Source organism: Triticum aestivum, chromosome 5D, assembly GCF_018294505.1.
Source record: "Triticum aestivum cultivar Chinese Spring chromosome 5D, IWGSC CS RefSeq v2.1, whole genome shotgun sequence".
In the NCBI taxonomy this organism is placed as follows: Eukaryota; Viridiplantae; Streptophyta; class Magnoliopsida; order Poales; family Poaceae; genus Triticum; species Triticum aestivum.
Genome location: NC_057808.1, coordinates 72322026 through 72393192, shown reverse-complemented (window position 1 = coordinate 72393192; position 71167 = coordinate 72322026). Strand labels below are relative to the sequence as shown.

Sequence of the window (71167 nt, the reverse complement as noted above, 5' to 3'; positions counted from 1 at the left end):
TTGACCACTATCCAGTGATCTACTCCTAGATCACTATTGTACTCCCTTGCCAAACTCAGTGTAGGGTATGCAATAGATCTGGTACACAGCATGACATACTTTATAGAACCTATGGCTGAGGCATAGGGAATGACTTTCATTCTCTTTCTATCTTCTGCCGTGGTCGGGCTTTGAGTATTACTCAATTTCACACCTTGCAACACGGGCAAGAACTCTTTCTTTGACTGTTCCATTGTGAACTACTTCAAAATCTTATCAAGGTATGTACTCATTGAAAAAACTTATCAAGCGTCTTGATCTATCTCTATTGATCTTGATGCTCAATATGTAAGCAGCTTCACCGAGGTCTTTCTTTGAAAAACTCCTTTCAAATACTCCTTTATGCTTTCCAGAAAATTCTACATTATTTCCGATCAACAATATGTCATTCACATATACTTATCAGAAATATTGTAGTGCTCCCACTCACTTTGTTGTAAATACACGCTTCACCGCAAGTCTGTATAAAACTATATGCTTTGATCAACTCATCAAAGCGTATATTCCAACTCCGAGATGCTTGCACCAGTCCATAGATGGATCGCTGGAGCTTGCACATTTTGTTAGCACCTTTAGGATCGACAAAACCTTCTGGTTGCATCATATACAACTCTTCTTTAAGAAATCCATTAAGGAATGTAGTTTTGACATCCATTTGCCAGATTTCATAAAATGTGGCAAATTGCTAACATGATTCGGACAGACTTAAGCATCGCTACGAGTGAGAAAATCTCATCGTAGTCAACACCTTGAACTTTGTCAAAAACCTTTTTCGACAAGTCTAGCTTTGTAGATAGTAACACTACTATCAGCGCATGTCTTCCTCTTGAAGATCCATTTATTTTCTATGGTTTGCCGATCATCGGGCAAGTCAACCAAAGTCCACACTTTGTTCTCATACATGGATCCCATCTCACATTTCATGGCCTCAAGCCATTTTGCGGAATCTGGGCTCGTCATCGCTTCCTCATAATTCGTAGGTTCGTCATGGTCAAGTAACATGACCTCCATAACAGGATTACCGTACCACACTCGTGCGGATCTCACTCTGGTTGACCTACGAGGTTCGGTAGTAACTTGATCTGAAGTTACATGATCATCATCATTAGCTTCCTCACTAATTGGTGTAGGAGTCACAGGAACAGATTTCTGTGATGAACTACTTTCCAATAAAGGGAGCAGGTACAGTTACCTCATCAAGTTCTACTTTCCTCCCACTGACTTCCTTTGAGAGAAACTCCTTCTCTAGAAAGGATCCATTCTTAGCAACGAATGTCTTGTCTTCGGATCTGTGATAGAAGGTGTACCCAACTGTCTCCTTTGGGTATCCTATGAGGACACATTTCTCCGATTTGGGTTTGAGCTTATCAGGATGAAACTTTTTCACATAAGCATCGCAACCCAAAACTTTAAGAAACAACAACTTTGGTTTCTTGCCAAACCACAGTTCAAATGGTGTCGTCTCAACGGATTTAGATGGTGCCCTATTTAATGTGAATGCAACTGTCTCTAATACATAACTCCAAAACGATAGTGGTAAATCGGTAAGAGACATCATAGATTGCACCATATCTAATAAAGTACGGTTACGATGTTCGGACACACCATTACGCTGTGGTATTCTAGGTGGCGTGAGTTGCGAAACTATTCCACATTGTTTCAAATGAAGACCAAACTCGTAACTCAAATATTCTCCTCCACAATCAGATCATAGAAACTTTATTTTCTTGTTACGATGATTTTCCACTTCACTCTGAAATTATTTGAACTTTTCAAATGTTTCAGATTTATGTTTCATCAAGTAGATATACCCATATCTGCTCAAATCATCTGTGAAGGTCAGAAAATAACGATACCTGCCGCGAGCCTCAACACTCCTCGGACTGCATACATCAGTATGTATTATTTCCAACAAGTCTGTTGCTCGCTCCATTTTTCCGGAGAACGGAGTCTTAGTCATCTTGCCCATGAGGCATGGTTCGCAAGCATCAACTGATTCATAATCAAGTGATTCCAAAAAGCCCATTAGCATGGATTTTCTTCATGCGCTTTACATCAATATGACCTAAACGGCAGTGCCACAAATAAGTTGCACTATCATTATTAACTTTGCATCTTTTGGCTTCAATATTATGAATATGTGTATCACTACGATCGAGATTCAATAAACCATTAACCTTGGGAGTATGACCATTGAAGGTTTTATTCATGTAAACAGAACAACAATTATTCGCTGACTTTAAATGAATAACCGTATTGCAATAATCATGATCAAATCATATTCATGCTTAACGCAAACACCAAATAACATTTATTTAGGTTCAACACTAATCCCGAAAGTATAGGGAGTGTGCGATGATGATCATATCAATCTTGGAACCACTTCCAACACACATCGTCACTTCACCCTTAACTAGTCTCTGTTCATTCTGCAACTCCCGTTTCGAGTTACTAATCTTAGCAACTAAACTAGTATCAAATACTGAGGGGTTGCTATAAACACTAGTACACATCAATAACATGTATATCAAATATACCTTTGTTCACTTTGCCATCCTTCTTATCCGCCAAATACTTGGGGCGGTTCTGCTTCCAGTGACCAATCCCTTTGCAGTAGAAGCACTTAGTCTCAGGCTTAGGTCCAGACTTGGGCTTCTTCTTTTAAGCAGCAACTTGCTTGCCATTCTTCTTGAAGTTCCCCTTTTTCTCTTTGCCCTTTTCTTGAAACTAGTGGTCTTGTCAACCATCAACACTTGATGATTTTCTTGATTTCTACCTTCGTCGATTTCAGCATCACGAAGAGCTTGGGTATCGTTTCCGTTATCCCTTGCATATTATAGTTCATCATGAAGTTCTAGTAACTTGGTGACAGTGACTAGAGAACTCTGTCAATCACTATCTTATCTGGAAGATTAACTCCCACTTGATTCAAGTGATTGTATTACTCAGCCATTCTGAGCAGATGCTCACTAGCTGAGCAATTCTCCTCCATCTTGTAGGCAAAGTGCTTGTTAAAGGTCTCATACCTTTCATCATGGGCATGAGTCTGAAATACTAATTTCAACACTTGGAACATCTCATATGCTCCATGGCGTTAAAACGTCTTTGAAGCCCCGATTCTAAGCCGTAAAGCATGGTGCACTAAACTATCAAGTAGTCATCATATCGAGCTTGCCAAACGTTCACAACGTCTGCATCTGCTCCTGCAATCAGTCTGTCACCCAGCGGTGCATCAAGGACATAATTCTTCTGTGCAGCAATGAGGATAATCCTCAGATCACGGATCCAATCCGCATCATTGCTACTAACATCTTTCAACTTAGTTTTCTCTAGGAACATATCAAAAATAAAACAGGGGAGCTAAACGCGAGCTATTGATCTACAACATAGATATGCTAATACTGCCATGACTAAGTTCATGATAAATTTAAAGTTCAGTTAATCATATTACTTAAGAACTCTCACTTAGATAGACATCCCTCTAGTCATCTAAATGATCACGTGATCCAAATCAACTAAACCATGTCCGATCATCACGTGAGATGGAATAGTTTTCAATGGTGAACATCAGTATGTTGATCATATCTACTATATGATTCATGCTCGACCTTTTGGTCTCCAGTGTTCTGAGGCCATATCTGCATATGCTAGGCTCGTCAAGTTTAACCCGAGTATTCTGCGTGTGCAAAACTAGCTTGCACCCGTTGTATGTGAACGTAGAGCTTATCACACCCGATCATCACGTGGTGTCTCGGCACGATGAACTTTCGCAACGGTGCATACTCAGGGAGAACACTTATACCTTGAAATTTAGTGAGAGATCATCTTATAATGCTATCGTCGAACTAAGAAAAATAAGATGCATAAAGGATAAACATCACATGCAATCAATATAAGTGATATGATATGGCCATCATCATCTTGTGCCTTTGATCTCCATCTCCAAGGCACCATCATGATCACCATCGTCACCGGCGCGACACCTTGATCTCCATCATAGCATCGTTGTCGTCTCGCCAACTATTGCTTCTACGACTATCGCTACCGCTTAGTGATAAAGTAAAGCAATTACATGGCGATTGCATTTCATACAATAAAGCGACAACCATATGGCTCCTGCCAGTTGCCGATAACTTTGTTACAAAACATGATCACCTCATACAATAAAATTTAGCATCATGTCTTGACCATATCCCATCACAACATGCCCTGCAAAAACAAGTTAGACGTCCTCTACTTTGTTGTTGCAAGTTTTACGTGGCTGCTACGGGCTAAGCAAGAACCGTTCTTACCTACGGATCAAAACCACAACGATATTTCATCAAGTATGTGATGTTTTAACCTTCAACAAGGACAGGGCGTAGCCATACTCGATTCAACTAAAGTTGGAGAAACTGACACCCGCCAGCCACCTGTGTGCGAAGCACGTCGGTAGAACCAGTCTCGCGTAAGCGTACGCGTAATGTCGGTCTGGGCCGCTTCATCCAACAATACCGCCGAATCAAAGTATGACATGCTGGTAAGCAGTATGACTAGTATCGCCCACAACTCACTTGTGTTCTACTCGTGCATATAACATCTACGCATAAACCTGGCTCGGATGCCACTGTTGGGGAATGTAGTAATTTCAAAAAAAATCCTACGCACAGGCAAGATCATGGTGATGCATAGCAACGAGAGGGGAGAGTGTTGTCCACGTACCCTCGTAGACCAAAAGCGGAAGCGTTATGACAACGCGCTTGATGTAGTCGTACGTCTTCATGATCTACCGATCCTAGTACCGAATGTACGGCACCACCGCGATCTGCACACGTTCAGCTCGGTGACGTCCCACGAACTCACGATCCAGTAGAGCTTCGAGGGAGAGCTTCGTCAGCACGACGGCGTGATGACGGTGCTGATGAAGTTACCGGCGCAAGGCTTCGCCTAAGCACTACGACGATATGACCGAGGTGGATTATGGTGGAGGGGGGCACCGCACACGGCTAAGAGATCAATGATCAACTTGTGTGTCTATGGGGTGCCCCCTCCCCCGTGTATAAAGGAGTGGAGGAGGGGAGCGGCCCTCTCTATGGCGTGCCCTAGGGGAGTCCTACTCCCACCGGGAGTAGGATTCCCCCCCCCCCTTCCCTAGTTGGAGTAGGAGAGGAAGGGAAGGAGGACTAGGAGAGAAGGAAAGGGGGCCTGCCCCCCCAAACCTATTCCAATTCGGCCTCCTGCCCAAGGGGGGTGCACCAGCCCCTTGTGGGCTGGTGTGCTTCCTTCTTATGGCCCATAAGGCCCATAACTTCTCCCGGTAGGTTCCGGTAACCTCCCGGTACTCCGAAAAAATGCCCGAACCACTCGAAACCTTTCCGATGTCCGAATATAGCCTTCCAATATATCGATCTTTACGTCTCGACCATTTCGAGACTCCTCGTCATGTTCGTGATCTCATCCGGGACTCCTAACAACCTTCGATACATCAAATCACATAAACTCATAATACCGATCTTCACCAAGTGTTAAGCGTGCGGACCCTACGGGTTCGGGAACTATGTAGACATGACCAAGATACGTCTCCGTTCAATAACCAATAGCGGAACCTGGATGCTCATATTGGCTCCTACATATTCTACGAAGATCTTTATCGGTCAAACCGCATAACAACATACGTTATTCCCTTTGTCATCGGTATGTTACTTGCCCGAGATGCGATCGTCGGTATCTTAATACCTAGTTCAATCTCGTTACCGGCAAGTCTCTTTACTCGTTCTGTAATGCGTCATCCCGCAACTAACTCATTAGTCACATTGCTTGCAAAGCTTATAGTGATGTGCATTACCGAGAGGGCCCAGAGATACCTCTCCGACAATCGGAGTGACAAATCCTAATCTCAATCTATGCCAACCCAACAAGTACCATCGGAGACACCTGTAGAGCATCTTTATAATCACCCAGTTATGTTGTGATGTTTGGTAGCACACAAAGTGTTCCTCCGGTATTCGGGAGTTGCATAATCTCATACTCATAGGAACATGTATAAGTCATGAAGAAAGCAATAGCAACATACTAAACGATCAAGTGCTAAGCTAACGGAATGGGTCAAGTCAATCACATCATTCTCTAATGATGTGATCCCGTTAATCAAATGACAACTCATGTCTATGGCTAGGAAACTTAACCATCTTTGATTCAACGAGCTAGTCAAGTAGAGGCATACTAGTGACACTCTCTTTGTCTATGTATTCACACATGTACTAAGTTTCCGGTTAATACAATTCTAGCATAAATAATAAACATTTATCATGATATAAGGAAATATAAATAACAACTTTATTATTGCCTCTAGGGCATATTTCCTTCATGAGAACCCAGGTTTAGTTTACTGGATCGGATGGCGGCGGTGTTTCCTTGGTGTCGTTTATCCTTCTTGGAGGCGCCATTTTTGGTGACGAGCTCCTGTTGGCGCTTGTGGCTTTTGTCTTTCCGGTGGGATGCTGATGTGGTGGATGATGGGGTGACAGCTACTGGAGGATATACGCCGAGGCGGCGGCTTTGGATGGCAATGCACCGGCGGCACTATGGGGTTGGTCCGCGACTTTGCACGACATGGGTGGCGACCTGGTGCTACGAGGGTAGTGAGTTCGTTGGCTCTATCGAGGCGATCTGATGGGTCGACCTAGCTGGAAGTCGAGGTGGCGGCCACGGATATTTGGTGGAGCGTTTGTTGCCTGTGGGTGGTCTTCTTGTGTAGCAAGGGCTACAAGGCGCGCGAGCCATGCGGCGCTACGGCTCGCGTGTAGGCAGGGGATGTTGGAGCTGCGGCTCCAGAGCTGAGGGTGTGTGTTTGTTGCGGTTGTGGCCTTGGGTCATGTGGTTGACGATGCTTTGTTGCTTGTGCAATTTTCGGTTTGGTTTTCCTCATAAACTGGGTGCAATGTATCCAAACTGCTTATGTATAGACACTTGTTTATGAGCTTTATATTTAGTAGTTTGGCTGGTATCCATAGCCACTTTTTTCAAATATTTGTTCACAAATTCAAAAAATGTTCAAGAATGTCAAAAAAGGTTCACATTTTTGTCCCCTCTTTCAAATTTGTCCACAAATTAAAAGTTTGGTCCCGTTTACAAAATTTTGTTCAAGAACTAAAAAAATGTTCCCATTTTCAGAATTTGTTCGCAAATGCAAGAAAATGTTACTTACTAAAAAAAATTCAAAAATTGAAGCGTTGTTCACACTTTTCACAAAAAAAAACATCATGTTTGTCAAAAAATAATTGGAATTAAAAAGAATTATTTTGAATTTCAAGAAAGGTTTTGAACAAAATCAATTAATATTCTGATCATCCCCTACATTTACGTCTTAAATGTCCGTGCAGGTTTAAAGAGAGAGACGCCATAGAATTGACCATGTTCAAATGTGTTATGGTTCTGTGAGCATTGAGATGACCGCCGGCTAGGGTGAAATGGAGGATAACCGGCAATACAAATGTGGTTTTTTTTTAAAGGAGGTTAAACCCCCGGCCTCTGCATCAATCAATGCATACAACCATCTTTATTAATTATTCAACAAAGGACTGACAAGAACATACATCAAGCCATCCGAAGCCACCACTCACACCTATAAATTCGATAATGTGGAGTGCTCTCACCCCCCATATCTAAAATCGGTGTCGTCGCTGATCCATCCACATAACGTATCGGAACCAACAGCCGGTGCAGCGGACCTAAAACGCACACCACATGCACACATCACTAGTGGAAAAAAGCCTAGCTATGGCAGGCCAAAAACGGCCTTGCTGGCGTAGACACACGACGCCACTAATATGACGTCATTGCTAAAATGTAGTGGTGGCGTTGGAGGACACGTCAGCAGGATCCTACATTGTGCTAGCGTATCACCAGTCCAGCGCCAGCACTAAGTCCATCATAACTCTGGCATGCCTGCTCGTCCAACGCCAGCAAATGGTTTTTTTGTAATAAAAAAATTACTCATCAACACTAGCTAGCTACTTACTTAATAGATACTACTAGAAACAATATACTCATCAACACTAGGTAGGTACTTAATAGATAATCATTACATAAAGAGGCTCATGAACTCAACAAGTTGATATTAAACTTCACAAAAGTTCACTCAAGTACTCTAGTTACTCGATCATCATCAACTAATAAGATGAGCTAGCTAGCTACTTAAAAAAACTAATCTTCAGCAAGGATTATGCCCAGCTGCATCAGCTTCTTTCTATCTGCCTCTCCTTCTCTTCTGAAATGTTCTGTGTCCATCTTCAGGTCAATCCTCTTACCCCTGAGGCATCTCCTATCCTCCTTCAGTTTATCCCGATCCTCGACGAGCTTATCCCTCTCGTCCCTAAGCTGATTAGTCTCCTGAACGAGTCGAACAGCATCCTTGCGTAGCTCTTTAATCTCCCCCTTTAGATCGCCATTTGCCCCTTGCACGCTCTTGATGACATGCTCAAAAGGGTTTAAGAATTCATTGTTGGCCATGTCCACATTGCACACCGACTCGTTGTTGCCTCCAGAATTGGCCATGACCTACAAACACATCGTGTATATATATGATCAAGATAATATGCAATGTAAAATAGTTCATGTGTTCGAAAGATGCGATTTGTTAATTAAGTAGAATAGAGAAAATTATGAATCTATTTTGATAAATAAGATATAGCAAAAACTGACTTCTATACATACACATATTATCATATATAAGAATAACTTCTGTCAATCACAACAACAAAAAATATATATATATATAGCATCACAATGTCAAACAAGAATTTCCTTAGTGCTGACAAGAACCAAACATAACAATAATAACAAGCAAGTTGATAATAATTCCAATCAAAGTATGGCAAGTGATCTAATACACTTACACAAATTCTACAACCTAACTGATCTATACAGAGGCATGTCAACTTGTCAAGTAAACAAAGGAAATTATGTTCTTTTATGGGAGTAAACAATGGAACCCTGATCTACAATTTTAACAATTTGATTTACATATACCAGTTAAACTATACATAATTTCTACTAAACTTGCTCAGATCCGCCAACGTAGGGGAGACACAACAGCAATCAAACGATTATCACTACAATTTCTGGCCGTTTGGCGTGTCCGCGCGAACAGAGAAGTGGATTTAACCTTGGCGCCGGCGAGGGGCAGCGACGGGGCGGCGACGGCTTTGGCCCAACGGGAGTTGTGTCTAGCTAGCTATGACCGGGTTGGGTTGGGTGTGAAATGAGAGCGAGCGGTGGACTTGGTATTTTACTAGGCCATTGCTGGCGTTGGATAAAATGGCAACGCCATAGCTAATCACAGGCCAAATAAAATGATGGCAAAACAAGCATTATATAATTATATACTATGGCGTGCAAAGAAAAATAACGCCAGCCCTAACAAAATAACTATGTCGTGCAAAGAAAACTAATGTTACCAGTGGTTTCCAGACGGTGAGTGTACATGGGCCAATAGATTTGTGGTGTTTACAAAACAATCAACGCCAGCACTATGCTTGTAAAGCTGGCGTACGGATTTAGCCTACGCCAGCATTATTTGAAAAAATAGTGTTGGCGCGAATGTAAAATGCCGCGCCACCAACGAAACTTGTGGATGGCACTTTTTTCACTAGTGCATTTTAGAAGCCGCCATCATCGTCGGACCGCTGACCCATCTTCAGGAAAGAGATCCGCATCATCCTTGCCAGACCAGTCATCCGTCGGCGCCACCACGGCGCCACCGCCCTGCGCGCATCCATCCAGACGCGAAGAGTCTGGAAGATCTGTCGTGTGTAGCACCTGCCGACCAGGCATGACACAGCGTAGCACCTATAGGCCAGACATGACTTGACATCTCCACCGAAGCTCCGTGCAAGACTTAGCCGCTCCACCTCCTCCTTCTGTCTTCCAGTGTTGCTCCACAAACAATGCTCCTAAGAGAGAAAAGACATCGTAGTACCGCCATCGTCCGATCTGGATGACCAGATCCTAGGATTTCCCCCGAAGCAGGACGAGTGGGTCTGACATAAGTTACACAACGATGCCTTCAACAAGGTAACGGTGCAAAACACCGCCATCACCCGCCATCGACTCGGTTTTCACCGGCAACTCTATACACCCAACTCGTAGCCGAGACTAGATGACGGATCTGAAGATCCAACCACCCAGCCTCAGGCCGACCATCTCCGGCGAAGGAAGTAGCCACCACCGCCACGCCCAGGACCGGAGCCCCCGACGCCCTCGTGTTGCGGGTTGATCCCAGGAGTAGCATGCCGTTGACGGAACAGTATGACGTGTGCAGCCAAGCCCAACCGGGCCCAGATCGGGTGCCCAAGACGCCGTTGTCCCGTCGTCATAGGTCGACGCATGCCTGGTCGCCGTCGCCCCACATCACTGCCTTAGATCTGGAGTAGAGGAACTGCCCAGACCGAGCAAGGCAACACGCCCAGGCCACCGTCGCGAGGGGTTGCGCTGCCCAGCACCTCCGCGTCGCTCCACCGTCCCCCGGTCACAGCCACGGGACCGCCGGCCGAGGTAACCGCCACCTCCAGGGAGCCAGATCGTAGGAGGCCCCATGGACAGCATCGGCAGATTCCCCGGACGAGCAGCCATCCGCGCCTCCGCGCCGCCGCAGTGTGCCACCACAGATCGTGCATGAGTCCCTGCCGCCAGGTCGCGCCGCCGCCGTGTGCCACCACAGATCGTGCATGAGTCCCTGCCGCCAGGTCGCGCCGCCGCCGTGTGCCACCACAGATCGCGCGCGAGTCCCCGCCGCCACACCCAGACGAGAGGAGGAAGAATCCGCCCCCGCGGCCGCCGCCGCCGCACGGGCTTTGCCCGGCGACGCCCTCAGGTGGCGGCGGGAGGAGAAGGACGATGGACGGTGGAGTTGTCGGCGACGGCGGCTAGGGTTTCTCCCGGGCCGCCCGCGCAGGAGCAGCACGGGAGCAACACAAATGTGGTGCGCTATTAAAATAAATGACGTGGACCTATTGAGGTTTTTGAGTCATGGTTATTGAGTTAAGAGAGTGTGTTAATTTTTTTCTTCAGTTACAATGTACGAGCTCTTTTGCATAATACAAAACACCATAAAATTAGGTACGACCCTGGCTGCTGAGGTGGGTCAATAAATTTTTTTTAACGGGCAAAAGATTTGCCACGTATATTAATTAAGAGAGAATAGAGTTTGTGTTACAAACACCCCTTAACATTACACGGAAGAATCACTCCCGGCATGATGGACCCTAGTTTCTTAGCTCCGGCGGCGACCCAAAATGATGCCTCCCTTTTGATGTTGCTAGTTTTCGCCCACCTTGGATTACCCAACTGAACGGAGTACAATTTTTCAGAGAACCGGCTGTGGGCCTGGGATTTGATTTTTTTTAGTGATGTTAAATGTTTTGAAAAAACATTTTTTTGCAAATACCTACACATATTCTCAACGTGTATGCAAAGTTTAATTTGATAATTTGTATGCTGATAGAATTTTGTATACTTTTTAGCATAATTTAGGTGTATAAGAAACAATATTGTTGGTAAACATAAATGGCTACCTGATCCCCGGTCTCCGGACCTAGTTTTGGCAAGTGGACTCAGGTATCAAAAGTATATTCTGAGCAGAGGCCAATTGAAATAATTGCTTATATTATTTTTAAGAAAAGATGACAGAAATGTTATTCAATTCACGCAAAGTAGTACTCCCGTACAAATCACAAGGTAGAAAAGTCCACGCGATGGCGAGAGGTGTCATCCGCATGCCACCTTAAATAAATTCTTCTTAGTGACTAGGCTATGCTCTATGCTGAAGACTCAACATTAATCTTGGCGATTGCCTCTCTTCGCCTCCGCGGAGATGCTCTTCTTCAGAGTCATCTGCCGTGGATGAAATTAGCCAGCTGCAGCTCCACGTACGAAGATCATTTCTTTTAGAAACAACACGACCATCTCCACATGCGAAGATCATTCATCTTGGGAGCTACTTCTTGCCGGCACTTATCTTGGACGACGACGAGGAGGACTTGGAGGAGCGCGCGTACGCGTAGGCGTCCGGTTTGAGGAACAGCTCCTCGAACTGCTTGTGCAGGTCCTCCAGGCTCTCGCTCTCGCCGTCTTCCTGCATGGCATGGCACGGTGGTGAACAATAAATAAGTAGAGTAGTGCTCTGCTCGGTAAGAACCTCCATGATATGATATCAATAAGCAGAGCAGCGGTCCCGTACGTGTGGAGGTGTGTGGTTCATGGCCTCCAGGATGTCTCCCAGTATTTCTCCTGCACCCTGCGTAATTGATGAAAATCTCACCGGCAATATAATGGAGCTAGGGACGTACGTCGGTATATTATTTTATATAAAGGGACTGTTGAAGGAAGAAGAGACATAAACACACCTCGTCATCGCCATCGCTCTCGTAGGCTCCAACGTCGTAGAGGATACGCTTGTTGGGGTCCGACAGAACTGCATGCATGTTCATCAAACCACGTCACCCTCTCTCTATGCTCTCGCCGTCTCTTTCTCGTGGGTACGTTTGCGTACATAAATACATAGAGCCACAAGGGAACACGTATACTGCAGCAAAGCCTCACATTCTACGGTAAGAAGCTCAACGTTGGAATTAAACAGGCGTCCAGAGGAAGATGAACTTACCAGCGTATGCTGCCTGGATCTTCTGGAACCTGGCCTTGGCGGCCTCCGAGCCGCCGGAGCTGCCGCTGCCGCACTTGTCCGGGTGCCATTTCTGTAACCCAACACATTTATTTATCCAATTTAACCAGACAGTACGTCAAACAGAGGAGCCAAAAAAACAGAGAAAAAAAATATCATCTAGCAGAAGAGAACAGAAAAGAGAGCAAAGCATATATAGGAGAGCAGAGGAGGAAAGTAGTGGACGAACGGACCATGGCCAGCTTCCTGTAGGCGCTGCGCAGCTCCGCGTCGGAGCAGTCGCTCGCAACGCCGAGCACGGCGTACAGGCCAACGCCGGCGTCGCTCTTCTCTCCGCAGCCGGCCATTGCAACCCTTGGATGCTCAGTGGCTGCTTGTGTTGTGTGGGTGTGCCTCTCTCTCTCTCTCTCTCGTGGTTGCCTGCTGCAGCTAGCGCATGGCGGCTATCTTATAGGCACGACGAGGCCAGCAAGGTTGGCAGGTCGCCGACGGCGGGGGCCGGGGGGATGTATGTCTATGTCTATGTCACCGTCCCGTCCGCCTCCTCACTTGCACCAGCAACCGGGCACGGGCAGCAACTTGTGCTAGCCTAAGCTAGCCGCAGCTGCCTGCGGTACCTCCGGCCCCCGATATTTTCGTCCGATGGATGTGTGGCCTCGCTTACATCGGCATCGGCATCACTGCATCACCATGTGGCCATTGCTGTTTGTGGCTGTGGTGCGGTTGCTGTCGAGGAGCATCGAATGGTTCTATCTGGTGGCGGGACACATGTTGCCGACTGGTTCGTCACTGCAGCTCAGTGATTTACTCAGGTGGGTGAGTGAGTGAGTGACCCAGTCCTAATTTGGGAACATGCAGCTGGCCCTCTTATGTAAAGAAGAATAAGATGGGAGTAGTATTTAGGGGGTGTTTGGTTCCAGGAACTTTTCTGTGTTGGGACTAAAAAAAGTCCCTAAAAGTCCCTAGCAAACCAAATAAGGGGGACTTTTTTGAGACTTTTTGCTAAAAATCCTTAGAAGCATCACCTTGAGAGTCTTTTTTAAAAAGTCTTAGGGACTAGAAAAAGTCCTAGAACTAGAGAACCAAGGGGGCCGGGCACAAGTCAACGATGTCGGCATGGGAATGGGGGGTCCCTCCCTCCCTCCCAAGGTGCAACTGCAACGTATGGCAGGCCAGGACGTATGAATAGAAAACTACGATATACGTAGTTCAGGTTCACTGAACGTAGTGAGCGAACGTATGCATGCATGCATGTGTGTTGCGCCACCGACTTGCCCTCTTGGGCTCTTATCTTGGCTGCACTGCAGATTAGTTTTATGTATTCTGACCGTGGGGGTATGTTTCTAGTGAAGTAGTACTAATGTCTAGGAAAATGCTCAAACTTTGCATTATAATTTTGCCATGGCCAAATGATCACAACCATTACTGCCTATACAGAACTCTGCTAGACTGCTACCTCTAAAAGGTTACGTATCTACTTTTGAATCACCCCGATGTGCTTAATGATTGCAATTTACTTTACTTCAAGAATTAGTTACTCTGGAATAATAATGGCCACATTTTGGTCTTCTGACGGAGCCTCCGTGGTGTTCCTGCAAATGGCCGGGTCGTGCAGCTTTGGTGCCGATTGGTTCGTGTAGGTGAGGCGGCGGCCCCGGAATCAGTGGTGTGTGTGGTGTTGGCGTCGAGGTTCCTCTGCTTGTGCGATTTTCAGCCCAGTTTTCCTCGTAAACAGGGCATTTGTATGGTTTTGGGCCATGCACGTTTATTATGCAGACCAGGGAAGAACGAACTATTTCTCGCAATATCCAACTCCCATGCATGATGTACCTTTGCTTGTTCCGGTCTAGAATCTCTCTGCCTTTCAAGCAAGATACTCGCTTTGAGAAATTCTTTAGGCCCCGCTTGGATTCCCCTTTCCGGTCATATTCGGCTGGTTTACGATACACGGCTGGACTGGTCGTTTCGTTTCCAGGCGGAAAAAACAAGCTGTGACTGGTAATTTATACGTACATCTGTAAAATAAATACAGGGGTAGTAATTTACACCCATTCCAAGCAGGGCCTTACAAAGAATGTAACTGTAAGGGTCCCGATCTAGATCTGAGGAGAGGTTAGGAGGGGAAGGAGGACGAAGGAGGCCGGAGGAGAAGATCAGCTTCTCTTAATCAATGTTGATACAATAATTCTCGATACCCACTCTCTCTCTCTCTCAGCCACGCCTAGTAATACCCGCGGCACGCAGGCCACACACGCAACGCGTCCTGACTACGCGGGCCCACTGGCCTCCCCTTTTCCACTCATCTTGATTCCGTCAGCTCCGTCCGGTCGTGGCTCGGTTGGCCAGTGGGGTCGTCGTGGCCGGTGGGGTAGCCGTGACAGTCGTGACATCCCCCCCCCCCCCCCCCCCCCGCTTGTGTGCCGACTTGTCCCCAAGGCGGCGTAGAGGGAAACCGCTGCTGCAGTGCCACTGGATCTTCCCATGTTGACAGCGACGGGGAAAGGTTGTTCCATTGCACCCGGATGCGAGGGCGGGTGTCGCCGGCCACGCGCACCATCTTGTGGTCAAGCACCAGCTCCGGAACATGTTCTGCCTGCAAAATCGAGTTATCTGGAGGAAGATCAGCACTTAGTAGCACAGTGGCTCCAATGGCCTTCTTCAGTTGCGAGACATGCACCACCGGGTGGATACGGCTGGAAGCAGGCAGTTGAAGTTTGTATGCCACTGCCCCGACTCGAGCCAACACTCTGTATGGGCCATAGTAGCGGAAGGCGAGCTTCTGGTGCGGCCGTTGCGCCACCGACGATTGGATGAAGGGCTGCAACTTGAGCAACACCGCATCCCCCACAGCAAACTCTTTGTCTGTACGGTGTCGATCAGCCTGAACTTTCATGCGATCCTGTGCGCGTTTGAGCTGTTGCTGCAAGTGTTCGAGCATCACCTCTCTTTCCTGGAGCCATGCTGCAAGATCAGGGACTGCACATTCGTCAATCTGTGCGACGCCAAACTCCCGGGGAAGGTGGCCGTAGATGACTTCAAATGGAGTCTTGCCCAGAGCCGAATGAAAAGACGTATTATACCAGTATTCCGCGAGAGACAGCCATTTGGACCAGTTGCCAGGGCAGGAGTGGACTGCGCACCTTAGGTATCCTTCCAGACACTGGTTGACGCGTTCAGTTTGCCCGTCTGTCTGGGGGTGGTATGATGAACTGAGCCGTAGGTCCGTCCGGTAGAGCTTGAACAGTTCTTGCCACACATGCCCTGTAAAAATCCGGTCCTGATCTGATATGATGGCTAGTGGCAAGCCGTGGAGCCGGAAGATTTCCTTCATAAAGACTTTGGCAATTTGGAGAGCCGTGAATGGGTGAGTCAAGGGCACAAAATGCGCGTATTTGGAGAACTTGTCAACTACGACCAAAACCGTGTGGTACCCTCCTGAGCGAGGCAACCCTTCAATGAAATCGAGTGAGATAACTGACCATGGTTTTTGAGGTATTGGTAATGGTTGAAGGAGCCCTGCTGGCGAGATACGCTCCGTTTTCGCTTGCTGGCACACCATACAGTTGCACACGAGGGTCTTGACCTGCAGCTTCATGCCTTTCCATGCGAACAATCGTTTGACTCTGTTGTAGGTGGCATGGAAACCCGAATGTCCCCCCGCGGCACTATCATGGAGCGCTCGAATCAGGTGTTGCTGGGTGTCAGTATCTTCACCAATCCACACTCTCCCTCGAAAGCGCAGGATGCCATCCTGCAAGGTATACTCGGGCTCGCTGTCCGGCGCCAGGGCTAGCTTTGTCATACGTTGCTGCGCCGCTGGATCTGCTTGATAGCTGCGTTTGATAGCTTCTAACCACGTATGTTTGCATATGGAGATCGCTGCCATCTCTGATTCTGACTTGTGCTCGCGTCGCGACAGTGCGTCTGCCGCTCGATTTGTGACTCATGTCTTGTACTGGATTGTGTATTGCAGGTAGTCCTGGCCATCTCAGGCCCGGCCCTGTCGGCCCACCCAGGCCCGACCCTAAAATCCAGGGCCTAGGCTCGATGGGCTTGCCCATGGGCCGGGCTTGGGCCTAAGTTTTGAGCCCACCGGCAGGGCCTGGACGGGCTTGGGCTTGGCATATTGGCATTTTAAGGAAGAGGCCCGGCCCATGGCCCTAAGCCCTAAGGGCTTTTCAGGGCTTTTTACCAGATGGGTCGGGCTTGGGCTTGAAAAGTAGGCCCAATGGTAGGGCCCTGGGAGGGCCTGGGCCTTAGTTTTCTACTGTGGGCTTTTTTAGGCCCGCCCAATCCCGGGCCGGCCCGGCCCATGGCCAGATATAATTGCAGGCCAATTAGCTTTGTAAACACCCGTTGCTGGATCAGGGTATTGAGTCGTTGATCTGTCAAGTTCAACAGGCTTTTTTGATCTGTGCGAACCACGAACTCTGAATGTTGCAGGTAGGGTCGCCAGTGGTCGATGGCCAGAAGCAAAGCCAGGCATTCTTTCTCGTACGCTGAGAGGCCTAGATTGCGCGGAGCCAATGTCACGACTATCACGGCTACCCCACCGGCCACGACGACCCCACTGGCCAGCGAGGCAACCGAGCCACGACCGGACGGAGCTGACGGAGTCAAGACGAGTGGAAAAGGGGAGGCCAGTGAGCCCGCGTAGTCAGGACGCGTTGCGTGTGTGGCCTGCGGGCCGCGGGTATTACTAGGCGTGGCTGAGAGAGAGTGGGTATCGAGAATTATTGTATCAACATTGATTAAGAGAAGCTGATCTTCTCCTCCGGCCTCCTTCGTCCTCCTTCCCCTCCTAACCTCTCTTCAGATCTAGATCGGGACCCTTACAACTTGGTATCAGAGGTCAATCATCCTGGATCCACTCTACCAGAAGCCCCGCTACCACACCAAAGCAGCGCAGCAGGCGGCAGCCATGGGAGAGCATATCGCAGCCCTGGCGAAGGCGGTCCACGACGGGCGCGCCGCCAACGACGCCCGCCTCGACGCGATCCAGCAATCGCTCGAGCTCTGGCGGCCGGCGGTGACCAACCTGCAGCAGCAACTCGACGAGCTGCGTACCCAGGTCGGCCGGATCGCCCTCCACCCCGTGCTGACGGCGTCTTCGACATCTCCCGCGCGAGGACGCGGTGGTGCAGCCGGCGTCGTCTCATCCGACCGACGACCCTGGGCACCACGGGCCAAGTGGCCACGGCGGGAACATCGACTCCGGGGGCTCGGCACACGGGGTAGTCACTACCCTGGCGCCGCCTCCGGTCACGGGTGAGCCTCTCCGACCCCCTTTCCCTTTCAAATCCGGCGAATCGGGCGGGGATCTGGCACATCCTGTTGATCTTCCACCTCCGTCGCCTCACGTTTCGTTTGGGGGACACAGCAATTGGGCCCTTCCGCGGCTTGATTTTCCGCCCTTCGATGGCGAAAACCCCCAATTCTGGAAAAACAAATGTGAAAAATACTTTAGTGTCTATGGGGTTCAGAGAGAGATGTGGGTGCGGGTATCTACTCTCCATTTCTGCAGGTGCAGGAAGCGCACGGCACCTCCTTCACTTGGGAGACGCTCTGTTCAGCCGTGTATGTCAAATTTGGTCGCGAGCAGTACCAAGTTCAGCTTATACAGTTTAATACTCTCCATCAGATAGGATCAGTTACAGAGTACATGGAACAATTTGAGGAACTCATGCATCAATTGTTAGCTCATAACCCTGCTTTTGATTCGTTGTTCTTCACTACGCAATTCCTTGATGGTCTCAAAAGCGACATTAAAATTGGTGTTGCTTTACATCGCCCGCAAGACTTGGACTCTGCCTTTTCTCTTTCTCTGTTACAGGAGGAGCTGATGGGACTGATGCCCCGAAAGGACCCAGGCCAGGCAAGGCACCCTGCTCGGCCTCTGCCACCTGCGGGTGGATTACATCCCCGCCCGGGCCCGGTGCCGTCCGCGCCCCCGGCAGCAGCAAAAGATCGTCGAGCCTTGGATGCGGCTAGGGCAGCCGATCGACGTGCTGAACCAGCGCGGGGCGAGGACCGCGTTGCCGCGCTGCGCAATTATCGTCGTGCGCGCGGTCTCTGCTTCAAGTGCGGGGAACGATGGGGTCAAGGCCACCAGTGCGCTGCCACCGTCCAACTCCATGTTGTCGAGGAATTGTTGGAACTGTTGCAGGCCGAAGCGCAAGACAGGCAAGGGGATGAATCAGATTCTGATGAGGAACAGCTCATGTCCATCTCCAAGGTTGCGACCACAGGGGCAACAACCCCGCGAACTGTTCGACTGCTGGGTTTGATTGATGGCCACGAGGTGCTGATTCTGGTGGACTCAGGTAGCTCGCACAGCTTCATCAGTGAGGAAACAACCCAGAAACTGAAAGCACAAGTGCAGTCGATGCAGCATGTGTCAGTAAAGATTGCAGACGGGGGTACTTTGACTTGTTCTGGGTACATACCTGCTTGTGAGTGGACAACACAAGGGCAGCGGTTCGAGACGGATGTCCGAGTTCTCCCTCTTGGTTCGTATGACATGGTGGTGGGAATGGACTGGTTGGAAGCATGCGGACCTATGCTGGTCGACTGGACAGCAAAAACGCTGCAGTTCCAGCACCGGGGAGCATCTATCACCCTGGTGGGATTGCAACCCAAGCTTCAGCAGATCGAGCAAGTGACAATGGATCAGTTACTCAGGATGGAGCAAAGTGATTCTATCGCTCATGTGATATCGTTGTGTGCAATCGATCGCTCAGACAATGCCACGGAAGTGCCTCCAGCCATTCAACACGTCGTCGACAGTTTCCACTCGGTGTTTGCAGAGCCGTCCAAGTTGCCTGATCGTCAACCATGGGATCACACTATCCCTATGCTCGAAGGGGTTAAACCAATCAACATCAGACCGTATCGCTACACTCCGGAACAGAAAGATGAGATAGAAGCTCAGGTCAAGGAGATGTTGGAAAAAGGGCTCATCACACCCAGCACAAGCGCCTTTTCATCGCCCGTGCTGCTGGTCAAGAAGAAGGACCAAACGTGGCGTTTCTGTGTCGATTACCGTCATCTCAATGCCATAACTCTCAAAAAGACGTACCCCAATGCCGGTGATTGACGAACTGCTCGATGAGTTAGCTGGTTCTAAGTGGTTCTCGAAGTTGGACTTGCGAGCCGGATACCATCAAATCCGCTTGGTCCCGGAGGATGAGCACAAGACAGCATTCCGAACGCACTTGGGACACTTTCAGTTCAGAGTGATGCCATACGGCCTCGTGTACGCTCCCGCAACTTTCCAAGGAGTGGTCGACACGGTGCTTAAGCCAGTTCTTCGCCACGGGGTTTTGGCATTCATGGATGACATCTTAATCCACTCTGAAGAGCTGGAAGAGCATCGACAGCTGCTGAAACGCGTCTTGCAGTTGTTGGCTGAGAAAGATCTCAAGGCCAAGATGTCCAAATGCACGTTTGCCCAACAGGAAATTAGCTACCTGGGACATGTCATCAGTGACAAAGGGGTAGCTACGGACAAGAGCAAGATCCAAAGCTATTCAGGAATGGCCGCAGCCGCAGAATGTCAAAGAGTTACGTGGATTCTTGGGGTTGGCAGGTTATTATCGCAAATTTGTTCGCTTCTTTGGAGTACTCAGCAAGCCCCTCACTGAAATGCTGAAGAAAGGAGCGATCTTCGTCTGGACACCAACGGCCGAGGCCGCGTTCTCCGCGCTGAAACAAGCCTTGGTGCAGGCTCCAATGCTCGCACTGCCAAATTTTCGAAAGCAGTTCGTCGTCGAAACGGACGCGAGTGCCACGGGAATTGGCGCAGCTCTGATACCAAGTTGTAAGGGTCCCGATCTAGATCTGAAGAGAGGTTAGGAGGGGAAGGAGGACGAAGGAGGCCGGAGGAGAAGATCAGCTTCTCTTAATCAATGTTGATACAATAATTCTCGATACCCACTCTCTCAGCCACGCCTAGTAATACCCGCGGCACGCAGGCCACACACGCAACGCGTCCTGACTACGCGGGCCCACTGGCCTCCCCTTTTCCACTCGTCTTGACTCCGTCAGCTCCGTCCGGTCGTGGCTCGGTTGCCTCGCTGGCCAGTGGGATCGTCGTGGCCGGTGAGGTAGCCGTGACAGTCATGACAGCAACCATATAAGTATGCATCAGAGAAACACGGAAGGATAATCTGGCACACACTAAGCAAATCAGCCTACTAGAATACATAAGGATCATCTTCTGTCGAAAACATAAGAATGCTTTGCCCAAAAGTGTGGCCCCATGTCTACGTGGGCCACCGCCACATCCCACCGCTCATCTTCACTGGCTTCCACCTGCACCCATTTGCACTCTTAAGTCGTTAACACCGTGAGAATCATCTTCTAACCCAATGCAAAAATAAATAAATAAAAGATGTCTGCTCTCGGATGCACTTCTTCTGTGGGCGACATGGAATTGAGGTGCGAATGCGAGAGCATATTTCAGTTATATAGTTACTGTAAAGTTACTTTGCTCCTTTCGGGGATTTTAAATTGTAAGCATCTAAATTGCCACTTTCTGGCAGCACAAACAACATTATTGTCGAACATGATTCGGACAAAATACCTTTTGAGGGTAAGCACACGAACCCTTTCGAAACATAGCCGGTTCATTGTTGTAGTTCATTTGAAATCGCTGAAAAAGTAACTCATTCTTGTCCTTTGGTAATGTGTCCTTCACAGAATAATACTAGAGAGTTACGAAAGAATTAATTGGAATAAGTAATAAAACTACTCCTAAATGATGAAAGAAAGAAGACCTTCAGTATCTCCTTAGCTTTGTTTTCGCCTTCTCCAGATTTCACCAACATCCAAAAGCATGTAGTGTATTGATTTCTGTTGTGGCCTGTGAATTAGCATGTAGAATGAGTCAGCTCATTTTCTTCTTATGATTTGTTCTAACTATGACAAGAGTCAAACCCCTTGCACCAGGATATCTTCAAAAAACAATATAAATAAATGATAACACAGCATATATGTTATATAAGCACCAAATTTAATGCATCCATACTGCTGCAGATGAATTCAGATATTACATACTGTACCACCATCGACAACTTCATAAATATTTCCAATTAGTTAAGGATATGGTCTTTAGGAGGGAGGAATAGCTCACATTCTGATTGCCTCCGGGACAAATAATCACAAACAATCCTTGGTTCTGGGTAACAGGAAACTTCTACTTGGAAGTGTGGTGGCTGCACTAGCTCTTTACTGGGGAAATATTCTTTCCACTTCATCATGTAAAAGGAAGTGAAACATGATGAACATGAAGAAATGATTAATCTGCAAAACAAGTTGCATATTTTATCAAAGGCTTGACCAGCATGTACTGTAGGAATTCATAAACCAAGTAACTACCTCTCATCTCTCTGATACAATTCAGTCTTCTCCTGGAACACAAAGCTGCAACAATAACAAATCATTAAAAATAATCATTTGTAACAAACATAAGACAGCCTGTATGAACTGAAGAGTGCCGCATTTAAGCTTCGCTGGCCGCTTCACTTACAACTTCAACATGATCCCTTATATTGCCAATATATTCAATTCAAATTACTATTACTGATGAAAAGAGGCAAAATTGTGCCATGCGGAAACACATATTTTGTTTTTATCTGTCTTTTTTGTAGTCTTCTCCATGCAAACACAGCTATTCTCAAGGGGTAGATCATACCTGTACTCATTGTCAAAACCATAGCCAAAGATAATATCAGGAAATTGCTCCATCATCAGTGAAGCACAAGCGTTCATCAATCTCAAAGCAGTCTCATCATTTGGTTTGTCAAATGAATGGATCAGTGAGAATCTGGGGAAAAATTATTCTCCATGTTGTTAAGACGATATAATTATCTAAATGGCATTGCCGCATGTGTTTAAATAAATAGGAGACTATAGAAGTCCTCACTGATCAAATTGGCAGGCGCTAATACGAACAATGGTCCAATTAGAATATGGAAGCCTATGGATATTGTCGAACTTCTTCACATACTCATATCCATATTTTTCTTTCCCCCCAAGACACAGGTAGTCTGATGCTGTATATATCCAAAGTTGATAAGAGTTGGACTGGAAGCATACCTAAAACTAGAATGATACAACTAACCTTCTCCAAGAATGTATTGATGGTTTTCCCAAAACTCAGGACCTATGAGATCAAAATTTGACACTGTAATTGCCTCACGGGTTCTTTTTATGGGATTCCCACAGTCGTCTGTTTTGACCTACAGTAATATGTATAACTTTTTAAGTATGCAAAGTGAATCTAACTGGGTTAGTTGAACTTAACTAAGTGTTGAGAAAAAATATGTCCACGAAATGAAATGCAATAAGCATAACCTTTCATGGTCACTGGTATACCTCATACAAACAAAAATTGTGTGAGAAACATATGTAATACTAAATACCTCACTGAGACTGAGCAGGGACGTAAATAATGATGAACTTATGAATGCTTGATAGCATTACCTTATCTCGATAAACAGTGGATCCTTTCCGAAACATAGCCGGTTCATCATTATAGTTGACTTGAAACTGTTGCAAAAGCAACTTGTTCTTGTCCTTAGAAGATGTTCCCTAAAAGAAAATAGACGGTTCACGAAAAAAGAAAAAATGATTCATACCAATGCTACAAAAGACAAGTATAGCCCTAGATAATTTAGATGACCTTCAATGCTTGATGTGCCTCTTTTTCAGTTTTTCCAGACTTCACCAATGCCCAGAAGCATGTATTGTACTGATTATTTATATGACCTGAAAAAAACACAAAATTAAATATGTTAATCTTCATCCATTAAATCAAATAGAAAAGTAGCCAAGCAACCGGACACAGAAATCTCATTGACGTGACACATAAAAAAAACTATATTTATTATATTTAGTTAATGTTGCTGAAGATGTATAATTTTTTGAAAGGGTAAATAACATACATAACATGATTTTATTGTCAAGGACATCAACACACATAATTGCACTGTATAAGTATCTTATTATTATATTACAAAAAAGTCGATTTTGGTTCAAGAAGCTTACAGTCCACTTGTCTCCATGCCAAATAATCACGAATAGTATTTATATTTGGATAGCATACAACTCGCCCATCAAAATATGGAGGCTCCTTCAAATCATTATTAGGAAAGAAATCTTTCCACTTCATCCCGTACACGATTGTGAAGTAAGAAACACATAAAGAGATATTTTTGCTGCATATATTGGTAGAGAGGTCAATAACATGATGAGATTTTATAATTAAATTGTTAAAATAGATTTGGGTATGGAAGTATCCTAAAATACCAAGTGAAGAAGTGAACAGATAAATAACATACCTTTCCCGCCTTTTATAGAATTCGGTTTTCTCTCTGAAAACAAAACTGCAAAACAAACAGAAATATAAGAAGCGGAGATTATTATACAAAGAATGAACAAAATGCTCTCAAAAAGAAGGAATGGATCCCGTGCAATTCAAAACCATTTGCATATACTCTTTTTTATGACAAATCTGCGAACAATTTCATAATTTAACTTTGATAAGAAGATGTTATACCTGTACTCGTCGCTAACACCATAAGCAATCACTATGTCAGGGAATTTCTCGAGCATAGAAGTGGCACATGCGTTCATCAATCGTAAGGCTCTGTCATCATTTGGTTTCTCAAAGGCATGCAACTCCGAGAATCTAACAAAAATAAAAATGAAATTAGTGGACACTGGAAAGAACAAATATAAACTATAGCTAAATACACGTGTGTTGCAACAGGACAACAGATAAATTTATATCGCTCGTGATAGGAGCTAAACCGCAAAACCGCGAAGGATAAGGAACCTTCAATTTCTGTCTCCCGTGCGGTTCCCTACAGGGAGTAACTACCGTGGTCAGCGCCACACAGGAAGCTCATGCGCCCCCATGGTGAGGCACCGACCAAGGAAAAAAATGGAGGATGAAGCACGGCAGAGTGCTCCTCCACGACGTGAGGGGCCAAGCATGACGACGTGTATGTACGCTGCGATAGCCTATTCGCACACTTGCAATCCAACAAAACGCTTTAGATCCGACGGTTCTGATGTTATGGTGGATGAACAACCACCAATCCAAACTTTTTTTTTTTTGAGAAACCACCAATTCAAACTTAATGATTTATAATTTGGAGCAACAAGTTATCCCCACATTTGCATAATGAAACTGCCTTTGCATGTTGTTAGTCCTCACAAAAAGACACTGGTACACAAGGTAGCCTAATAGCTAGGATGGTTGATGCAGTTGCTTAACCACTAGTAACCATGTCAGTGTATAGCTAGGATGGTTGATGCAGTTGCTTAACCACTAGTAACCATGTCAGTGTATAGCTAGGAAGTGAGCAGAATGTTAACGGTTAGAGACTATCCGACATTAGAAAGCAGCAATCATTCAACATGGCTGTGGAAAAATTAAGTATTTCCGTATTACCCATTTAGGAGGAAGAGATTAATTATACCGGTGGAAATGGCAGCCATCAATGCGGACGACGATCCAGTTGGAGGCCGGGAGGTGGCGGTGGAACTCGAACTCCCTCTTCACATACTCATACTTGCTATTGGCCATCACCACGAGACACCTCCCTCCTGTTCCTGGAGAGAATCATAGCAAAGGGTCGGTTTAGATATTAGCACTTGGGTGAAATCTGACTTTATGCACTGCTGTCATATGCCATATATACTACACACATGAATTGAATTAGGAACATAGAAACATGAATTTGACATAAAACATACAAACATGAATCATCCAACTCAAATCATTAGTTAGTTGTACAAACCTGAAGATCAATCAGCTAACATGCAAAAGGAGAAACAGTCACTTTAAATTGAACTGCAAAAACATCTTATATTCAGTTACAGAGGTATTAATATTTTAGGTCTAACTGTTAAAATCAACAACACAACGTAACAGTACCACTATATTCCCAATCATAAACAAGATTTGGGACATCTATCGTGCCAACAAAACCACTAGTACTAATGTGTTAACCAATTTCGCCCAGTATAACCAAGACAAAGCTCCTGCTCTCTCAAATTGCATGTTACTGCTAAGCTTTGATTTCAGGTCAAGACGGTGCAGGTAAAACAACTTAATCTTTTCCTTTTCATATATCTTCAGTCATTGCATGTTTCACTGCTAAGGGCATTTCTAACCGATCCCCTATCCGGTGTTAATGGAGGATAAATTGGATTTTACTCCCTTATGCCGCACCTAGCCGATCCCCTAAAACGCATAAGAGAGGATAAAATTTACTCTGACCGGCACCGAAGGAGTAAATATACTCTACCGAGACGGGCTGGAGGATAAATTTCAGCTCCCTCTCGCCTCCTCCCTGCTGCTCCTGCACGCCGCCGCCGCGCTGCCGCAAGCTTCCCCTGCGCCAAGCTCGCACAGTATGACCCGGCGACCATGTCGTCAAACCACTGCTCCTCGTCGAGCTCTAACAGGCTGCCGGAAGACATGTAAAACCCCGGCACAAGGCACGCGACTAGAAGAATAATCTGCTGCTGCTGGAGCGCCACGACGGCCACGGCAACCGGAACCTGCAGCTGCTGGACCGCCACGACGCCCACAGCGACCGGAACCTGCTTCTGCTGGAGCGCAACGATGGCGGCGGCTACCGGAACCTGCTGCTTCTGGAGCGCCACAACGGCCACGGCGACCGGAATCTGCTGCTGCTGGAGCGCCACAACGGCCACGGCGACCAGAACCTGCAGCTGCTGGAGCGCCACGACGGCCACGGCGACCAGAACCTGCTTCTGCTGGAGCGCAACGACGGCCACGGCAACCGGAACCTACTGCTTCTGGAGCGCCACGACGGCAGCCTTGATCTCCCGCTACCTTGCGCGAATACTTCAGAAAGCGCGCGTATCAAGCCGGATACTGCTCCGATACTCGGATACTGCCCCGATACGGCCTGATACGTATCCCGTAAGTATCCCTCGATTTTTTGATTTTAAAAAAAGAAAATAATGTTTGATACTCCTAGGATACTTCTGCGATACGTTTTGGATACCTGAAACCCCTCGTTCGACATGAAATCCCCTCAATAGTAAAGGTACACGTTATGAAGATTCCCAACATGGGCGTGAGTTCGTGTCAAAACATGTCAGTCAATGTTCTTCTTCAATTGAAAGGTGAGCAAGAGAGTCGATGCACTGATTGGAACAGGAAACCTAGGGAAATCCCACTCCCAATTAATGGAAGTGGACCAAGTTTAAGAAAAGAAAGGGGGTAATCCTATTGAGGCATGTTTTGACCAAGAAGCTCCTTATTTTTCTTCATATTTTTAATTATATGTAATATCTATATATAAACGTATCCCCGTATCCATGTTTTTAGAAAATTGGCGAATCGGGCGTATCCCCGTATCGCGTATCCGATACGTATCCAAGTATCCGTGCAACGTAGATCTCCCGCGCGCTATCGAAGCCGAAGGAGCCGGCCGCAAGCACAGGCAGCATCCGCCAGGCGGAGTCGGCGAAGTTGAGGCAGGCGGCGTGGCCAGAGAATGCGAGCACGGCGGCGTCGTGCGCGCGCGCCGCCATCTCGGCGGTGTTGAAGGTGCCGAGCCAAAGCCTGGAGCCCTTGATCCCGGGAAGGAGGTGAGCAGCCCTGGCCCTTGCCTCCGTTCGCGCACCTCTGCTCGCCCCCGTGCACCACCAACGAGCTGTATATGCAATTGTCCCGATTTTGTTTATGTCCGCCAACGAGCTGTCGTTTCTGTGGCCGACGAGCTGTTGTTTCTGAATATATCAACTCTGCCTACCAAGTGTTTGACAAAATGCATACCAAGTGTTCAACAAAATGCATAGTCAATTGTAAGTTTTACTCCGTTATATATAGGGGATCCGCTAGGTCCGGCCAAAACTTAGTGGAGTAAAAATACTCCATTAAGGGTTTACTCCGCCGGATCCTCTGTTATATACAAGGGATCGGTTAGAAATGCCCTAACATGTTTAAACCAAAACATTTGCTCATCTGAAAAAAAAATCAAACTACAATTTGTAAACACTTGCCCCTACCGGCATTATCACAAACACCTATCAAGCTTTCACATGTAAACTTGAATATGCACTGGAAAAATCATGCAGCAGGCACTCATCAATAAAAGGCCTGTTCGGGTTCCCTCCTCTCCACAACTCCGCTCCCGGAGCTGGAGGAGCGGCAGTTCAAAATCGCGGAGTGGGGAAGGAGGCGCTCCGCAGATCCTGAGATTTCACGGGGTGGGAGGATTACCGAACAGCCCCTAATCATCATTATATTCTCACAATATGAAATCTACAGCAAGTGATCATCAAATACAAAAATCAGGACAAAAAACAAACAGAGGATGCAAGAGGAATGAGGGGTGAGGAAGGACGAAGGAGTGGTGGCTACCTTCCTATGGATTGGTAGCCGGCGTAGCTCCGGTCGAAGGCGTTGATGGGAGGGACACGCTGCTGGTGGGAGCGGCTGCTCGACGGAGGGAGGGGCTGCTGGGATCCTGTACCGGCGTCGGCGTCGGCGCAGCGGAGGATTCGGCCGGCTGGACGCAACGCGGCGGGGGGGCGGCAGTAGTGCCGGCGGCGGCTAGGACCTAGTCGCGCTCGGGAAGACTCTTAGCAACTCGAAAAAAAAAACGATATTGTTAGGTTCAATTTAAGCTCAACGTATCGTTCAGGGGCATACTGCAAACGTGCGCGATGGGCCCAATTCCGTTGTTTTTGGATACCGAGTGCAACCAATATTTGGTTCACCTAAAAAAAACAATATTTGGTCAACCTCAGATCAAAAGAAAATATTTGGTCAACCTGACTTATAGGAGTATTTGATTGATGACAAGTCCAACACGACATGTCTATTTATTTATTTTTATATTTTTCTAAAAGGAGGATTATCACCGGCTTCTGCAACAAGCGAGAGCATAATTAGTTTGCTGCCAAAAATTGGCATGCCAACGTTTGGCATTGTGTCAAATATGGGTAAGTACTTGATTGACTACGAGTTGTTTTGCCTATCTCAAATAAAATTGCCAATATCTGGCAAGTCTTGGTATTGCCAATATTTGACAATGCCAACATTTGGCAAGCCAAATATTGATAGCAAACCAATTATGCTCTATTTATATTTATTTAAAAGCAAATATAATAAGATAATGTAAACAGGCTATAAAAACATTTTTAGCGTACAGCTACACAAAGTGTTTCGACAACATTGGCACCTTCAAGATGCTATGACCAGTTGCTAGCGATGCTACAATCGTGCACGTTGGAGCTGCAACCGGCATCCTGTTTCGGTGAATGCTACAACCACGTATGGCAAGAGCCACAACCGTGTATGTCGGATCGTTGGCGATGCTACAACCATGTATGATGGAGTTGTGACCCGTCGCCGACGACGCTACAACCATGTGCGCTAGAGCTGTGACCCGTTGTCGGCGATGCTACAATTTCATCACCGGTGAGGCTGCAAGCACGAGCACGCGAAGTTGCAACCAGCAGCGTCGTGCATTGGGATTGGCAATGGTGTATGCTGGGACCAACAACGGTGTTTGCTGCAAGAAGCCATGTCTGTCGCGTTAAGGCTACAAGCACTATCACACGGGAGCTGCACGACGATGGTGTATACTAGGACCAGGGATGGTCTGTGCTTCAACGACAGTGGGTGGTGTATGCTGGGACCAACAACGGTGTTTGCTGCAAGAAGCCATGCCTGTCGCGTTAAGGCTGCAAGCACTAGCACGCAGGAGCTGCACGAGAGTATATAGCAAAAAACTACCACATTACAGGCTACTCCTACAAAAAACTACCACTTTTCTTACTTTTTCAAAAATCTACCACAAAATTGCTTCGCTGTTCCAAAAAACCCCAATGGCTGAGCAGTTAAATTTTAAGCTAGATTATGACAGCTCGGACCCACTCATCAGGTTGACCGTTACGTTGACTGTTGACAGGTTATGACACGTAGGGTTCAAATATTTTTAAAGAAGCAATCAGGTCCCCGTTATATCTTAAAAAAGCAATCGGGTCCCTGTAAAAAATACAAAAAAGCAATCGGGCCTCGCCGGCGAGCTCGTCGCCGAAGCCGAGGTGCTGGTCTGCCGGCGTTGCTCTGGTTGTGGCTGCGGCGGCCATCCCCGGCAGCAAGAAGCAGCTGCTCACATCTGGAAACCACCCGTGGGTCTCCCGTCCAGCGCCTACTGCTACCGCCGCTCGGATCCGCTCGGCTGTTGCCTAAAAGCCGTCGCGCCGCCGCGTCTCGCCGGAATCCAGAGCCGCGCACAGGCTTCGGACCGAAGCTTCGGCCGCTGCTACGGCTCTCCACTGCCGCCCGCCGCAGCTACTGCCCTCCACTGCCGCCCGCCGCCGCTGCTGCTGCCCTTCACTGCCGCCCACCGCCGCCGCTGCTCTCCGTTGCTGTCCGTCTCCGCCGCCGCTGCTCTCCGTTGCTGCCCGTCTTCGCCGCCGCCGCTGTCACAGTCGCCGCTCCGGGCTCACTACTTCGCCGGCAGCCTCGCCATGGTCAGCCATGAACGCGCATTGCGGCCGTAGGCAGCCTGATATGGCCGGGGCCCGAGCCGGCGAGCTCATCCTCCCCTTCCGATGGCCTGAAGTGCACCTGCTCCCCCACCCTGCCTCGCCTCCCGATGGCCTCAGACGCGGCTCCCCTCGACGACGGCAATTGATAGAGGAAAATAAGGGAAGAAGGGGCAAGGAAGAAGCTGACATGTGGGCCCGTTTGTCATAACGCCAGACTTAACGGTCAACCTGACGGTCAAACAAACATGTGGGCCCGCCATGTCATAATCCGGATCAAATTTTAATCACCGAGTCATTAGTGTTTTTTGGAACAACCAATCAATTTTATGGTAGATTTTTAAAAAATTAAGAAAAATGGTACATTAGTTTTTTATAGCAGTAGCCTGTAATGTGATAGTTTTTTACTATATACTCGATGTACGATGATGGTGTATACTAGGACGAGGGACGGTTTGTGCTTCAACAACAGTGGTGAGGCTGCGACCTCCTGTGAGCGGGAGTCCACAAGGGGGGGAGCGTATGTGGCAAGCCATGGCATCGCGGATGGCAGTGCTGCAAGCTACGATGACAAAGCTACGAGCCCGAGGCGCCAGGGCTGCTAGGGGCACGCTTCCTGCGAGCGTGCGTGCGTGCGGGAGAACAAAGGGGCTAGTGATATTGCTGCGAGAGGAACGAAGCTGCGGGCAGGAGGCAAGGGTGTGGGTCCCCCGTGTTGAGAGGCGGACGAGAGAAGACAACCAAATCAATGCTAGAGAAGATCATGGACGTACGTGCACATGGGATCCTACGGCCCAGGAGGCGGCCGGTCAGACGCTGCGCCGGTCGGCCAGCACCTAGCAGGGCCTCGTGCTATGCACACGACAAAAACTGGACGATTCACGCACCATTAGTGAATCCGGCCGTACATGCGTATGATTCAAGTAGCACCGGCCGCCGGATTACACGTGGTGCATATGTCGGCCATAAAGATCGTGCACGGAGCAGTTTCAGGGCCCATTTTATCTATCACCTTCTGGCATCTCTCCCTAGTTAAGAAGTTTGTTGCATCAAAGATTACTTGGAGCATCCAGACAACATTATGTGCAATTTCGTTTAGGATTTCACAAGACATGAGGTTCACTTCTGCTTTTTTCATTGAGCTTCTACAAACCTCAGAGCATGTTCATTTATTTCCACGCGTCAGATCCCAGTAAAGTCCCTATTTTCCTCCCAAAGGAATAACAAACATGGTACCTTGTAGAGGATAATTTTTGCTTTGTAGGGTTTTTTTCCCGGTGGCAAGAAAGGGACTCTTCACATTGACATACTGGCATACTTAGTTGAAACATTAACTCTAGGTTCTCGATGCTCAAGGGGTTCAAATAGAAACATAAATACAAACTGAGCGATAAAAATGAACTGAGAAAATCGCTAGTGGATACTTAATTAGCTAGAAATACAATGTAGCACTAGCCCCTTCCTTCCATCCTTCTTCTATGCATTCTTACTAGCGCCGGCAATGGATCTTGCTGCTTTCAGGTTCAGAAACACTGCCCTGTAATTGCAGATCCAAACCGGCAGGATGAGTACATCAAGCATTACTGATAATCTTCTATTTAAAACTTTTAAAACAAGGAGATTAATTAGGGCCATACCAGCATGATGCAACGGAGCTGGCGAAAAGAACTCGGAGCTGGAGTGGCATGTACTCATAGTTGATCCAGCTAACTATTGGCCAGAACTGCATGCAGCCACAGAAAGGTATATATACGCGTTATATATTGCTCATGTATTCAGTATTCTAATGCTTTTCGATGAGCAGAAAAAAGATAAGCAGACTAAAAATATCCACTACAAGCAAGACACAAATTAGGTGATGGATAGTAATACCTTCCAAGCTGTCAATTGGATGTTTGCAAAGTCCTTCTTGACCTTGCTCTTTACTTGCCCGAATGGCCTCCCTGAAATTTTTAAAAATTACTTTCCATGTTGTCATTACTCGCTTCAAAAGGAAGTTCATCGGAGAATGGATGAATAGACACTTGCAGTCTGATCAATGCACAACACTTGGCCAGGGAAGTGCCCACAATCCTAAATAGCAAGAAATGCATTTTTTTTCCTCGGCAAATTCAAGCACCACACAAAACAGTAATCTACAGCCCCAGGAACCTCACAACTGAGAACTGGCACTAGAATTTTTATTTTTATTTTGGAAAAGAAGGACAGATTAAGTTGTAGCCATTTTGTAGAAATGAAAAGATATCTGCACATATACATGAAAAGAACTGCCAGCAAGATTTTTCTTGATATCTGTACATAAAGAGGAGTTTGATCGAAAATGTGCATTCAACTTAGAATACCTTCAACTACCAGACCGTAGTACATCATGAACATCATATTGTTCCATGGTGATACAGTTAGCTGCTCCACTATGACCTGCATATATAGTGCAAAAATACCAGTTAATTAATTGAGCTGCGAGAAAATGATGCAAGGTCCATGAGTAAATGCCAAGATCAAAGATAGTTGCATGCATGCCTTCTTGGCTGTAGTTTCTTTTCCTTTCTTCTGTCCCTTGAAAATCTTGTCCATAAGCTTGTGGAAAAAATGACCGAATGGTCCTGCGTATGCAAATCCATAGAGCTGTTTGTTTGCCAATCACATAGCAATAAAGGTTAGATACTGCTAATTACGACAGCATATATGATATCAAAAGAAGAGTAGAATGAATGGATTGCTTAAGCTCTTTGGTGCATGCAGTACTGAACTAAAAAGACAGACATTAAGCATAAGGTCAAGTCCTTCATCTACCATTAGTTTCTGCCCGATTCAAAACATGTCACTCGCATCTATAAAATAAGAATGATAATATTATCTTCCACTCCAGAAATCAGTAGATAAACTCATAAACTGCAGATTTTGTGCAAAAAATATGACCTTTTGTATACTGTGCAAAGAAAACATGAAAGGGAAAGTAGGATTAGTACATACACAAATTTGTCTTTTTGTACCATTAAAAAATTATTATAATTCTGTATGATTGTTTACAAGTGCTGCTACTAGTGCATATTGTACATCTATGGAAATTTACACAATTATCTGAAAACTCACAATATGTAATTTTTGTGGATTGCCGTTTTTCTGAACTTAAACATGATACTAGTTGTTAGGTACTGCTACTGAATTAGATTTGTGAAAAATTAATAAGACAAGATTGCTGCGTTGGTTAACCTTGATTCATCAAATAGAGGGCAGCAGTAGTAACACCTGTATGCCTACTTTGCGGGGTAGGTGGGGATGGATCAAGAGATGTAATGTGTGGATCGGCAAATTGCAAACAAGCAAGAGAAATGAGAAAGCAGGGACAAGCTAGGTACCATTATGAGGAGGAGCCTCCTGAGCTGGAGCCTCTTGACGCCGGAGATCTTCTGGGCGACGGCGTCGCTGCAGCCCGCCAGCACCCCGGAGGTGATGGCCTTGGTGCGGAGAGGGTGCTTGGAGAGCTGTCTCATGTACGCCTGCCCCGCCATCGCCGCCACCTCAGACATCCCGCGCGGAGAGATGGATCTGATCCCGGCGCTTTGTGCGAACGAATCAGCTGCTCCTCGATCTTCTTCCTCCTCTGACTCAGACCCCCAGCGCGTGCAGCGTGCTGATTTATTATCGATCAATTCAGTCTGGTCAGTCTCGACGCGGGGTGGTTGGTGGGTAGGTCGGGCGAGTTAAGTGCTGGGAAATTGGAACGCTGTGACTCGCCACAAGCGAAGAAATCGAAAGGAAACGGGCAGAAGCCGGCGATTGAATAATCAACGGCCTGCAGCCAATCGGGCATCAGTTTAGCATATTCTTCTAATTTAACTTTTAGTTTGTCAAACTTAGTGACCACGTTTATAGGACCAAACGTCCTCTTTCCAGTCTAGCGAAAAACATAGAGGCGATGACGAATTTGGATGCCGCTTTCTCTGAAATGAGAGTAAAAAGCATAAACATCATTATTGTGGTGATGGCAAGTCACTAAGAACAAAAAAAGATATTATTTGTATTTGCCGAAAAAAATACAACTTGTATTAGGATTAAGACTCCTACCCGTTTGTAATAAGGCTAGGTCAGATACGGCTTGGCTCTTATATATACTTCTTATACCGGCACAATATTATATCAATAATTATTCAATACAATTCTACATGGTATCAGACTTTCGATCCTAGGGTATGGCTAACCCGCCAGCCCCGCCGCCGCCCGGCTACTTCGAGCGGCGCACCGCCATCGTCGCCTCCAAGGTCGCCGCGGCCACGGCCTCCTCCGCCTCTACCTCTACTCTAGCTCTACCCCCACCAATACCCCCTTCCATCTCCTTCACCGACACCATCTCCGATATTAGCCCCTACATCCCCGTAACCCTAGACCTCGCTGCTCACAACTACAACCATTGGCGTCACCTCTTCGACATCCACCTTGGGCGATGCAATCTCCGCTCTCACGTTGCCGACGACTCTCTTCCTCAACTTCATGATTTGCAATGGGTCAAGGATGATCTCGCCATTATTAAATGGATCTACATGCGAATCTCCACACAGATCTTCAACCTTGTCCGCTGTGACGGTGCCTCCGCCGTCGATCTATGGGCGGCCCTTCGTCAGCTCTTCCAGGACAACGTCGACGCTCGCGCCAACAATCTCCACACCGAGCTTCGGAATACGGTGCAAGGTGATTCACCAGTCGGCGTCTACTGCCAACGCCTCAAGGCGATCGCAGATAAACTCCGCGAACTTGGTGATCCGATCAACGATCACCAGCTCATCAACGTCCTCCTCGTCGGCCTCAGCGAGCGGTTCGAGAAGCAGGCCTCCTTCATCCCTATGATGCGTCCGCGTCCCTCCTTCGTCGAGGTTCGCTCGATGCTCCAATGGGCCGATCGTGCCCTAACTACGAAGGACTTCCGTCCTCAGGTCTTCACTGCTTCTCCTCGCCCGCCTGCGTCGCCGCCGCCACCGCCACCTCCACCAACAGCACCTTCTCAGCCATCTGGCTGGCGTCCAAGTCCCAACTACCGGGTCAAAAACCCTAGGTCGCCGCAGTTCCGCACGGCGCCCGCTCCTGCTCCGCCCCCGGCTCCACCAACTGCACCACCACCGCCCTCGGCTTCATCAACTGCACCACCACCGCCGCCCGGATGGCGCCCATCTCCTGATCCATGGACAGGGCTAGTCCAGGCATGGCCTATGCCCTGGTCCGCCCCTACGCCATATGGTGCCCCGCCTGCCTATACCGGTGGCTGGCAGCCCGGTGCTCGCCCTCACACCGACGCGCCCGTCCTCGCCCCCGACAGCCGACGGCCGCGTACCACGCTGCTCCCTCCTACGCGCCACCGATCTACAACACCAGTCCTTATGCATCCTATGGCGCTCCATCGTCTCCCTACATGCAGCAGTACAATGATGGTGCCTCTCTCTTTAGGCTGATGTCGGCCCTACTGCCGACGCCACCACACCCGCAAGCTCCCATGACTACACCGGCCTCTACTTCGACTCCGAGCTGGGACCAAGCTGCTTTTCTACAAGCCATGAACAACTTTGCTGCACAAGGGAACTCAGTTACGGATTGGATTTTCGATTCTGGTGCTTCTCGTCATATGTCTGCATCGAGTAATTTGCTTTCTTCTTGCACACCTTCGCCTTTTCCCTCTATTACTCTCGGTGATGGATCCTCTATTCCTATTTACTGTGTCGGTCAGGCTCAAATCCAATCCCCAACTAAGCCTTTGCTTCTTCGTGATGTTCTTGTAGCTCCTGCTCTTATTAAAAGTCTGATTTATGTTCGCCAAATCACCACCGATAATCATGTTTCTATTGAGTTTGACCTCTTTGGTTTGTCTGTGAAGGACTGCCCGACCAAGGCCGAGATCGCTCGATTCAATAGCTCCGGTGATTTATATTCTCTCCATGGTGCTCTGGTCGCTGCTCCTCCAACATCTATGGTGGCCTTTGTTGATCTGTGACACCAATGTCCCGGCCATCCCAATAAAAATGTGTTATCCACACTTCTTAGTGAATTTTCAATACCTTGTAATAGAGATTCTCATAATTCTTCTATGTGTCAGTCATGTCAATTGGGCAAACATGTTCGCCTTCCCTTTAGTTCCTCTCAATCCTCTAGTACTTTTCCTTTTGAATTACTTCATTGTGATCTTTGGACATCACCAATAGAAAGTGTATCTGTTTTTAAGTATTATCTCGTGATTCTTGATGATTTTACTCATTATGTTTGGACTTTTCCTTTACGCAACAAATCCGACGTTCATAATATTTTCCTTAACTTTCAGCGCTATGTCTCGGTCCACTTTTTCCTCCCTATAAGATTCATACAATGTGATAATGGTTGTGAATTTGACAACTTTAAAAATCAAAATTTCTTTCTACAATATGGAGTTCTCTTGCGTTTCTCCTGTACTTATACCTCCCCTCAAAGTGGCAAAGCCGAGCGTTCTCTTCGTACTCTTAATGACATCATTCGCACTCTGCTTGTTCAATCTTCTATGCCTCCGAAGTTCTGGGCTGAGGCCCTCCACATGGCAACATATTTACTCAATATTCGTCCATCCAAGGTTAACCCACAAACTACTCCTTACTTCTCTTTATTTCTCTCTCATCCAAATTACTCCGACGTTCGTGTCTTCGGTTGTCTTTGTTTCCCAAACTCCTACTCCACTTCTCCTAACAAACTTTCCCCGCGCTCTACCCCGTCTGTCCATCTAGGTTTTTCTGACGAGCACAAGGGTTATCGTTGTCTAGATCTTGTTAGTGGTCGTGTTCATGTGTCTCGTCATGTAACATTCACTGAAAACATTTTTCCCTTTTCCGAGCGTCAACAATTAGATCCCAATTCACCCACGCCGTCCACTAGTCCCTCTCGTCTCAATCATCTTCCCTTCTTTCACCCGCCGACCTATCTAGTGAAACCAGCCGAATCCTCTGCCGCAGCGGTGGATCCTGCCGCGACCACTTCTGTCATCACCTCTGTTGCGGCGGAGGAAAACCCATTACACTCTGTCGCAGCAGACCTCCTGTCGTCGCAGTCTTCACCGCCATCTCCCGTGTCCGCTTCCTCTGCTGCGCCGAACGTGTCCACCACATCTTTCCCCACCCCTCCTGCTCGTGCTATTCCCATTCCAGCTCCTACTAACGATCATACCATGCGCAGACGTGCCAAGTCCGGGTTTCGTTTACCTGCAATTGGTCAAATGGACTAGGATTTGTCGATCCAAAAGTAAAGGGGGTTTGGGAGTCAAGGACCTCCATAAGCAGAATTTGAGCTTACTTACTAAATGGTGGTGGAAACTGGAGACAAAAAGTGGTCTGTGGCAAGATACTGTTAAGGGCAAATATTTTCGTAGAGATACTATTGCTTCAGTTAAGGGGAAAATCAGTGACTCCTATGCTGGAAAGCAATAATGAAAGTTAAAGATTTATATATGGCTGGAAGGCATGTAGTGATCCAATCTGGCAATATTGCCAGGATTTGGATGGACCCTGTTGGGGATCAATTACCGTTCGGTGAACAATTCCCCAGATTGTTCTCTATTTGTAACTACCCTGACTGCACTGTTAACTCTTGCCTGGTGGTTGACCCCTTGTCTTTCTTTCGAAGAAGATTAAACCATGAACTGGGGGAGCAGTGGCAACAGATGGTTGATGCAGTTAGTAAAGCATGTATTTCTCACGAAAGTGATAAAATCAAATGGGATTTGGGCTCTAAATCTTACTTTACTACCCGATCAGTTTACTCTTTTCTGGAAAACAACATCTCAGGATGTGACTATCGATGGATATGGAAGGCATGTATGCCTTTGAAGATACAGATTTTCATGTGGCAAATGTCGCAGAACGCGATTCTGACCAGGGATGTGATGAAACACAGGGGATGGAAAAAAGATCCTAAATGTTCCTTCTGTGCAGAGAAAGAAACATCTCAACATCTATTCTTTACTTGTCCAGTAGCCAGGGTAGCTTGGAGGGTTGTGGCCTGTATGTTTGGGACTGATCTATGCCCAAACAACATATGGCAAGCTTACTCGTGGTGTCATTCCTTCTTCCCAGAGGGGGAGGTGTTTTATACTATGGGCATTGCAGCCATATGCTGGGCTATTTGGACGTGTCGCAATAGAGCTACATTTGAATTTATTCCTCTTAAAAGCCCGTTTGAATGCACATTTTCCACTTGTGCTCTTCTATGTTACTGGGCAGGGCTGATGAAGCAACAAAGGGATGCGGACGACCTGAGGACTGGAGCGGCCATGCTGAAGAACAATGCTTCAAGGTTGATGCAGATCTGTGCCACAACGTACCAGGAAGATGGAGCTCGCTGAAGCAATCGGGCCAAACAAAATCTCCAGTTCGATCCAGGGAGTGATGTCTGCTGTCAAAAAAGGAGGGGGGGGGGTGCTGTTTTACTGATCGTGTGTGGGCATTTTGCCTATGTCTTTGGTCTTTGGTCTCTTAAACTAGACAGTCTTGCAGTTAATATGGCTGATGATTTGATGTAATGCTGTCGTCGAGTTTTCGCCCCACAGTGAGTAATCTTGACGGCGAGTGCTCACGGTGGGTTTCCCGGTGATGCTTGAACCCGCTTTCCTCTTTCCCGTCTCATTTTCTGGACAAATGATGTATTTTCGTTATGTCGCAGTAATGGAAAGGGGTAATGCCCAGTTCAAAATCATTATTGTGGTGCCAGCAGAAATTCATCACTTTTCTTATCAGTCGCAAAAAACATCGAATGCCTATTTCAAACACTGACAGAAAGCACCGCATGCGTGTGACCTCTTTTTGACGTAGCAAAGGAGTGAAGTGGCAAAGGGCTCACATCGTGGGGCTTCACCCCCCTCTCGCTCCCTCTCGAGTCTTGCTTGCATGGCAGATGCAGAACCAGGCAGCGACATGTTTAGAGTAACCCATGCCGACACTAGAGTAAAGGGCGGCAGCTGGGAGGATGGTTCGGAAGTAGACAATTGTTGCGCAGTAGCATCTTCCAGTCTGTGGGGCGTCTTTCGGAGCATGCGGCGGAGGCTGCTCTCGCCCGTAGGTGGACAACACCCCGATGGGGAGTGGTCAATGGACCACCGAAATTGAAGGCCTTGGGTAAGTTCTCCCCCCACCCCCCGGTCAATTTTGGAATTAGGGTTTAGAGCTAGGATTTGGGTATTTAGGGTTTCGATCTAAGGGTTTCTATTTTTTTATTTGTTGGTTGCTGATTAGAGGTATGTACCACAGATATAACACATACTGGTGTAGGTAATTGATGATAGTTGTAGCATTTAAAATATAGAATTCTGCATTTAGCGAATTATTGATGCAGTGCCCTGATGTAGTCCACTTAGTGGTTGTTTGGATACCAATTATTAGAGGGTGAGATTTTAGAAAACCAGATTTGGGAGAATTTTTAGGAAAACCAGTTTTGACTAGTTTTTTTATTAAGGTGAGTATATACTAATCCTTGTTTGGATGGGAAACGGTATGGAAGCATAATTTTGTAGTTCAATGGCACACATCAACGCATCCAGCTTCATGTCGCTCTGATCCATGGTGGTAGGACCTTATTCGTCTGGGAGCCGGGCGATGAATCAAGCGTCCTTGTGAACGTGCATCAGGGCCCCACCATGAGTCGAGGCAGCGCCGGAGCAGTTGGGACTTGAGGGGAACACAATTACCATAGAAATAGCGGTTGTCTGTATAACCTAATGCCTTCGTTCAGTCCTCAAACCACGAGGACCTTAATATATTTGTGTTAGCCGCCTTGGGTATGGGACAAAAAGTAGGATGAATGAGTTATCTCAATATAACGTGTCTTGAGAGATAACATTATGCGAGGGACCGCCCACTATTCGTAGATTATCGTATCCTATGATGCAGGTACTGACTTAGCCACTACGTGGCATAGTCATAAAGCTTAACTCCATTTTGTGCCCGTACCGAATGAGACCGCAACTAGATGCCATCAATCTCATCTAAAACATCACATAGCTCTCTTAGTTTATTTTCTTTGTTTAGTTTAGTATTTACTTTTCCGTTCTCTCTAGTACTTTAGTTTAATTCTCTTTTTACCGTTCCCTAGCAACCTACATAAGTGAACTATTTCCAAATTCCAGTTTGGGTGTGAGTGTGGTTGTGTTAGTGACAACGCAACTGCGGGGATTGTGGTGTCATCCTATTCGCTCCCTGTGGGATCGACAAACCTTACTTATCACGAAATTGCTACATAGCCTTGTGCACTTGCAGGACATCAAGCTTTCTCTGGCGCCGTTACCGGGGAGCATAGCTGTCGGGGATATTCCTAAGACCAAGACCCGGCTCAGGGTATGACCCGGCAACGTGACCGAAGGCACTATGGGTCACCCTATTTCCCGGGCCATAGAAACGCGACAAGGAGGCCCATAATATGACCCGTCGACCAACTGCCTCATAAAGGAGCAAGTGGGCCGGCTTACGGAGAAGGCCCATGTGGAGGAAATTCCATAACTTGGAAAGCAAGATGAGCAAGAGTTGGAGTAAAATACAGGTTAACAGTACGACCCGGAATCATCTGTAAACCTGGGAGGCTCAACCTATTATATAAAGGGGAGCCCCTAGGACGAAAAGACTAAGTTGCAATCTCTTGAGAGCTAGGTTAGCAAATCCGCATCCTTGTAATCGAGATCATGGTCAATATCAATCGAGCAGGAAGTAGGTCTTTACCTCCACGGAGAGGGGCCAAACCTGGGTAAATTTGTGTCCTTCGTTCCCGGTCAACCCCGTTCAAGCAACCATCTGATAACCACAAGTATAGGGATCACAACCGTTTTCGAGGGTAGCGTATTCAACCCAAATTTATTGATTCGACACAAGGGGAGCCAAAGAATATTCACGAGTATCAGCAGTTGAGTTGTCAACTCAACCACACCTGAAAGACTCAATATCTGCAGCAAAGTTTTTAGTAGCAAAGTAGTATGGAAGTGACGGTAACGGTGGTAACAGTAACAGTAGCAGTTTTGTAGTGATTGTAACAGTGGCAACGACAAGGTAACTAAGCAAAGATCAATATGTAAAAAGCTCATAGGTAATGGATCGTCAATGATAATTATGTCAGATGGCATTCATCATGCAACAGTTATAACCTAGGGTGACACAGAACTAGCTCCAATTCATCAATATAATGTAGGCATGTATTCCGTATATAGTCATACGTGCTTATGGAAAAGAATTTGCATGACATCTTTTGTCCTGCCCTCCCGTGGCAGCAGGGTCCTAATGGAAACTAAGGGATATTAAGGCCTCCTTTTAATAGAGAACCGGACCAAAGCATTAACACTTAGTGAATACATGAACTTCTCAAACTACGGTAATCACCGGAAAGAATCCCAATTATTATCACCTTGGGGTATGCGGATCATAACTCGTAATAGGTGTCTACAACTTACAAGATAGGATCAAGAATACACATATATTCTTGAAAACATAATAGGTTCAGATCTGAAATCATGGCACTCGGGCCCTAGTGACAAGCATTAAGCATAGCAAAGTCATAGCAACATCAACCTCAGAACATAGTGGATACTAGAGATCAAACCCTAACAAACTAACTCGATTACATGATAAATCTCATCCAACCCATCACCGTCCAGCAAGCCTACGAAGGAATTACTCACTCCCGGCGGTGAGAATCATGGAATTGGCGATGGAGGAAGGTTGGTGATGATGAGGGCGACGAATCCCCCCTCTTCGGAGCCCCGAACGGACTCCAGACCAGCCCTCCTGATGAAGAACAGGAGGCGGTGGCGGCTTTGTATCGTAAAACTTGATGAATCCTTCTCCTTGTTTTTTTCTCCCCGAATAGGGTTATATAGAGTTGGATTTGAGGTCGGAAGAGGTCCAGGGGGCCCACAAGCCCTCTAGGCGCGCCCAAGGGGGTCCAGGCTTGTGGCCTTTGGGTGGACCCCCTCTGGTTAATTCTTGTGCCAATATATTTTTTTATATTCCAAAAATATTCTCCATGAATTTTCAGGTCAATCCGAGAACTTTTATTTCTGTGTAAAAATAACACCATGGCAACTCTGCTGAAAACAACGTCAGTCCGGGTTAGTTCCATTCAAATCATTCAAATTAGAGTCCAAAACAAGGGCAAAAGAGTTTAGGAAAGTAGATATGATGGAGACATATCAACTCCCCCAAGCTTAACCCATTGCTTGTCCTCAAGCAATTCAGTTGACAAACTGAAAGTGACAAAGAAAAACTTTTACAAACTCTGTTTGATCTTGTTGTTGCAAATATGTATAGCCAATATTCAGGTTTTCGGCAAAGATCATGAACTAACCATATTCACAATAACATTTAGGTCTCCTATTTACTCATATCAATAGCATAATCAACTAGCGAGCAATAATAATGAATCTTGGCCGACAACACTTTTTCAAAATAATCATGATATAATATGACAAAATGGTATCTCGCTGGCCCTTTTTGAGACTGCAAAACATAAATGCAGAGCACCCCCGAAGAACAAGGACTGACTAGACTTTATAATTCATGGCAAAAGAGATCCAGTCACACTCATACTCGACATCAATTAATAACAAAGCATATAAATGACAGTGGTACTCTCCAGGTGGTGCTTTTTATAAGAAGACGATTTACGACAATCCAAATCAACTCTCAAGATCTGGCTATGAATTATTATCACTAACGCTAACCCTAGTCGGATTATTAGCAAAGAATTCATTTGTACAGAACCAACGATTAATCACTAACCATAGATACCATTCAAACAATCAATACACTACACAGATCTAACGAATCTTACTCTGATTTCATGGACCGGGTGAACATAACCATATGATTTCTATTTCAATCAAAGAGGGGGGGGGGACTAACCGGTTTTCCTTCGTAGTCGAAGTCGTTGCTGGAGTAGCTACGGACCTCCGGCTCCGGTTGGGGAGGCACGACGACGACGAAGTCAAGGTCGCGCTGCTACCTAATAACCCACAAGTATAGGGGATCAATTGTAGCCTCTTTAGATAAGTAAGAGTGTCAAACCCAACGAGGAGCTAAAGGTAGAACAAATATTCCCTCAAGTTCTACCGACCACCGATACAACTCTACGCACGCTTAATGTTCGCTTTACCTAGAACAAGTATGAAACTAGAAGTACTTTGTAGGTGTGATAGGATAGGTTTGCAAGATAATAAAGAGCATGTAAATAAAAACTAGGGGCTGTTTAGATAAAGAAACAACTAAGTTAGTTTTAGTAGAGAGCTTTTTGTCACAAGAAAGTTATTTGTCCCTAGGCAATCGATAACTAGACCGGTGATCATTATTGCAATTTTATATGAGGGAGAGGCATAAGCTAACATACTTTCTCTACTTGGATCATATGCACTTATGATTGGAACTCTACCAAGCATCCACAACTACTAAAGATCATTAAGGTAAAACCCAACCATAGCATTAACGTATCAAGTCCCCTTTACTCCCATACGCAAACAACCTACTTACTTGGGTCTGTGCTTCTGTCACTCACGCCACCCACCATAAGCAAATCATGAACATACTGCAAACCCTACAGCAGGGATCCCTCACGCTTGCGCGACACGGAGAGCACCATAGGACAGCACCAATAATAAAACATACAACTCAAACCAATCATGATCATCAATCAACCCATAGGACAAAACAGATCTACTCAAACACCATACGATAGCCATACATCATTGGGAAATAATATATAGCATTGAGCACCATGTTTAAGTAGAGATTACAGCAGAGAGAAGGGGTGTTACACCGCTACATAGAGGGGGGGGGGAGAGTTGGTGATGACGGTGGCGAAGTTGTTGGTGTAGATCGCCATCACGATGATGGCCCCGGCGGCGTTCCGGCGCCACCGAGAGAGAGGGGGAGAGAGTCCCCCTCTTTCTCATTCTTCCTTGGCCCCCCCCCTAGATGGGAGGAGGGTTTCCCCCTGGTTCATGGCCTCCAAGGTGGCGGAGGGCGAGAGCCCCTCCGAGATTGGATCTGTTTCCTTCTGTTTCTGCGTTCTCAGATTCTAGCCTTTCACCGTTTCTTAAATTCCCGGAGATCCGTAACTCCGATTGGGCTGAAATTTAACACGATTTTTATCCGGATATTAGCTTTCTTGCTGCGAAAGAAGGGCACCAACCGCCTTACGGGGTGGCCACAAGGGTCCAGGGCACGCCCTACCCCCTGGGGCGCACCCCCTGCCTTGTGGCCCCCTCGGCATCGTCTCGCGTTGATTCCACTTCCCAAAATTCGCATATATTCCAAAAAAATCTCCGTAAGTTTTTACCCCGTTTGGACTTCGTTTGATATGGATTTTCTATGAAACAAAAAACAGCAACAAATAGGAACTGGCACTGGGCACTGGATCAATATGTTAGTCCAAGAAAATCATATAAATTGTTGCCAAAATTATGTAAAAGTTGTAGAATATTGGCATGAAACAATAAAGAATTATAGATACGATGGAGATGTATCACTTCCCGCGTGAGACGTCGGCGGCGGCGATCGGAACCTCTGTGCCCAGCTTCATCCATTGCGTGGGTGCTTCACCAGCCCCGGTGTCGCCACTCCCTCTGATGGTGCACTTTGGCGGCATCCTCATACACTCCAGGCAGCGTGACAACTGTGGAAGGTGGGTGCAGCCGCCTATTATGACCACCGGATCAGGGCGCCATTAATATGGAGCAGTGGGAGCAAGGTGGGTGGCGGTCAAAGGGGTGGCTCGCCCCCTGGTGACACTGTGTAGCGAACACGCGCATGCCTCGGCCTCCCGGTCTACCTGCGCGACAGACTGCTCGCATGTGTCTCGTCAACTCACGCATGCTCGTACGGCACACGGGACGCCTGGCGACACATATTATATTGATTTTTTTCCTTTTTGATGATTATTTCCACCGCTTTATTGCTTAACCGAAGCACGACACATACATGTTGGTCTAACGTACGCGGTTCGAATAAAGAGTCCATTTGCGATATTGGTTGCTAATTATCGATAATTTCCTATCTGTAAGAAGATTATATCAAACCTTATCTCAAATTTGACAACAAAAAATATAATATCACAGTCTATTGGTGTCCATATGACACTATGATAAGTTTCAAGAATTTCAACTTAGTTTTGGATTTACTAGATTTTAAAATCAAGATTCTTGATGTTAGAAATTTCCCCCATGGGGACTAAACAAGAACCCAGGGACACATACACATATGATTTTCCAATCCATTTTGGTGCACTGTCACGGGCCTCATGTAGCTCAAATTTGATTTTTGCACATTAAATCCCTAGTAAATCAATCAATGTATAAAAATGGATGAATGATATCTTTGTTTTCAATTTTTAACACTAAACTCCTTTGGTTGCATGTTCGCTACAGAAAAAGTTTGACATGCATCTTTAGGCCACATGCACACGGTGGTCCTAGGACACTCACTCCCGTGTGATGCTGTTTGTGGGCCCGCAAGGTCGTCGTCCATCACTATGACCTGCGGCGAGACAGGTTAAGTTGACAAAGCCCTCCATCTGCGTCAGTAGGCCCACAAGTCAGCCTCCAACTATGGTGGGTCCCAGATAGCAGGGGGAGTATTCTTTTTTTGTGCGTAATAAGGAGGCACTTCCTTCCGTGCGAATATATAGCTAGTGGGTCCGAGCTGTCAGCGGGAGGAACGTTTTTTTCGTGAAATATAGAGGCCCTTCCGGTGGGTCCCTCCTGTCAGGTGGAGGAATCATTATTTTGTGCGTAATAAGGAGGCACTTCCTTGTGTGCGGCCGTGGACCCAGCTGTCAGCCTCTCCACGTACCGTCCTCTTCCGATGGATGTCGTTCGTTGACCACGCCGCGCCGAGAGCACCAGGGTGATGGACCACGGCGAGGCCTAGGAAGGGAACGACCCGGAGCAGGGGAAGACTCGGCAATGGTTGCCCATGCGGTGGGGAGTACGAGGGTTTACTGGTTCGGCTGTCGTCACCGGAAAATAACAGGAGGTGTGGGTGAGTAGAGGAATGGCCTGGCCAGCGATGGAGTAGGGTGGGGCGGTGTGGCCTATGCGGCAGCACAACCAGCCACGGGAGGCAGGAGCAGGCAGTCCCACCGGCGCTGGTTTGGGCGGCTGGGGCAAGAAGTTCAGATATTGAAGAAGCAGCACGGCCATTGGATTAACATCCAACGGTCACTGCTGCGAGAATCGTTTGTGTACTAAGTTGACAAAGCCTTTCATACACGTCAACCTAGTAGACCCACAAGTCAGCCTCCAAATCTGTCCCAAACAACATATAGCCCGAAATTTCTAGCCAGATTCAAATTAATTTAAAAAATAAACATACCTTAATTTAAATCCAATGAAATTTTAACCGCACAAAAACAATGAAATTTAAAATATCAAAATCCGAAAGGAAAAAGTATTTTGGGACTAATTGCCTATTTGCTGTAATTTTTCATTTTACAGCCCATTTCCTATTACTTATAACCCATTTCTTATTACTTATAGCCGATTTTCTAGGCAAGCCCGAATGCATCCCTCCTCGTCTTGAAAGATTCTCGGCCCAATAGGGCGTAGAAAAGCAAGTAGGCCTACGTTGGTTATTCTGCAAAAAACAAAATAGCTGGGCTAGCCATTTTCAGAAAGGAAAAAAGAAATTGGGCTGGTCATGTGGTAAACATATGAAATAAAAGCCTGGGCTAGACGGGCCATAGCTCCCGCATAACCTAATAATTGCTACCCTTCTCCGTCCCGAAAACAAAAAAAAATACTGCGAGCGCTGCTGGGTCCCGTGTGTCTGCCGCTCCTTGTGTAGTGTTCTCGCTTATTGACTACGTTAACAGTGGCGTGCGACCCAGATGTCAGGAAACCATCAGGAGGAACCCTTTTTTTGTAATAAAGGAGGCACTTGCTTGCCTATTGCATGATCCTGGTGGGTCCCTACTGTCATCCTCACCATGTATAGTCATATCCTTATTCCTCTTGGTTGTTGACCATGTTGACAATACCGGAGGGCGGTGCCGCGGCAAGCGAACCAAGGCAAAGGACGATGGCGAGGCCTCAGACGGGAACGAATAGAAGCCGGGGAAGATGCGTAGAGTTTTAGGGTACGATGTGGCCATGATGCGTGTGCGGCAGCACAGCCAGCCGTGGGAGACGGGAGCAGGCGGTCCCGCTGGCGCTGGTTTGGCTTTGGCGGCTGGAGGAAGAAGAGACTGAAGAAACACGACAGACATTGAATGTCAATCCAACGGTCAAGGTTGGCACAATCGTTTGTTGACTAAGCCAACACCAAGTTGCATACTTTTTTATATATAGGAAGAAAAGAAAAACTGGGCTCGTTCGCCAGATAACATTCCCGAAACTGCGACCGTTTGATCTTGCGCTGCAACTAAAACTGCGAGGAAAATGCGTTCGTCTGCCGTCCTCCTCCCAGGGGACGTTCGCCACATAAGTGACTAGCACCCTTGGTTTTCAACTGAGAGGTCTTGGGTTCGAGTCCCAGGAACCCTCAATTTTGTCCTCCCTTCCTCGCAAAAAAAATCAAAGACTTGAGAAGGCGTACAGAACAAGCTAGTGTACCAGTAAACAGACGTTGCTGAGTTTTAGAAAAAAGAGAGACATGCTCCTGTAGCTGGTTTGAATCCAAACCTAGACTATGACTATATATGGTGCTATGCTACTCTGCAACTAATGAAACTGACATATCCAACGTTCGCTTCTCCTCTTCTCTACTTACTCTGCCTACCATCAGAAGCTCTGGCCGCAGCAACCATGTCCACTAGCGGCTCATCCACCTGCTCTTTAGCAGGCAACAACCAGATATGCGCCAAGTTTCCACACATACCATCGCCTGTGGGTCTCATCACACCCCGCCAGCACACGCACCGCAGCCGGTTGCTCATCGCAACCCGCTGCCGTTGGTGTGGTGCCACTACTGCAAATCACGCAGAGTCATCCGTCGTGTCTCAACCACAATCCTCAACCCTGGTCGAGTCTTCTACAAGTGCCGGAATCATGGGGTAATAATATGTTTAAGTGTTGTTCCGCTGCTTTCAGTTGCTGATTTTTTAACAGTTTGGTTGATGATCTTCCAATTTGATTCGTGTAGAAAAGGGAAGATTCGTGTGATTTGTATTTCTGGGAAGTTGTTAATGTGGGGGAATGCAACTATGCTGATTATTTGGTTAGCCGAGGCATCCCAATACCAGCAGGTTGGGGTGTTGGACAAGTAACTGAAGGAGCGACAGAAGAGGAAGATGCAGAGCAGAAGGTTAAAGATGCAATTCCTCTAATCATGGCCAAGCAACAACTGCTGAACGGCCTTGACAACAATGAGGAGATGAAAGAGCTTGTGAAGATAATGGGCAAAATCGATGTGCTCTGTAGGATGATTGTGTCTTTATTTGCAATGCATGTAGCACTCATGATGTATTCAGTGGCTATGACATGAGCACTTTGCTGAAACTAGTAATGAATGAAACCTGTTTAGCAGGCTGGGCGTAGTTTTGTGAACATCTAATGGTTTCTATTAACAGAAATCGGGGGGTATCCCCTTTTGCTCATAAATAAATAAATATCAGAGGCCCTTTTGCTAATAAATAAATAAATTAGCAGAGGCCCTGTCGGGTCAGCTTTGTTCCCATTCGAAGACGTCGAGCAAATTGCAGTCCAACAGCAAACTATGTCATCAATACAAGTTTTACAACCAAATATGAGTACAACTAAACAACAATGTCATCATGTTTTAGTCGTCATACAATCACCAAACACAAATCAACATACATAATAAGTGATGTTCTCACAGCAAAATACTAAACAACAAGTTCATCGGGTTTCAGTAGTCATAGCAAACACAATTTCACATAGTAGATAAAAAACGTCTTCTGACAGACAAATATGACAAAAGCAATCTAATCATCATCCGCAACAGCAGCGTCAACATCTTCACCATGTGTATCAGTCTGAATCATAATTCCCCCTAGTGTCATCTTCTTCTTCATCCTCAATGTCCTCAAACGTTGGTTTCTTATTGATCAACTCTCGTATGTCCACAGCCCGACAGGCAATCTTTTCGCCAACATCATTGACGTGATGGTTCTCAAAGATATTAGGAACATCTGTGGAATCTTCCACATCAGGAGCAGTGTAAGCATCATCTTGTTGTGCAACTTCATTAAATGAATTCCTCTGCTCAAACCTTTGCAATACTCTCCAATCATCGCTACGTGCAAATGTGTCTTCAGAGAAAAATATCTGCGTTGCTTGATTTGCCAAAATAAAAGGCTCATAGGTCTGGTACGCCACCTTGACATTGATGGATTTGAAATAATCATCAGATCTGGGTTTTGCGATCTTGGAAAATAGGTCATACCAACGACAACACAATAAAACCACACACCGATGAACCTTGAAACTGGAGATATACTGCAACTGAACAATGTCTGTTATGTTAGCATACATTTCAGTTGTCTCTTCGCCGTACTTATCCGTGCTCATGATGGCACTGTTTTGTGTCTTCCTGCCTTCATTGCATGCAAGGGTGTTATAGTGCACATCTCCAACAACGCAAGATTCATAATGTCTTACCCGAATATCAGGACCCATTGCTAGTGCGTAAAGGGCATCATTAACTGCCTGCCCATCCTCCCGCATCTTCTTAACCTATGGTTAGAAAATAGACAAGCTGATCATCTTATGTATTCAATATATTTAAAAAACTGTAGTGCAATTCAAAAGCTTACATGGCTCTTGAACCATTTCGCAAATCTTGCCATAACCAGTTTGTCAATGTTTCTTGGATTTTGCGGCAGTAACTTGATACGTCTCCAACGTATCTATAATTTTTGATTGTTCCATGTTGTTTTATTATCATATTGGATGTTTTATAATCATTTTATAGTCATTTTACATCATTTTTTGGTACTAACCTATTGACATAGTGCCAAGTGCCAGTTGCTGTTTTTTTCCATGTTTTTTACATCGCAGGAAATCAATATCAAACGGAGTCCATATGCCACGAAACTCCACGATGATTTTTTATGGGCCAGAAGAAAGGAAATGGGCCCTGGTTGCACCTGGGGGGTGACCCGAGGGGGGCACAACCCACCAGGGCGCGCCAGGAGGCCTAGGCGCGCCCTGGTGGGTTGTGCCCACCTCGGGTGCCCCCCGGACCGCCTCTTTGCTCTATAAATACCCCAAAAATACCAGAACCCTAGAAGCATCGACGAAATATTCATCCAGCTGCGGCAGAGTCCAGAATCACCAGAGCCAATCTAGACACCATCACAGAGGGATTCACCACTTCCATTGGTGCCTCTCCGATGATGCGTGACTAGTTCTTTGTAGACCTTCAGGTCCGTAGTTAGTAGCTAGATGGCTTTCTCTCTCTCACTGAATTCTCAATACAATGGTCTCTTGGAGATCCATATGATGTAACTCTTTTTGCGGTGTGTTTGTTGGGATTTGATGAACTTCGAGTTTATGATCACTTTGCTGAATCTTGTTATGAAAGACCAATTTTCCGATACTCCTAATGAGGATGCCGCGTCCCATCTTAATACCTTCGTGGAATTATGCGATATGCAAAAGAAAAAAGATGTGGACAATGATGTGGTCAAGATGAAATTATTTTCGTTTTCTTCGTGTGATTCTGCAAAAAATTGGTTCTCTTCTTTGCCTCGCAATAGTATCAATTCTTGGAATAAGTGCAAATTTACTTCCATCACTAAGTATTTTCCTCCCGCAAAAATTATTTCCCTTAGAACCCAGATCATGAATTTCAAGCAACTTGAACATGAGCATGTTGCACAATCTTGGGAAAGGATGAAAATGATGCTAAGGAACTGCCCAACTCCTGGGTTGAATCTTTGGATGATCATACAAATTTTTTATGCGAGGTTGAATTTTGTTTCTCGTAATCTTTTAGATTCCGCCGCGGGTGGTACTTTTATGGAAATTACTTTGGGTGAAGCCACCAAATTACTTGATAATATCATGGCAAATTATTCACAATGGCATACCGAAAGAGCTCCTACTAGTAAAAAAGTTAATTCGGTTGAAGAAATTTCTTCTTTGAGAGATAAACTTGATGCTCTTATGAAATTGGTTGCTAGTAAAAGTGCTCTTATTGATTTTAATGATATGCCTTTGTCTACTTTGATTGAGCAAAATAGTGATGCCATTGATGTGAATTTTATTTCTCGCAATAATTTCAACAACAATGCTTATAGAGGTAATTTTAATCCTAAGCCTTTCCCTAGTAATTCCTCTAATAATTATGGTAATTCCTATGGAAATCAATCTTACAACAATAATAGGAACACCTCTGATCTTGAGAATAATATTAAAGAATTTATCAACACACAAAAACTTTTCAACACTTCCATAGAAGAAAAGTTGAATAAGATTGATGATTTTTCTAGAAGTGTTGATAGAATTGCTCATGATGTGGAACATCTCAAGATGAAAAATTTTGTGCCTAAAGTTGCTGAATCAATTTGTCGGTGTACAAAAGTAGGGGCCTTTTCTGTACCCCTTTACTTGTGCACGGGCAGTCGTAGCCACGCCTGTAGCCGGGTTTAGCAGGGCAGAGGAAGGGAAGGTACAAAGCTGCCGAGGCAGCACTCAAGCTAGAAGCATGAAGAGCAGAGGGGCATGGCGGATTCCCGTGGCAAGACCCTTGCCGGGGCGGCCTACACAGCCCCGGCAAGGGCCTTGCCGGGGCTGTTGGTGTCAAAACCGGCAGATCTCAGGTAGGGGGTACCGAACTGTGCGTCTAAGGATCAATGGTAACAGGAACGAAGGAGACGATGTTTTACCCAGGTTCGGGCCCTCTTGATGGAGGTAAAACCCTACGTCCTGCTCTTGTTTATATTGATGGAGTATCAAGTACAGAGTTGATCTACCTCGAGATCATATGTTGTGGTCTAAAACCTGAGGGTATGATGAATAATGTCATAATGATCTATCGACTAGCCTAGCCTCGGCTTATATAACATATCGGAGGCCTAGGATAACAAGGGTCCTAGTCGAATACGCCAGTGGAGAGGAGTCCTTGTCTTGATCACCAAGTCTTGTGGAATCTTCCTCGTGCATACATCGGCTGTCCGGACTGGCCCATGAGCAAACGGCCATGGGGGTCCTCGGCCCAATCCAACTGATCAGGAGACGACGTGGTGAGTACCCCCTAGTCCAGGACACCGTCAGTAGCCCCCTGAACCGGTCTTCAAGTTGGGGACACTCCTCGGTTCTTCCAAATTGTTCTTCGTCTTCGATCATCGGTCTTGAAAACTGGTTCAATAAATCTTCCCATCTTCTATCTGGAGGGTTGCCAAGCTAAATCTGAAGATTTCACTCGTCGGGTATCCGAGGAGCCCTTTAAGTCTTCGGCCTTTATCAATGCCTTGTTATTTTTATGCCGCACCTCGGGTTTGAAGTGTTTCCCGTGCGACAGTGTCCTCTTGCGTCCGAGCTCCAATGTTGGATTGCATCCAAGATCCAAAACCGGACTGTATCCAAGCTCCAACGTCGGACTGTATCCAAGCTCCAACGCCGGACTGTGTCCGAGCTCCAACGCCGGACTATGTCCAAGCTCCAACGCCGGACTATATCCGAGGTGCCATAGATCACCTTGGTTCAAAAAGTTTTAGCCAAGCTTAATGCCGGAAATGCCCTCTAAGGAGCCAGCCACTTGCATCCGAGCTATATGCAGAACTGCTTCCGAGGTGGCTCAGCACCTCGGTCATGGGCTGATTGCTGCGGATTTTATTTCCGATGCGTATAAATTTATTTGCTGACGAGATGTATTGCCAGTAGCCCTCAAGGTGTCTGTCGGCCTAAAATCCGAGATGCACCTGATGGAAAATATGAACCCGCTGATCCTAGTAGCTTCTGAGACTCAGGTCGTGAAATTGGCCTGAGGATCAACTCCTAGCTCGGCAGCATACATAGGAATAGAAACATAGTGTAATATATTAGAGGTAATAGTGATCGGTGGACAGTCCCTGAGAGAGGGTCGTGAGAAGTCGCCGTGATATATCAGCTTGATGCCGGATAAGTCCCATATGGTACTTATTATCGTCCGAAGATGCGCTTGTCCATAGTTCGGTTATGCCGAACACTGAGCACTTTGAATGTTCTGCATTGAATAGGCAATGCAGTAACCCCCGAGCCACTGGTCGGGTGGCAACACCAGATCAGGGGATCGATGTGCCCCTTTAATATTTATAAATAATGATCGCAAAGCCCAGTAGCTCCCGAGCCTTAATTGGGCACGGGTGGCCGAATTAAGGATCGATATCCATTTTAGAGAAAAAAATTGTTGTGTTTAACACAAACTTCTCGAAAAGAGAATAAAGAGCTCTTAAAGGATCTAGAACCAGCGAAAGCTGCGCTCACCAAGGTTGGACCCAAGGGGCTTAATAGATAGGAAATCGATGCCACTTGGGATTTAGGAGAGCTTTATGCAAGTTGCTCGGTTGTCTCAGCGAGATTGTGCCCCTTGGTCTTTAAAAGATGGGCTGCAATAAATCGACTTTACTCGCAATTTATGATCCTATGTATCCAAGTATTTTACATCATTAATGCTCGGATCCGCATTGTACAAAACTTTGTTGACCGACCATCGGCTTCAACCTAGAGTGTTTGTCCCTCTTTATAAGAGCAAAGATTTACGACAAACAAGGCAATCCGGTCATACGGTTTTATAAACAAAGGTACACGGAGAAATATGTTATATTACATTTTAATGTCAGAAACATCTTCCAAAGAAAATAGTCCCGCTATCGGTTCCTTTCTTTGAGTTGTCATGCTGATCATGATCATGAAACCTCACCTCCAATCAATGTGGGAGGAAAATATTAAGGATTTAGTTAGGGGGAAAGTTCCCGAACTCTGTTGTCCACAAAAGGAACCAAAATTTTCACTTCCATCATTGCCGACCAATTATATCCTTTAAGATGGCTAGCTTTTGGCTTCACCCAGTCTGAGGTACTAACCGGATGACCCGATAGTAACAATCACAGAGGTGCTCCCTTTACCACCTAGCCGAACAATCGGGAACATAGGGGTTGAGGGAGTCCTGGATTAGGGGGTCCTCGGACGGCCGGACTATATACCTTAGCCGGACTGTTGGACTATGAAGACACAAGATTGAAGACTTCGTCCCGTGTCCGGATGGGACTCTCCTTGGCGTGGAAGGCAAGCTTGGCAATACGGATATGTAGATCTCCTCCCTTGTAACCGACTCTGTGTAACCCTAGCCCCTTCCGATGTCTATATAAACCGGAGGGTTTAGTCCGTAGGACAACAACAATCAGACCATAGGATAGCTTCTAGGGTTTAGCCTCTACGATCTCGTGGTAGATCAACTCTTGTAATACTCATATCATCAAGATCAATCAAGCAGGAAGTAGGGTATTACCTCCATCGAGAGGGCCCGAACCTGGGTAAACATCGTGTCCCCCGCCTCCTGTTACCATCCGCCTTAGACGCACAGTTCGGGACCCCCTACTCGAGATCCGCCGGTTTTGACACCGACATTGGTGCTTTCATTGAGAGTTCCACTGTGCCGTCATCATAAGGAGGGATGGCTCGTCTCGTTGTCAAGGACAACATCACCTCTGGGGGAGCCCTGGCTGTAGGCCAAACTCTCCGACTAGGCGGCTTTCGTCATGACCGCCCGTTCGGCCGCTGCGCCGACGATGACTTCTCGGGTCATCGAAAACAGCCTCCACATCGGCTCGGAATTCACCGAGCAGATGGATCCAATGGAGCTCTCCTCTTTGAACGAGCTCTTGGATCGCATCGCCGCTTTGGGAGTCGCTACGGACTATGATCGGATTGGGCTTAAACCCGACCAAAGGGAGATTAACTCTCCGCCGGTCACCCATCAGATAGCGGTGGTGGAGGAGCAATGCGGCGATTCTTCCTCCATCTTGAGGACAAACTATGTCCGGATTCCTGAGCTCTCCAAGCCGGATACCTGTCTACGGGAGGACAACTCCCAAACCCTAAACCTAGAATCAGGCAGCGGGCCAGACCTATTGGGCAACATCCCGGAGCCCGAACTTCCAAGATCGGAAACTCCTCCGCCCCTGGGTCTCAGATCGGGTCAGGGTTCGGACTTAAATCCACCCACCCACCCAGATATAAGCGATCTTTCCCACATTAGACAAGAGCCCCAGGAGACAGTACACCACTATTGGGCCAGATTCCTCCTTGTAATGAACAAGGTCAAGGACTGTCGCGAGGAGGACGCAATTTCGTTCTTTTGCAAAAATTGCACGGACAAGGGGATCCTCAACGCCATAAGTTGCCGTGAGATAGCACACTTCGCTGACTTGGCGGCCATAGTACAGAAGTACTGTGCGATGGAAAGCGCCTGGAAAACCCAAACAAAATTTTGGGATCCTCCGGCTCTCACTAAAACCCCCGTCCGAATTAAAAGGGTGTACTCTCATAAATCACCCGATCCAATTACAAAGAAACAAAAGCCCACTACAGGGCGTGGAACCGTACTGGAGGGATGGCTCAACGGGCCATGCAAAATTCACAGTACAGCGGATACCATACCAACACACAGCCTTAGAGCATGTTGGGTACTCCGGCAGGTGGCCAAGAGCGGTGAGGATATCCTCATCAACAATACCGCAGAGCACCATCCCGTGGAGAACAACAATACAGTATTGACAGTCTTCGAGACCTTCGCCTCAAATAATAGGCGTAAGCGAGCACTCCGCAGCCTCGCCGAAGTCTGCCACGTAGCAGCAATAAATCCATGGAGCTACACGGCTATCACCTTCAACGCCAGTGACGAACCTAAATTCCGAACAGCCCGAGCACCAGCCGCCTTGGTCCTTAGTCCAATTGTGGACGGCTTCCGGCTTACTAAAGTGCTCATGGACGGCGGCAGCGGACTAAACCTCATCTATGAGGAGACCCTTCGAAAAATGGAAATAGACAGAAGCCGCATTGAGCAAAGCAGCACGACCTTCAGAGGAATCATCCCTAGTCGGGAGGCACGATGTGCTGGCAAAATCACACTAGATGTGGTATTCGGCACGCCGGAGAATTATAGGTCCGAAGAAATCACATTCCAAGTGGCCCCGTTCAATAGCGGATACCACGCCCTTCTAGGGCGGGAGGCATTCACGATCTTCCAAGCTATACCCCATTACGGGTACATGAAGCTCAAAATGCCCGGACCCAATGGAATCATCACTCTAGCTAGTGATCCGGACATAGCACTCCGCGCCGAAAATAAAACAGCCGCACTGGCCCTCGAGGCGTTATCCGAAGCCCTCGCGGCCGAGGAATTAACTGCGCTGCGCTCCACAGTGGACAGGGACGACGTGATACTCGATAAAAGATCCAAGTCCACCTCTTTTAAACCAGCGGATGAAATAGTCAAATTCCAAGTCCATCCAACGGACCCTACAAAAACAGCATCCATCGGGGCACAGTTAAACCCCACAGTAGACGCCGCACTACGGGAGTTCTTGCGCGAGAATTGGGACATCTTCGCCTGGCATCCTTCAGACATGCCAGGAATCCCACGCAGGCTGGCCGAGCATAGCCTTAACATCCTAAAGGGATTCAAGCCGGTCAAGCAAACTCTCCGGCGCTTCTCTGAGGCTAAGCGACAAGCCATGGGAGAGGAGCTAGCCAAGTTACTGGAGGCCGGATTCATTCGAGAAATAAAACATCCGGACTGGCTAGCAAACCTGGTGATGGTACCAAAGAAGGACAAATCCTGGCGCCTATGCGTCGACTTCAAGGACCTTAATAAGGCTTGCCCAAAGGATCCCTTCCCCCTCCCTCGCATCGATCAAATTATCGACGCTACCGCAGGACACGACTCATTGTGCTTCCTCGACGCATACTCCGGATACCACCAAATTAAGATGGCGGAGTCCGATCAAGCCGCAACGGCATTTATCACTCCATACGGCCCCTTCTGTTTTAACACCATGCCTTTCGGGCTCAAAAACGCCGGTGCAACCTATCAACGCATGATTCAGACATGCTTGGAGACACAGATTGGCAAAACAGTGGAGGCATACGTAGACGATGTGGTCATTAAAACAAGACACGTCGAATCCTTAATAGACGACTTGAGGCTCACGTTCGATAATCTCCGAACATACGACATTAAGCTCAACCCGGAAAAATGCGTCTTCGGCGTGCCCGCCGGAAAGCTCTTAGGCTTCATCGTCTCCAACAGAGGAATCGAAGCAAATCCGGCTAAAATCCGAGCTCTGTCACAGTTGGCCATCCCAACGGACCTCAAGCAAATCCAGAAACTAACTGGATGCGTGGCTGCTTTAAGCCGCTTCATCTCCCGATTAGGAGAAAAGGCACTACCTCTTTATCGCCTCCTGCGACGCACCGAACACTTCGAGTGGACGGACGCGGCCACGGCCGGATTAGAAGAAATAAAAGCCGTTTTGGCCACAAACCCAATCCTGGCCGCACCTAACGTCGGCGAACCAATGCTGCTATATATAGCGGCAACACACCAAGTTGTAAGCGCAGTGCTCGTCGTCGAACGAGAGATGGACGGACATAAATTCCCGCTTCAAAAGCCGGTATACTATGTATCCACCGTCCTCACTCCGTGCAAATCACGGTACCCACATTATCAAAAGATAGCATATGCGGTCTTCATGGCATCCCGGAAACTACGACACTACTTTCAAGAGTGTTCAATTACGGTGGCCTCTGAAGTGCCACTCAACGACATAATAAACAACCGCGAGGCCACGGGCCGGATTGCTAAATGGGCTATTGAGCTCCTCCCGTTCGACATAATATACAAACCACGACGAGCCATTAAGTCTCAAGTACTGGCTGATTTCGTCGCCGAATGGACAGAAGCCGAACTCCCTAAAGAGTACGGCGCGTACTCCAATTGGATTATGCACTTCGACGGCTCTAAAATGCTGGCTGGTCTGGGGGCTGGCGTCGTCCTGACGTCCCCCACCGGAGATACAGTCCAATACGTACTCCAAATACTATACACAGACTCCAACAACGCAGCCGAATACGAGGCCCTGTTACATGGTCTCCGGATGGCAGTCTCCATGGGCATTCAACGCCTGGAGGTGCGTGGGGACTCGAACCTCGCAATATCTCAAATAAATGGAGACTTCGACGCCAAGGATCCGAAAATGGCGGCTTATCGCAACGCCGTCCTCAAAATGTCAGCTCGGTTTGAGGGGCTTGAATTCCACCATGTGGCTCGGGAAAACAATCAGGCGGCGGATATCCTCGCCCGTATCGGCGCTAAGCGCGACCCTGTCCCACCTAACATCTTCTTGGAAAGGCTGTTTAAGCCATCCGTGGTATGGGAAGGGGACACCGGTAACAATAGTCCGGACCCGGCCACAACACCAGATACCGAACACTCTGACACAATCGGAGGCTCTGCCACCGAAATAACACCTTCAGCCCACGTGATAATGGCTGTCATCGCCCCGTGGACAGAACCATTCCTGGCCTACCTAACTAGGCAGGAACTACCCGAGGACCAAAATGAGGCACGCTGCATAGTGCGGCGGTCTAAAGCCTACAAGGTCCACGAGGGAGAGCTTTATAAGAAAAGCACTACCGGAGTCCTTCAAAGGTGCATCTCCGAAGAGGAAGGGCGGAAACTTTTGGCAGAAATCCATGCTGGACTCGGCGGCCACCACGCCGCAGCCCGGGCCCTTGTAAGCAAGGCCTTCCGTACAGGTTTCTATTGGCCGACGGCCCGAGCAGACGCACAGGACCTTGTTCAACGTTGCGTCGGTTGCCAGCTTTTTGCAAACCAAAGCCATATGCCGCCTACCGCTCTCCAAACAATCCCCATTACTTGGCCCTTTGCGGTCTGGGGGCTTGATATGGTCGGACCCCTCAAAGGGGGAACCCATAAGAAAAAATACCTATTGGTCATGGTGGACAAATTCACCAAATGGATAGAAGCCAAACCAGTTAAAACGGCTGAATCCGGACCAGTGATAGACTTCATATCTGGGGTTGTACACCGTTATGGCGTCCCCCACAGCATCATCACCGATAACGGCTCGAACTTTACAGCCGACGAGGTAAAACTTTGGTGCAGCAACATGGGCATCAAGCTCGATTATGCTTCTGTCTATCACCCGCAAACTAACGGTCAAGTCGAGCGAGCAAATGGTCTTATCATGAGCGGCATTAAACCCAGATTAGTGCGGTCCTTAAAGGAATCAAACACGCACTGGGTAGAGGAGCTCGACTCCGTACTATGGGGGCTGCGGACCACGCCGAATCGCACTACCGGATACACACCGTTTTTTATGGTGTACGGCGCAGAGGCGGTACTACCCTGCGACATAATTCATGACTCACCTCGAGTGCGCATGTATGAAGAAAAAGAGGCCGAGCTTGATCGGCAGGACAGTTTGGACGCCCTGGAGGAGGAGCGTGACGTGGCAAAAGCCCGTTCCGCATTCTATCAGCAACAGGCTCGAAGGTATCAAAGCAGAGAAGTACGGGCCAAAACCTATAACGTTGGCGAACTCGTTCTACGCCTACCGGAGAAGAAAAAGAACAAGCTCAAGCCCAAATGGGAAGGTCCCTTCATTATTGACCAAGTTCTGACCGGTGGAGCGTACCGTCTGCGGGATGCATCGGACAATCGACTCGAGCCAAACCCATGGAACGCAGCCAGACTCCGAAGGTTCTACGCCTAGTGCCGGACTCTATGTTCGTCTCCTTACCTCCGTCAATTTTTTACATATCCGTTATCTGTCTTTTATCTCTTTCTTTTTCCTTTTTCTTCGAGGCCTTAAAAGGCTCAATTGTGTCTTGACTACACAATCTTGACGCGCTAACCGTGCTCATTATACCTGGGGGCTTCTTATACAGAAGCTTAATATAACTATTCTCCGGGCTCTATGCCCCACACATGTGTTATTCTTCCACATGTACCTTTTTTCGCCATTATATGCATCGATATGACTTAAGTTTTGGCCAAGCTGGGTTGCCTGGCTCTTGTGTTTATGCCCTACGTTCCCGTTAATTCGGCTAGGGCATAAGGGGAGCACCTCTGCGATTGTTACTGCCGGGTCAGCCGGATGTGTACCTCAGACTGGGTGAAGCCGAAAGCTAGCGTTCTTAAGGGAATACTCGGTCGGTGAACAAAAGATGACTTTTATTTATTTTAATACATGCCCCCAGATGTTTATAGCCTGCGTCTCTTTTCGCAGTTCGGACATGCACATTAGGGCATGCGTACCCAGGGAAAGGAACCCTTAACGGAACTATTCTCCCTGGAAGATGTTTCTTACTATCCATGTAATATAACATAGCTAGTTGGGTACTTGTCTGTTCAAGCACTTATGACCCCTACGCCTGGTTTCCACGCATACCCCGGTTTTTACATAACTGAGCGGGTATTCGGATACACTCCGGACTGTCGGGTCCAGAGGTTGAAGCGAAAAGGTCCGCCATGACAAATGATTTACAATCCGGCTAGGGACAATACATGTCACTTGAAGTACATAGTCACTTAGACTGACTAAATTCTTCTTCTATACCATCCAACAGGCTGTCTAGCCTACAATCCTGTTGGGAATACTTTGCGGCTAATTCTACTTGGTCATACACCAAACTGACGGGGATCTCTTTCCCATCGGGCCCCACAGGTCCGACCTCGGCCATGTGGTTTGGGTCAGCCTTGGTATATCGCGTCTTCACCATGGCCCAGGCTTCCCTTGCACCTTGTCGGCAGGCTGATATCTTCCATAATCGGAAGCGCCGCCGCGCTCCCTTGAGCTTCTCTACGAGCTCCCCCATGCCTCCTGGCAGGGAGGCGGATGGCCACAAGGCTTGGGCAATGCCCTGCATCACCTGCCGAACTTGTTCGTGCAGTTGTGAGAGCTCTGGCAGAAGATCACCTGCAGACCCGGGCATTTCCTCTGCGGGACGACCCGTCAGCATACCTACAGATATAACTCTGTTAGCCGGCTTCTTCGCCGAACTCTTTAAAAGTTTGTTCAAGCACTTACTGAAAATGCCGCGTCGAAGCCGCTTATTCTCCTTTACGGAGTCCGCAAGCTGGGCTCGAACGTCTTTAAGTTCCACGCCCAGCTGGATATTGGCGTCTTGGAGATCGTTTTTCTCCTGCCTAACCCACGTAAGCGCGTGCTCGCCAGCATTTAGCTGTCGATTAGCACGTTGCGCATCCCCTGGCACGGCCTCCAGATTCACTCTGGAGTCATCTGCAGCATCTATTGTTAGATTTGCACGCATGCCGCACACTACCTGGTACATGACATTATTTGCAATGGAAGAAAGTGTTACCTGATGGGGCCTTCTCGGACTCTTTCATTGCGGCAAGTGCGGCCTGAAGCTGGGCTTTGCACTCCTTTAGCTCTTGAGACAACTGGGTATTCTCCTCCGTCAGAACCTATGCAAACAATGATCCTTAAATCAGTTGTGCCAACTGTTTCAAGTCTCAGGGGCTACTGATATACATAATTATTATATTTTCTTACCCGTATATCCTTTACATACTGGTCCGTGGCTCTGGCAAGACCATTTTGAGTAGCTCGGATGTACGCGTCTCCTGAGTTGAAGGCATCGAACGCCTCTTGGGAGAAACAAGCGTCACGGAGTACGGCCCGGCGACGCCTATGATTCATAGCGCTCTCCACTTCAGAATTTGTAGCGGATAGCCTATCCGCATCCTCTGTAGGAGGAACATCCGGCGTTGGCCCTATGTTAGTGTCCGCCTCTATGTCCTGCTCTGGAGCCCGACTGGTGGAGGCGTGACCGGCAGCCTCTCCGGATATAGTCCGGCGAGCGTTTTTCCTACCAGGAAATATGGGCGTTATTATATTTGAGAAGGACGACCACCACGGAGCGGGGTTTTCTTTTATACCTCTGCGACGGCGTCTCAGTCCTGACCGCCTTCCTTTTAAGCCTACCCGGCTTCGGTGCCCCTTGTTGGCGGGTCACTGCGGGTTCGGCATGGCGTTCCGAGGGCCTTCCCTGTAAAACACCATATGTGTGCGGTACGTGAAGTGCAGAAAAAGGGATCCTTCTTGGAAGTTAGGGCTCTGGTTGTACTTACATGCGATGCGGGGAGCAGTCCAGGATAATCGGCTATGATAGCTACCAAGGTACCGTCACAGCTCAACTGATAGAACGTTCTGTCGATGAGCTCCACAAATGTGTTCGGATCCTCTTCGAGTCGGGGTTGAGGGCCCGGTTAGGGTCCTCTGGTTGTGGAGACGGGCTGTGGACCTCCCTCACAGCTGTTCGCAGTTCCTGTTATGAAATAACAAGGTAAATACTTTTGACAAAGAATGCGGAAAGGATTGAAGTAGAAAGTAGCAGCTCATCCAGCTTGGGGGGTTGTACATGGAGAATCCGTCCCGTGGCTTAATATGGGCGAACTCCTCTTCTTCTCCTTTATACAAATCGGACAGTATCTTCGCTAGTGCGACAACGGAGTCCGGACCTTTACGACCGCAGCGGGTGGCGTCGTATTCTCCATTGAAGTGCCACATGGGTTGTCCCCGATATTGAAGTGGCTGCACCCCCCGCATTATACATATGGACATAACCTCAGTTATTGTCAATCCTGATTTGGCCAACATATCTATCCGGCCCATCAGATAAAGGACTTCCCCGTTATCTTCCTCCTGGGGGCTCCGAGGGCGCCAGCTGAAGCATTTCTTCAAAGGGGCGTTGTCGAACTCAGGAAGGCCCATCCGAATAGGATCTCGAAGGGGGACGTCCTCCATATAAAACCATTCCGAAGGCCAGTCTTCGGACGTCTTCTTCGGTGTACCGGAAAAGTATCCGGTATCGGTGATGCACCATATTTCGGCTCCGCCCACTTGATATAGTGACGCCTTCTGTGTACGGGGCACGAGGCAGAAGAGCCTCCGCCATAGCTCAAAATGAGCTTCGCAGCCCAGAAACAGCTCACAAAGGGCGACGTAGCCAGCGATGTGCAGGATGGAAGCGGGGGTAAAGTTATGCAACATGAGGCCGTAGAACTCCAGGAGCCCACGGAAGAATGGATGAATTGGGAATCCAAGTCCCCTTAGTAAAAAAGGGACAAGGTATACCCGCTCCCCCTTGGATGGATTGGGGGAGCTCTCCGCTTGCTCCCCGCCATTATAGGTGGCGAGCCCGGCTCAAACGGGAACCATATACGCTGGAGGGAGAAATCCCTGGGTCTGTAACTCTACTAATTGGTTGTGAGGGACGGAACACCTCTTCCAATCGCCGGGCTTAGGGCTACGGGAGCGAGAGGAGGAGCTGCGATGGCCGGCCATGTTGGAATGGATTTTGCCAGGCGCGCTCCGATGGATACTCGCTGTGGGAGGATGGTGTGATCTGGATCTAAGAATCCCCGTCTCTTTAATAGACGGTTTACTCACATGGCTAGGGTGGCAAATGTAAAAATGCCCTGGCTTCTCGCATTCGCTCGACACATGGAAGATAGCCATTATTAGGCACGGAAGCCAAGGAGTGCAACATTTATGGGAAGCCGGACACTACTCAACAGGTACTCAGAATTTGGAGAAGAACCCGCCCTGCAATGCCGAAGACAATCTGCGCGCCGGACTCATCGTCATTGAAGCCTGGTTCAGGGGCTACTGAGGGAGTCCTGGATTAGGGGGTCCTCGGACGGCCGGACTATATACTTTAGCCGGACTGTTGGACTATGAAGATACAAGATTGAAGACTTCGTCCCGTGTCCGGATGGGACTCTCCTTGGCGTGGAAGGCAAGCTTGGCAATACGGATATGTAGATCTCCTCCCTTGTAACCGACTCTGTGTAACCCTAGCCCCCTCCGGTGTCTATATAAACCGGAGGGTTTAGTCCGTAGGACAACAACAATCAGACCATAGGCTAGCTTCTAGGGTTTAGCCTCTACGATTTCATGGTAGATCAACTCTTGTAATACTCATATCATCAAGATTAATCAAGCAGGAAGTAGGGTATTACCTCCATCGAGAGGGCCCGAACCTGGGTAAACATCGTGTCCCCCGCCTCCTGTTACCATCCGCCTTAGACACACAGTTCGGGACCCCCTACCCGAGATCCGCCGGTTTTGACACCGACAGGGGTAAGCACAGGAGCCAGGCAACCCAGCTTGGCCAAAATCTTAAGTCAAATTGATGCATATTTATGGCTTTATAACGATAATTACGGAAGGCAGCACTTGTATAATGAATACAACACTGATGATATATGGTTTTTTGACTCTGTTGTGACTGTTTATCATTTGAAAGTGGCCCATCGTCGGCTTCCACCCCTTTGTAGATGCTACGCAGGGTGTTTCTGCAATAAAAAAACAACCCTTAGCCGACGTCTCGGTGCCTGAAGGTAGTTGTGTTAGCAGAAACAAGGCAATCAGATATGCGGGATTTATAACTTTCACTTAGTCATAGGAGCTTAAAGTTGGGAGGCTAGTTACTAGCCCCCGGTTAGTGTTCGGCGACACCCATGGTCAAGCCGTAAAAACTTCGACCAATGCTATGAACAACCCATCATTTAACACGGGGTGACCTCCATCGATCTTATAGTTTAACACAGTCATCGGATCGCTGACCAGTTTACACTTATTGTGACAGTCAGTTTTTGGCTTTCTCCACTGAGGCACTTGACCAGTTGAACCGGAAGCACAATCGCAGTGGTTCTCCCTTTACCTTTAGCCAAACAATCGGAACGTAAGGGTAAGCACGGGAGCCGGGCAACCCAACTTTTGACCAAAGACACAATTCGAAACCGATGCATATATAGCAATATCCGAGAATGTTTTTGCAGTATCTCTAAAGGTGTTCGGCACTGCACTATGAGACTTATGCTGGAAACACACAAATAGTTTAAAAGTGACATAGGCTCGAAAAGCCAAAAACTTATGTAAAAGCTTGACGTCCGGACTAAACCAAGATTTTGGTGCCAATTCGAAAATTGGAGAAAAAGGAAAAGAAAAAAAAAGTGCTTCTGTCGTGCTTTAACATGACACATCCGATCTCAAGACTTTCAAGCGGGTCAGCCTACAGCTTCAAGCTCCTTATCCCGAAGGCAGAGTACTTCTCCGAGGCCAGTTTAGCGAACTAAACTCTAGCGGCTTTTAGAGAGAAGACAGGCTATCCAGCTATTGACCACACACTTGAGTCGAAAAAGGAGCTGTAGAAAAAGACTTTGCAACGACCAAGAAGAAAACACATTTACTATAAGACGGCTCATACTAATTTAAGAGCCCCCAAGTGACTTGGGTAAAAGAATTTTATGTATAATGATTGTATGTACCGTAGTACTTAGATCATATCTATGCTCACCCAAACTTTAAACGCGTCTTAACCGACCATCGGCTTCTCCCTCTTCGGTCAAGGGCCAAAAAGTGTTATGTACTCCACCTGTCGAGAATATCAACGGTGTTTCCGATAACCAGGCAATCAGGCCATAATGCTGTAACAGACAAAGCGCGCTCAGGGAACTTATGCTATATTACTGACGAAGTGTAAGAAGCATCTTCGAAGAAAATAGTACCCCCGCCGATACCTTTCTTCGGTTGCTCATTGTTACTATGAGACTTGTGCAATAAATTTTTTGTAGTCATGAGTTCCGTTGTGTGCCGACCATGATTGAAAACAATAAGAGCGCTAGCTTTCGGCTTCACCCAGTCTGAGGTCCGGGCTCGAATGACCCGATCATGGCAATCGCAGAGGTGCTCCCTTTACTCCCTAGCCGAACAATCGGGAACGTAGGGGTAAACACAGGAGCAAGGCAACCCAGCTTGCGGAACACTTAAGTCAACATGGTGCATATTGTGGCGTAATACACTAACAAGGAACGAAGCCATACAAGTATAATCATATGCAAGAGGAAAGGCTTCATAAAGGAAGTCCCCAAGTAAACGGGGTATTTGAATTTGTGTGTCACAAACAAAGTTTTGACAAGGAAGTTTTTCACAAACAACTTTTTGCCAAAAAAGTATAATGCTTGGTCGAACTGAACAAAATTTAAAACTGAAAGTCTTTGAGCATAAAAAGCGACTTAGCTGGTTAATGTGCTCGGTGTTGATGACGCGATTCGGGCTTGTGGCAGGACGAAGACGCCCATTGATCTGTGACAGATCCGACAAGGTTCGCAGTCCCCGGCATGGCCGAGGTCCCAGCCCCCAAGCCCGAGGTGTCCGAGCAAGGAGTTCGGCACTCGAGAGTAGTGACACGGCTCGGCCGATGTGGTAAGCCGAAGCCCCCAGTCTAGCCGAGCTGGCGGAGTTGGTCGGAAGGTGATAATGAAGCCCCCACGCCAGTCGACCTGTTCGGCATGGTGGACGTCAATTTGACGAAGCGACGATGCTGCGTGGCCGATGTGGCGAGATGAAGTTCTCGGTCTAGTTAACATGGCGAAGCTGTGGTCGGCGGATGCCGAAGTGACTGCGTAACGCAGTCGAAATCGATTACCTACACACATAAAATAGTGCGGTCCAAAAAATAATATATATATATAATCCTTGCATAATTGCTTTATGCAAAAATAATTTATTTAAAGAGATGTGTCCTGGCGCCGAAGCCAATGTTGATGCAGGGCGTCGGCGTGACGCAGTGAAGGCGTGACAAAGCCTGAATTTGCAGGGCGGTCCGAGCTCTAGATGCGGCATTCGCCGAACTGCGGACGGGAAACGGACCGAACCATCGTGCAACCATCATTAATGTGACCATCATTTGACAGACCTATGTACAGATGATGGAACAAACTAGAGTAACAATTTTTCGGAAAAATAAACCCAAGCAAGAAAAAATTATTAGGATTAATAGCACCTGGTTTATCTGTTGTAGCAATATGAAAAAAGGTTACTCCCAAAATTGGGGCTTGATCCGCACACCCATTGCCTGACGAGCGATGGAGCGGCGGCATGACAATGCTGGCAAAGTTGGCTTGCTGAGGCAAAGCCCCCGGTCCAGTTAATGTGATGAAGCTGGTCGGCGGGTGACATCAAAGTCTCCGGAGTAGGTTGATGAAGAGATGGTGAAGCCCCCAGTCTAGCCGAGGTAACGGAGAGGGTAGGTAAGGAGACGTTGCAGCTGCCATGTCAGCCGAGGTGTTGAAGTAGTTCGGCATGATGGACATCGGCTTGAAGAAGCAACAGTGCAGTCATGCCGCCACCGGTCATAACTTGTGACGCGGTCAAAGCCGGATTGATGAAGTGACTGAACGGCGATGCCGGTGTGCTCGTTCCGTGTAATCCGTGGGGCGGCGTTGTTGGTGATGATTTATCCTTCGCGATGCCGAACTCTTTTTCGGCTCGCCAAGATGATGATCCGAACAAGATGAGCTCGGCTCAACAAAGCGACGATGTGTCTAGCGCAGGTCGGCAGCCGTGGAGCAATGTTACCGGACTGGTTTGACACCAGCGTGATGATGAAGAGTACCTCAGAGAAGGCTTAAAATTTTATGGGCATGTGTTAAGAACAACGCACAATACCCAAGAATAAAATTCCTTTAAAAAGTTGTCCAATATCACGTTCATAAAGAAACATGAATTTGGGTCGGATCCGTATTTGCGCAGAAAACAGATCAGAAAATCGGTCCACTCATCGGAAGGTTCCCGGAGTTTGAACCGTCGGATCAAGCTGAAATTTTGAGGGGTGGTAGATATGGGAATTCCGTAGCAGATGAACAGTTGGATCTTCCAAAGGACCTCCGAGCTTGGCTCTGGAGACCACGCCCTAAACTCGTCCGGATTCCCGTCCAGATTAGACAGGGCTTTGGTATATCGTAGATTGCCGGAGATTCCTCCATCGGAACTCGACGAAATTTTGCGAGGTTGTTGTAGACTTAATTCTGCACAATTCCACCGAAGCAATCGTTAAAACGACACTCGAGGAGGCGGTGGCGGCGGATACAAGTTCGCTGTCCAGAAAAACAGCACGGTCGCCCGAGGGCAATGTTGACGTTGAGCCCCCGAGCTCCATGGATGATTCCTCCATGATCTTGATAGAGATCGGAGTTGATGTTGATGAAGGCCCTCGTCTGAACATGATGATTGGAGGTAGGGCACAATCCTCGGTCAAGCCAAGGTGATCAGTCGAGGCGGCGACGAAGACACCGACGTCGCAGTTGATCTGCAGGCGAGCCATTGATCCTTTTGCCGACCACACAGTGGAACTCTCAATGAAAGCACCATTGTCGGTGTCAAAACCGGCAGATCTTGGGTAGGGGGTACCGAACTGTGCGTCTAAGGATCAATGGTAACAAGAACGAAGGAGACGATGTTTTACCCAGGTTTGGGCCCTCTTGATGGAGGTAAAACCCTACGTCCCGTTCTTGTTTATATTGATGGAGTATCAGGTACAGAGTTGATCTACCTCGAGATCATATGTTGTGGTCTAAAACCTGAGGGTATGATGAATAATGTCATAATGATCTATCGACTAGCCTAGCCTCGGCTTATATAACATACCGGAGGCCTAGGATAACAAGAGTCCTAGTCGAATACGTCGGTGGAGAGGAGTCCTTGTCTTGATCACCAAGTCTTGTGGAATCTTCCTCGTGCATACATCGGCTGTCCGAACTGGCCCATGAGCAAACGGCCATGGGGCTCCTCGGCCCAATCCAACTGATCGGGAGACGACGTGGTGAGTACCCCCTAGTCCAGGACACCGTCAGGGGCGACTTGCCCAACACCAGCAAGGCCGCCACCCTTGAGCCTGAGAGTCCTGACACCATCGACAAACGTCAAGACCAAGGCTCAGGGGCGCCTGCGTGGTGGCATGCATATCTTTGTAAAGACCAAAGGCCTACAAATCTAGATGGAAACCAGAAGACAAAGACCCCCGGCGAGATCCTTGCTGGGGACAGACGAAGGCCTCCGGCAAGATCCTTGCCGGGATAGCCACAAGACCCCCGGCAAGATCCTTGCCGGGGACACCCACAAGACCCCGGCAAGACCCTTGCAGGGGACACCCGCGGGGCCACAACCAGGCCCGCACCTACCAAGGTTTCGCTGCCCCACGGCCGTTCCTACGCGGCAACTAGCCTGCCAAACTAGGCACACACCTACATGGCAGCAAGCAACCTCTAGGCCAACCAGTCAAGCACCTGCGTGGTGGCATGTAGATCTTCATGAAGACCCTGCCACCGCACCAGCGCAGCAGCCAGCCAGCCAGCGTGGCGCTGCCTGCCTCGTCAGCTTGGACGCGCGTCGAAGCAAGGCGAGGCGGTGACGGATGGAACGAGCTTCGTTACCGTCCCCGATAAAGCAAGAGGACACGTAGGTGGCGCATTAAATGCGTTTGTCCCACGATGTCAGGGATAGACTTGTACACTGTAGATGCTTTCCACCTCCTGTGTGCCACTGTGGTGACCCCTTTGACATATAAAAGGAGGCCAGCGACGTACTGAGGGAGGATTCGGACTTTTTGGACTAGGCATGCACCGCAGCTAGTTCAAGAGCTCAAGAACACTGAATACACATAAAGCAGGACTAGGGTTTTACACATCGCTTGCGGCCCGAACCTGGGTAAAAATCCCTCCCCGCGTTGATCTTCTAGACCTGCTGTTTGCGCAACTCCGCGCCCCGCCAACCGTTGTAGGGATTCCCTGTGATCCCATAGGTGTCATTCCTGAGCCCCGACATCTTTGACGCGCCAGGTAGGGGGCGCAAGCTGTGAAAACCTGGTTTAGAAGTTAGCGCATCGACTTCATCATCGCCATGCCCCCAAGAAGAAGGGGATCACATCAATCGGGTCATCCGGAGACGGCCCGTCCGCACGAGCGCGGGCGGGAGACGGGGTGGCCACGGATGGTGCCGGAGGCGCGGCCCGCGAGCATGCATGACAATCTGGCAATCAGAGCCAGGCGAGCGGCGTCGTTCGGGTCCAAGACGACGAGCCACACGCTGCTGGGTCCGGGGGCGGGGCCGTGCTGCCCACGGGCCGCGCGGCAACCTCTAAGACACCCCAGCCGGCACCCACGCCGCGGCCTTCCCAGGCCGCGCGCGATGAGCAACGCCGCGACGTCGGTGCCCTCGGGCACCGCCGCGGGAAGAGCCCTTTGCGTCACTCTCAGGATGCACCGGGCCGGCGTGCGCACCTGGACGCTGGCGGGAGCGGTGCACGACCACGAGACTGTGATAGAGCTCCTTCTAACATGGTTAGAAGTCGGAGCGCGTCACGGTCCACGCAGCTTTCGCCGCCACCCATGCCAGCAGAAGCGTTGGCGCGCGTCCAACTGCTCCTCGACTTTCCTCCTGTCGCGGAGAAGCTCGACGAGTGGAGAGCTACCATTCGGAGCCTCACCAGCTTTACCAATAAAGATGAACCGCGACCAGCAGAACCCTCGTGTCGGCGCTCCGTCGAGCCGGCGCACGCCAGTGGTGGGAGGACCGCGACTGCTGCGACCACGGTGCACTCTCCTCCCCCACGCCAGCAACAGCATCCACTGGCTCGTCGGGCCGACGCCTGTGACAATGTTTCCACAGCGTCGTCCGACCCGCGAGCCCGCTGCGACTAATGTCAAGTTCTTCGAGAGCGAGCTCAGGAGGACGCTCGGACCACCATCGAGCGGCGGCGGGAAGCGCGCCATCAGTCAGATCAGCATGCGGGGCCCACTATGGACCGCCCAACGCTGGGGGGGGGGGCTCCGGCGACCTACCTTACGAGGTGGGTTGTCCAGCCTTTACCCATGAGTTGCGGCAGTTCCAGTGGCCCACCCACCGCACGTTTAAGCCTGAGGTCGGAGAGAAGTACAACGGCAAGACTCACGCTTTGGAGTTCCTCAACATCTACACTATCGCGATGCAAGCTGCCGGGGCTCGCGACGACAAGGTGCTTGCCAACTACTTTTCGTTGGCGCTTAAGCCCAACGTCATGTCATGGTTGATGCACCCGCCAGTTGATTCCATCTCTTCTTGGTCGGATCT

The 71167-nt window shown here is 47.7% G+C and overlaps 4 protein-coding genes across 5 annotated transcripts; all 4 read right to left on the bottom strand.

Moving 5' to 3' along the window:
• Window positions 1-11665: 11665 nt before the first annotated feature.
• Window positions 11666-13393, bottom strand: LOC123124371 (chaperone protein DnaJ). Its single transcript, XM_044544995.1, has 5 exons — window positions 12931-13393; window positions 12680-12770; window positions 12423-12490; window positions 12257-12313; window positions 11666-12151 (listed from the first exon to the last, which is right to left on the bottom strand). Exons 1-5 carry the CDS (start codon window positions 13042-13044, stop codon window positions 12014-12016), a joined length of 468 nt encoding a protein of 155 aa, XP_044400930.1. The 5' UTR covers window positions 13045-13393; the 3' UTR covers window positions 11666-12013.
• Window positions 13394-20576: 7183 nt separating this feature from the next.
• Window positions 20577-28377, bottom strand: LOC123119525 (tRNA(His) guanylyltransferase 2). Of its 2 annotated transcripts, none has more exons than XM_044539359.1 (15): window positions 28110-28377; window positions 25186-25318; window positions 24258-24389; window positions 24040-24084; window positions 23747-23916; window positions 23382-23467; window positions 23183-23290; window positions 22821-22938; window positions 22623-22752; window positions 22392-22523; window positions 22076-22120; window positions 21831-22000; window positions 21475-21560; window positions 21282-21389; window positions 20577-21010 (listed from the first exon to the last, which is right to left on the bottom strand). In XM_044539359.1, exons 2-15 carry the CDS (start codon window positions 25290-25292, stop codon window positions 20909-20911), a joined length of 1539 nt encoding a protein of 512 aa, XP_044395294.1. In that variant the 5' UTR covers window positions 25293-25318; window positions 28110-28377; the 3' UTR covers window positions 20577-20908. The 2 variants fall into 2 exon arrangements, with proteins under 2 accessions (XP_044395294.1, XP_044395295.1); XM_044539360.1 differs by having other exon boundaries at window positions 22623-22746.
• On the bottom strand, window positions 25325-27277 carry LOC123120274 (uncharacterized). Its single transcript, XM_044540244.1, has 2 exons — window positions 27116-27277; window positions 25325-26524 (listed from the first exon to the last, which is right to left on the bottom strand). The coding sequence occupies exons 1-2, from the start codon at window positions 27275-27277 to the stop codon at window positions 25979-25981; spliced, it is 708 nt and encodes a 235-aa protein (XP_044396179.1). The 3' UTR covers window positions 25325-25978.
• A 3020-nt stretch (window positions 28378-31397) lies between the features above and the next one.
• LOC123119524 (peroxisomal membrane protein PMP22) lies at window positions 31398-33960 on the bottom strand. Its single transcript, XM_044539358.1, has 6 exons — window positions 33607-33960; window positions 32768-32872; window positions 32590-32665; window positions 32120-32190; window positions 31885-31970; window positions 31398-31784 (listed from the first exon to the last, which is right to left on the bottom strand). Exons 1-6 carry the CDS (start codon window positions 33775-33777, stop codon window positions 31724-31726), a joined length of 570 nt encoding a protein of 189 aa, XP_044395293.1. The 5' UTR covers window positions 33778-33960; the 3' UTR covers window positions 31398-31723.
• Window positions 33961-71167: the final 37207 nt, after the last annotated feature.

What these genes read in the sequence shown, in the direction of transcription:
- LOC123120274 (XM_044540244.1), bottom strand. Translation starts at nt 27,277, where the DNA reads ATGGCGGCGCGCGCGCACGACGCCGCCGTGCTCGCATTCTCTGGCCAC. An exon ending in TTGCACGGATACTTGGATAC is followed by an intron (nt 26,525 to 27,115) that starts GTATCGGATACG and finishes CAGAAGCAGTAG; the next exon opens with GTTCCGGTTGCCGTGGCCGT.
- LOC123119525 (XM_044539359.1), bottom strand. Translation starts at nt 25,292, where the DNA reads ATGGCCAATAGCAAGTATGAGTATGTGAAGAGGGAGTTCGAGTTCCAC. An exon ending in GGCATGGAGACAAGTGGACT is followed by an intron (nt 23,468 to 23,746) that starts GTAAGCTTCTTG and finishes TGTTTTTTTCAG; the next exon opens with GTCATATAAATAATCAGTAC. An exon ending in GTCCCGGAGGCAATCAGAAT is followed by an intron (nt 21,561 to 21,830) that starts GTGAGCTATTCC and finishes GCTAATTCACAG; the next exon opens with GCCACAACAGAAATCAATAC.
- LOC123119524 (XM_044539358.1), bottom strand. Translation starts at nt 33,777, where the DNA reads ATGTCTGAGGTGGCGGCGATGGCGGGGCAGGCGTACATGAGACAGCTC. An exon ending in GGAGGCTCCTCCTCATAATG is followed by an intron (nt 32,873 to 33,606) that starts GTACCTAGCTTG and finishes GCAAACAAACAG; the next exon opens with CTCTATGGATTTGCATACGC. An exon ending in AGCTCCGTTGCATCATGCTG is followed by an intron (nt 31,785 to 31,884) that starts GTATGGCCCTAA and finishes CTGCAATTACAG; the next exon opens with GGCAGTGTTTCTGAACCTGA.
- LOC123124371 (XM_044544995.1), bottom strand. Translation starts at nt 13,044, where the DNA reads ATGGCCGGCTGCGGAGAGAAGAGCGACGCCGGCGTTGGCCTGTACGCC. An exon ending in GATCCAGGCAGCATACGCTG is followed by an intron (nt 12,491 to 12,679) that starts GTAAGTTCATCT and finishes ACATGCATGCAG; the next exon opens with TTCTGTCGGACCCCAACAAG. An exon ending in AGAGCGATGGCGATGACGAG is followed by an intron (nt 12,314 to 12,422) that starts GTGTGTTTATGT and finishes TCAATTACGCAG; the next exon opens with GGTGCAGGAGAAATACTGGG.